Source organism: Halichoerus grypus, chromosome 4, assembly GCF_964656455.1.
Source record: "Halichoerus grypus chromosome 4, mHalGry1.hap1.1, whole genome shotgun sequence".
In the NCBI taxonomy this organism is placed as follows: domain Eukaryota; kingdom Metazoa; phylum Chordata; class Mammalia; order Carnivora; family Phocidae; genus Halichoerus; species Halichoerus grypus.
This window is the reverse complement of record NC_135715.1, coordinates 177,503,698-177,575,786: the sequence shown is the minus strand read 5'-3', so window position 1 is coordinate 177,575,786 and position 72,089 is coordinate 177,503,698.

Below are 72,089 nucleotides of genomic sequence, written 5' to 3'. Positions count from 1 at the left end.
TCTTCTGATGAAAGGTTGATGGGCCCACACGCAGCAGGAACGAGGCCAGAGCTCCCCAGGTAGTCACAGAGCAGGCTTTCTTCCGATGCTGCCCGTCACGTGTCAGAACCCACATCCGGGCCTGCCTGCCGCACCAGGTATGGGGCAGGTACAGCCGAATTGCATAAAAGGCTTCCAGATAGCTGGATAATAGGTTTTTGAAAATACGGAAGACATAGGAACCTCATCCTTTTATCCTTCTTCTCCTCCCCCTCCTCCCCCTCCTCCCCCTCCTCCTCCCCCTCCTCCCCCTCCTCCTCCCCCTCCTCCCCCTCCTCCTCCCCCTCCTCCCCCTCCTCCTCCCCCTCCTCCCCCTCCCCCTCCTCCCCCTCCCCCTCCTCCTCCTCCCCCTCCTCCTCCCCCTCCTCCTCCCCCTCCTCCCCCTCCTCCCCCTCCTCCTCCCCCTCCTCCTCCCCCTCCTCCCCCTCCTCCTCCCCCTCCCCCTCCCCCTCCTCCCCCTCCCCCTCCTCCCCCTCCCCCTCCCCCTTCTTCTTTTCTTCACAAAAATTAAAGTAAAAGAAACCACTCTTGTACCTGCCTTCCCCACTCACCTGGCTCCTTCCCTCCTGTAGTCCACTCGGGATATAGGAGGATAGGACTTTGGATCCTCTCAGGAAACGTGTTTATATGTAGAAGTAAGCCGTCTGACCAGCCTTATCTCCATTTGGCCCTGTCTAATTCAGATGTTATTGGTGCTCATAAAGCTACATGGACCTTTTATTACCCAGCTTCCCTGTTGTAGTGAAAAAGTACACTTTGATTACTTGTTGACTGCTACAGAGCTATTGAAAGGTTTTCTATGTGTCTGCCAAAAGAAAAAAAAGAAAGAAAAAAGAAAGGAAAGAGAAAAAAAAGGAAGAAAGAAAGGAAAAAGCACAGGAAGAAACTTCAACACCGAATCGCCCCACCAAAGGGTAGGAGTATATTGACTGATGTACAGAACATGGCAGTGTTTTATCATTTGTCACTTTGTCATAGTCACTGTCACAAGACGCATAGTTAGAATGGAGAATCGAAAGCGATGATGCAAACAAAGCAGTCCAGGGAATAGAGACACACCTCTGTGGGAAAAAGAAATTCATTTATGAAACAAATGGTGGGAGTGGATCAGAGAATCTAAAGAGGAGAGAACCTTTTCCTAAATATTTTTTTCAAAAGGTCTTATTTCACAGAGGCTGAATATGTGCTGACACAGAATACTTGTGGAAAGATGAAGATACATTTTGTCCTGCATCCATTTCAAAATAATATGTGGAGTTGAACAACCGCAACCGCAGCATAATCCCTTTTAACGTGGATTTGAAAATGAATTGAGAGCAGTTTTCAAACGCAAGTTCACATTGTCATTGACAATTTGGGTCACAAAGATGAACACAAGTTGTTTGTTCCATGCCAGATATTTGCTCCAGGGTCACAAAGGTATCTTTTATGGACCCTGCTGTGCTCTAACACAAAATGTGGTACAAATAATGATTATAATGATTGTGATTACTTTGAAACCAGCAGAATCCTTCCATGATGAAAGGGGTAAAATGGTAAGACGTAAAAGCTGGAAGTGTGGGATGCCTGGGTGGCTCAGTCGGTTAAGCGTCTGCCTTCGGCTCAGGTCATGATGCCAGGGTCCTGGGATCGAGTTCCGCATCGGGTTCCCTGCTCAGCGGGGAGTCTGCTTCTCCCTCTGCTGCTCCCCCTGCTTGTGCTCTCTCTCTCTGACATATAAATAAATGAAATCTTAAAAAAAAAAAAAACTGGACCCCCCCCCCAGGGTCCACTAGTCCAGCATTTCTTAAAGTGTGGTCCATGGACACAGAACGTTAATTGAGGAATACACAGGAAAAAAATTGCAGACGGAAGTCATTTCTGGGCACATTATTTTTTAAAAGCTTTGCTTAAATTCTTAAACTTTTTTTTTTCTGCAAGAGTTTTCGGGCCCTTTAATATAAGTGTATTTTGATTCTCCAAATGAGAGAATTCCCCCAAATCTAGTGTGCACAAGTGCGTATACAGTACGTGTGGACATTGTGTGTGTGTGTGTGTGTGTATCTGTGAACTAATGTTCTATGGGAGGCATTTTAAGAATTCTATTATTTAATGTTCCTGTCTTATAAAGATAGAAACTGAGGTCAAAGCAGGTTGAACCGTGCAGTGACTGCATTGGTCCTGGAGCTCAGGCTTCAGGACTCCATCATGGTGGCCTTCACATAGTGCCCTAAGGTGAGGATGGAGTGACATCCACAGCTTAAGGAGAGGAGGTGGTGGCGACAAAGTTTTATATTACAGATAGAAAAGAGATTCCAAATATTCCTCCCCGACCTCCTAAAATGTCAAGAGTTTCATTTTATTCTTAGGGGCTAAGGGCACTTATTTAATTGTGCTTCAGTGTGAACTTACTGGGGAGAATACTATATTTAGCCATTGCACTGCTAGCTAGCATCCAGGATGGAAAGAAGCCGGATGTAGAACTCGTCTCCTTTAAGTAGTGTTTTAAAAAGAGAAGTGAGGAAAAGCCGAGATTGGTTCTTCTCTGATTAATAAGTATACATGGTGATTTTATTGAATTCAGGAGGTCTGAGGTGGGACCTGAGATTCTGCATTTTTACCAAGCCCCCAGGCCATGCTAATGTTGCTGGGTGTGTGGAGAACACTTCTGAGTAGCAGGGCACTGGACGATGGAGTAAATAATGTGTAGATAGGGAAGAGAGACCACTGTGGAATGCAGAGGCCAGCGCAAAAATCTAGCTTTGTTTCTTCACAGTTTTGCTGAGGAGAGGAGAAACAAAGGCAAAACTTATGTGATACTGGAATTGAACTTATACACTGACTCTAAATTGTGGAATTTTGCTCTTGATTTAGCCACCGTCTTCTCTTGGGTTTTCTGTCTCATCCACCCATTTTCTTCTCTGAGACTAAGACCTGGAGACAGGGTCTCTCTCTTCCACTTCCTATCTCTTTCTTAACCTTGAAAACCCTTTTTGGAGAGAATCACCAGGACTTTAATTACACCAGATGTATAGGACATTTTTTAAATTGAGGTATAGGGGCGCCTGGGTGACTCAGTCAGTGAAGCGTCCGACTCTTGATTTCAGCTCAGGTCATGATCTCAGGATCATGAGATTGAGCCCCGCGTCGGGCTCTGCGCTCAGTGCAGAGTCTACTAGAGATTCTCTCTCTCTCTCCCTCTGCCCCCTGCTTGCTCTCCCTCTAAAAATAGAAAGTAAAATAAATAAAAAATAAATTATGATCTAGTCATAAATTCCTATTTTGGGTGTGCTCTTCTTTGAACCTCAGTTTTCAGATCTCTTCAATGGGGACTAAAAAAAATACGATGATAAATGAGATAATATGTGAATGTGAATGTGCTTTTTAAAACACACTACACCATTCCCTCATCCTCTTTCTTTGTTCCTGAAAAGGAATCAATGAACAGAATTTGGGGCTGGAACTGAATACAGATTTTGGTTGCCAGAAAGATCTGCAGTTACACTGCCGTTGTTTGTCGCTATTGTTATGAAGACAAGCACCTGTTCCCACACTCCTGGGTCTCTCCAGCAGTAAACACATGCTTCTTGTGCTGGGGAATAAGTGGGTACATATGGCAGTGGGCAGAAGTGTTTTGTTGTGGAAACAACAGTTTCGCCCTTTCTTGGAGTCCCTTGTTATTTTTAATTAAAGACACTTATTTCTGTCACACAGTAAGGTATTTTCTAGGCCAAAGCTTTATGTAGACTGTCAAGGAATAAATTTTCCATCATTGCGCCTTATCTTAACAACTCCCTTTGGACAAGAAAGACTCCAGAGAGAGCAGAAAACAATGTAGTGGGAGCCAACAGTCACTTGGGAAATTCTCGATTCCTGAGATCCACAAAACAAATTTGCTAAAATTTCTTCACGGGCGAGACTAGTTCTACAGAGAGGGAAGAGAGGGCTATGCCAATGAGAGTCAGTTTTCATTGAAAAAGGAATGTTTGCCTTCATTGCAAAGGGGCCCAGAGATGGTAGTAATTGAACAATCCAAAAGAGCAGCATGTCTCCCCACGTTCAGGTAGAGACGACACCATGAACAGGGAAACTTGGGTTCAGTATCAGGTCATCTAATAGTTGTCTAAACTGAACTGACTTAACTGTTCTACACCTCAGTTTTTCACATCCAAGAAATGGACATGATAATACTCGCCTTTTGAATTTGAGTGAACTTTAAAAATAACTCACGTTAAACACCCTTGTATAATAAGTACTAAGGAAATCATTGTAATTTTATTTTTAGTATCGATTTATTTTATTGCTCACTGTACAATTATTGTGTATTTTAGTATTTTTTTTCCAGGTCTATGTTGACACTCCCCCTGCCCTGCCCTATGGTATTAGATGCCTGTTCTTCCCACTGCCTTCTCTCCCTGCTGTGATCTTGATGGGCTCTCAGAGATTCACACCTCCCTCCCCATCTCTCACCCCACTTCCTCAACCTCTCACTGCCACATTGTTAAATTCTATTGTACACTGATCTTCACAAAACTGGCAGTCACGTATGGTCCCCTTGGTCATCCCAGGTATAGAGCCGAGGTGTGGAGCCAAATCATAATTATTTTCTAGAAAGTTACTTTTTCAGCGCTAATGTAGCACATTCTAAATCCTGTGCACGTAGGACCTGGGATTAGTTGGAAAGTGTTAAAGTATTTTCTGTGACTGCTCTGCCTTCTATAACCTTGAACAAGTCATTTTCACTTTTCTCTTCTCACTTCCCTAATGGAAAGATTAGAAATATAATATCAGGAAGGTGCTATCTAAATATGAAATGATGTATAAAAGAAATGTCAGACTATGGCTGTCAGAAGCTGCTGATTCTCCCAACCATATGTTTTTCTGTGACCTTCAATCTCCTATGATTGGTCCAGGAGTCAATATACAAGTCAAGAACTACTTCAGTTCTCCAGAGATTTCTTAGGGTGGCTGTTCTGCTTGTCTTGCCGCCGGCGGATTTTCAATCACTTGTTCAGTGAACTGGGCCTCAGGTTCCCAAGAGCAGAGCCTGTTGATATTGAGACTTAAATGAATTAATACACACCGAGAGTGTAGAAGGATACCCAGCATAAGGTGAACCCTCGGTCAGTGTTAGCTATTAGCATTCACTTTGTCAAGTCTGACCCTTGCTCACCCATTTGGTTCTGTTGTATCACTTAGTTCTTCTCTTCAGGACCTACCCTTCAACATTGTTCTTCGGGACCCAGACTCTAGCTTAGCCATCATTGCCTTGTATATCCTACACTAGGCTGCAGATCTATCTCTTTCAGTTTCCACCCAGCGGTTTCTATCCCAGGTTTAACTCATGAACTTTGCAATCTGTTGCCTTTGGGGGCCTGAGCTGACGGAGAGAGGGTGAATCCCATTGCACAAATTACCTGTTCTGTTAAAGTAAAATTTGAGAGAGTGTCTTAGTGTGGTTGGGGGGAGAGGGGAGGGGAACTGTAATCAAGCAGGCTCACCCAATCCCACTGAACTCTCCCAGGCCACAGGGAGTATCTAAAAGGACCTTGGAGTTGGGTCATTTTTCAAACCCAAGAGTATATTGTTTCCTACCATTTGAAATGTACTCATGAGCAAAATCATTCTAAATTTTCATACTTACAGCTCCCTAAAAGATATGTTAATACTTTAATATAACATTTCAGAACTATAAGATGATGGTTTTGTGCTGGATGTTTTAGAAGGTGCTTGGTGCTTTAACTAATGTGGTAAATGTATAAAATTGATTCATAAATGGCTTAAATGGAGATTGTATATATTTCTAAGTCTAGATTTCTCTTTTCTTACATGCATAATCATCTATCCTCATAAAATTATATTTTTCTTTCTTTGCAATGAACTTTTCTTAAATAGTCCTTTTTTCTTCCTTGCCAGAGCTATTTTCATTTCAAAGTCACAACTTTTAAACTGGGGATCGTGACTTCCCTGCTTTTTAGCCAATAATTTCTATTTGAGCAGTATACAATTTTCATTCTCCTTAAGTCTCTTCATACTTTGAGGTTTGTATTTTTAATTAAAGTTAAAACTCACTTTCACATGTTTTCAAAGGAAGAAGGTTTTATGGAAGCGATTATTTTGCACACGACCTTCTGTTTCGTAGTAGCCATGCAGGCTATTCCAGGCAACATCCAGCGGAGTGTAAAGCTTGTCTTTAGCATCATTCTGTCCCCTTTCATGAGATACTTCATGTTCAAGGACACCTGAGTGGGCCCCTCCATAGACTTGCTGCAAAGGTATCACTGCACACTCTAGACCAGGAGTCCCAAACTCAAATGCCCACAGGAATGAAGTAGTTCAAGGGAATGAATGAAGCCAAAGGGTGGAAATAGTTGGGATGATGATGAGCTAGAGACTAGCTGCCCTATCCAAACCAGGTAGCCGTTGTTCCACTCCAATAGATTATTGCCAACCATTATTCCAGATCTGCAGATTTTTCAAAAGAGCCTGACATCTAGATTCAATTAAAAATTAATGTGAGGGAACCTGGGTGGCTCAGTCGATTAAGTGTCTGACTTTGGCTCAGGTCATGATCTCAGAGTCCTGGGATCGAGCCCTGCTTTGAGCTCCACGCTCAGGGGAGAGTCTGCTTGTCCCTCTCCCTCTCCCTTCGCCCTTCCCCCTGCTCATGTTTTCTCTCTCAAATAAGTAAATAAAATCTTAAAAAAATTAATATGAACAAATAATGCATGAGCCAAACAAAACATGTAAACCTGTTGGCCTTTTGAGCCCTTTCCCTTCTGCCCCTCAATGTATGTGACACCAACACTTATCTGTCCTGAGTTGTACTTTTCTCTGCTGGGATTAAAATGAGTAAAGGTAATAACTACTCCTAAAAATACAAATAATATATTATAAAGTAGAAATTGACAGTCTCAAAGTGGAATTAGCTGTAGAATAAGAGGCATATTATCAAACAGGCACATTATTTAAAAAAAAACATAAAACTAAAAGCAGAAAACTAATTTTGCATTTTGACAGGCACCTTTTGGCCTTATCAGAATATACTGCCCTAACTGAGCCTAGGTATGCTGCCAGCGGCTATTAAAATTAAACATGCTACCTGTTTCTTTTTCCTTATAGGTGTATCTTTATACCATCCTCAGCCACCAGAATTCAATGGAATGAGTGATGAGGAGTATAGGGAAGAAGGCAAATAGATGCCTCCCACCACTCTGTAACTATAGGCTCAATGATTCCTGCTCATGATGGCAAAAGCCAGGAACAAATTTATCAAGTAAGGTGGTAATGACTGAAACAGAAACAGTATTCAAGTCTCTCTAGTCCTTTCCTAAAGCACTCTCTTCTAGATTTTGGACTTACCCAAAAACAAACTTCTCGGAAAGCTCTGAACCTCTTTTCCATGAATGCATCCGAAAGACCACACAAGCACGCTACAGAATAGGAATTTATGACCATAACCTCAATTTAACAGATTTCCTCTATGTGTGGTATAATTAAGGATCTGGTTATTCTCTCTACAAAGTGTTCTCAAAGCTAAGACAAATGTACTCCTTTGAATCTATTTATTTTTGAAACCTAATTATCAAATACAGAAGTTGGTGCACTTAGCCGTAGTTTATCTACACTGTTGCAAACAGGATACGCCACCAGCTCGGACTCTCTGTACTGGCCACTGAACGCCTGCAAAGCTGTTTATTTTTCTGTCTCTCTCTTTTTTTCTTAGCAAGGGGAAAGCCTGATTGTAAACTAACCATAAGAAATGTCGTTGCCCAACTCAGCCTTTGAAGACGTGAGATATTTTTAAGTGGGAATGTATTGGGTTTGTCACAGATTTTCGGAAAAAAGTAGTATGCCTCCTTTTAAATGACAAGGGAGGAAAAAAACAACCAGACATTGTGATGAATTATACTTACTTTTTCCATATTTGTAAACTAAATGTTGCATGAATCTGACAGGCACTAATTTGAGATTTTAACTCTGGTTTTAATAAATGAGAACACACTGCTGCATTGGTTAAAACGAAACAAAACGGCAATACTTCATTCACAGAAGTAAGGGAATTTCAAACTGGGGACTCAATTCAGTTCTGAATTTTACATCTTGGAACACTGTTAAGTCAAATATTTGAGTGTCTGTAAAACTAAGCCTTCCCATTTCAATTACAGTCTATTATAAGTCTGTCCTTCTTTATAAGACTGATGTCAGGACAGCAGTATGTCTCTTGCTCGGCTAAGGCAGATCTCCAGAAGGAATCTAGCTGGATGGGTTCATCCTGCAAGTGGTAGGAGGAGCTTCAGTTTGAGGACAGAGCTCTGAAAATAAGTGTTAAAACATATATCCTCCAGGGAATTGTTTCAAACCAAGTCTGTGTTCTTTAGAAGTCATTTTTGTGTATGTGGATGCTCAATGCTTCCTGTTAGGTCAGATTTCACGGCTTTGGTTTCAGAAACTTAGGGAGTTACCGCAGGCAGTCCCTTGAATGATTTCCTTATACTTCAGAGGAGCAGGGCTGGCGGGCTGATCAAAATGTGAAAGTGTGTATCCTTCTGGTTCTTTGGTCAGCTCGTGAGAGCTCGGTCCACCCCCACTGCATCACATTCTGACACCGCTATGGATTTACACATCATATTTTATATTGGTCCAGAGGGAACATGGATATAAGGTTCGACTTTGGGATCCTAGAACGCCCCTCACCCAACTAAACTCTGGCAGAGAAAGTGGCCGATCTCTGATCCAATCATGAGTAGCAGCCTTTGTAGTTTGGGAGAAAAGATTCCCTGGGGAGTGACACTAGGAAGAGAGTGTCCAGGCTGGTCTGGAGGTTCCCAGGGCAGTAAACGTGCCCAAGCAGCGCTTGGATGGCAAGGGGATGAGACAAAGACTAGAGATGGGGCAGAACATGTCCCTAAGTCCCAAGGATAAAGAGGTTACAGTGTCTCAGACTTCATGGACTTCCCATGGTTACCCTTTGTGTCATTAGCTATCACTGCATCTCAATCCATATAAAAAGCAGTGGCTTGAAATGAATCATTCACTACCATCCATGAGCCCACAGGCTAGTTGAATGGTTCTTCTTGTTCCACCTGGACTCACACATGCATCTGTGGTCAACTGCAGTTGGGTGTATGGTTCTGCTGATCTTGACTGGGCTTCTACCAGGTCACATCATTACTCAAATATTTCAAAGGCTCCCTTTCACCTCCTTAGGAGTTCTCAAACCTGTTTGGTCTTGAGACCACTTTACTTTCTTAAAAAAATTATTGAGAACCTCAAAGATCTTTTTTTTTTTTTAATGTGGGTTACATGCATCAATATGTATGCAATTTGAAATTAAAACACAAATCTAGAAATGTTTATTAATTGGTTTAAAAATTCAACTTTTACATATTAACGTAAATAGTGAAAAATAACTATATTTTCCAAAACAAACAAACAAACAAACAATTAGTGAGAAGAGTGGTGGTGTTTTACATTTTCACAAACTTCTTTAATGTTTGGCTTCATAGAAAACAGCTGGATTCTCAGATCTGCGTCTGCATTTGAACTGTCGTGATGTCACATGTCAGGTAGCCTCTGGAAAACTCCACTGTGAACCTGTGAGAATATGCAAGTGGAAAAGGTAAATAAAATTTTAGTATTGATGTGAAAATAATTTTGGTCATGTGAACAAAGGTTGGTGACAAGAGGGGTTCCTGGACCCAACTTGGAGAACTCTGGTCTATGGTATCAAGTGCAAACTTTCAGCTTTCTGTTGTGAAGACTTTCATGATTTTGGTTTCCTTATCCCTAATGTGACTGCATTCAAATATCTCTCTTGCTATTTACTGTCTCTATAACTTGGGCAAGTGATCAAATCCCCATCTATAAAATGGGTGTACTTATCTCACTCAAGGGATTGTTTTGTAAGTGAATTAGATGTTTTCAATAAAACACTCAGCATCATGCCAGGCACATTGGAAACCCTCAGTAAAATGTTGCTATTATTATTGTTTTTAGTAGTTATATTTCATTTAACACATATTACTTTAAATGCATTCACTGGAGAAAAAAAAACACTGCTTAGACGCTGTAATAAAAGTTGTATATACTACTGTCAATACCAGTCCGAATATTATAGTTTTTAGGGGAAATGAAATACTAATTTATTCATTTCATGAATAAATGTTTATTGAGGAAATATTACGTGCTACTGAATGCTACTGAAAGCCTATGGGAGGGAGTCCTAGTCTAGGCTTGAGTAACAGGGAAGACCCCATGCAGGTGCATTATAGCTGGGTCTTGATCATTATAAACATCATCATGGGCAAAGGAAACATGAAGAAAGGTATTCTAAGAAGGAAACTTTGAGTGCAGAGTCAGCAACCATTTACTAGAAAGAGCCAGATAGGAAATATTTTGGACTTCGTGGGTCATCTGGTCTCTGCAGCAACTTTCTCAACATTGCCACTGTGACGCAAAAGCCATCACAGACAATACCTAAGGGGAAAAGCAGGGCTGTGTTCCAGCAATGCTTCATTTATAGACACTGAAATTTGATTTTATATAATTTTACATGTCCCGTGATATTTTTTACCTTTTGAAATTTTTTTCCCCTCAACTATTTAAAACTGCAAAAAGCCTTGTTAGCTTGTGGGGCCATGTGAAATGGGCATTGAGAGTTTCCAGACTTCTGCTCTGGACCAAGGGTTTTATGGTAAAAAACTGTCCTGTCTGTTTAAGGAAAATGAGTTATTTCTACTGATACTTGTACAGAGCAGTTTGCATGTGAGTTATCTAGGCAGGTATTTTGTTATCTTGTGGAAGATAAGGATGAAGGGAAGCCTTGAATGCCTGGATAATAGCAACAATAGTGGTAATTATGACTGCCAAATATGGGCATCACATTACAATGTTTTTGGCATGTTCTTATTTTGTAGATGAGCAAAATGAAAATGCAGAGGGATGAGCTGACTTGACTGAGATTGCATATCCAGTAAATGGCTGAATGGCAGCTATTCTTTCTGACCTCTCCTCATTTAATTCCCCCTTGTCTATATTATATTGAGTTTATCCTGTAAGTCATGGATGTAATACTACTTTTGTGGGGGGGCACCTGGGGGGCACAGACTCTTGGGTTTGGCTCAGGTCAGGATCTCAGGGTCATGAGATCGAGACCTGCATCGGGCTTCATGCTCAGTGTGGAGTCTGCTTAAGACACTCTTTCCCTCTCTCTCTGCCCCTCCCCCCACTCTCTCTCTCTTTCTCTTTCTAAAATAAATAGATCTTAAAATACTATTTTTAAATACTGTTTTTTAAAGATTTTTATTGTTTTTAAGTAATCTCTACACCCAGCATGGGCCAACTCACAACCCCAAGATCAAGAGTGGCAGGCTCTATTGGCTGAGCCGGCCAGGTGCTCCTGGATACGATACTGTTACACAAGATATTCTCTTTTTTTTTTTTAAAGATTTTTATTTATTTGGCAGAGAGAGACACAGCAAGAGAGGGAACACAAGCAGGGGGAGTGGGAGAGGGAGAAGCAGGCTTCCTGCCGAGCAGGGAGCCCGTTACGGGGCTCGATCCCAGGACCCTGAGCCGAAGGCAGTTGCTTAACCAACTGACCCACCCAGGTGCCCCACGGAGGGATATTTATCACAGCATTGCTTGAACAGATAAAATATTAGAAACAACATAAGTGCTCATCAGTAGGGGACTAATGAGGTAAATGATGGTTAACCATCATTCAATGACTGAAATCATTTGCATTTGCATATCATTGAAAACAATGATACAGCTCTATCGATATACTGATATACAACAATTTCTAAGATCTATTTTTTTAAAAAGATTTTATTTATTTGACAGAGAGAGACACAGCGAGAGAGGGAACACAAGCAGGGGGAGTGGGAGAGGGAGAAGCAGGCTTCCCGCTGAGCAGGGAGCCCGATGCGGGGCTCCATCCCAGGACCCTGGGATCATGACCCGAGCCGAAGGCAGATGCTTAACAACTGAGCCACCCAGGCGCCCCGACACAAAATATTCTTGCAAGCTTTGTTGTGTTCAAGGAATGGAAACACGATTTGTCTTTTGGGGAAACAAGTATTTTCAAATTTGGGGATTTTTATCTATATTAAAACAAGTGCTAGAATCTAGTCCCAAGAGGTCAGACACAGAGGAATTAAACAGTTGTGTAGAATGAAGGAATAAAGTGCTTTCTTGGGATGGGCATACAGAGTTTTTGCTTCTGGGGCTTGAGGTGGGCCCTTGGGCTTCTAGGGCTTGGGCAGAGAAGAGCAAGGGAGCAGGAATTTGGATCCAAGTAGTATCAAGCCCCTATAGAGTGACGTCACAACAGAGAGAGCCAGCAGGGGATTCGTGGACCAGCTATGGTTATGGATTTTAAGAGAGTAATCATTGAAGTAAAGCTCTAAATTTGCCTTTTCTGCATTGCTACTTTCTTGCATGATCTTTAGACAATTAGAAAAAAGAGTAAAGCATTAAACCTGGTTGTAGTTTGGATTAGCAGTGTTTTCAGAATTAAGTAAAGGAGCTTGTTCTTGCTTGAGGCAAGATGGTGCTGGAGACGGCACCAGCCTAGAGAAACACCTAGCAGGTATTAAAAGGGGACCAACAGAGAACACTTGAGTGACTGATTAGAACAAGAGAGAGCAAGTGACTATTGGGATGTATATTCACACCCAGGAATTCTCAGCAATATTTGGAATATTGCAAACTTAGCCAGTGATATAAAATAGGAACATATGTTTTGTTTATTTTCATAAAAGTATGGACATCAACAGGAAAAAGACCAGAAATCTGGAACTTGAGGACACTAGGGATAACAGTTGCTCGCTATGCAGACAGTTGTCACCAGATGGATGTTTTCAGAAGAAATTCTATGAGCAGGATGAGAGGTCCTTTAGAGAGAAAGTTGAGGTAAGAAAACCAATTAGGAGACTCTGAGAGAAGAGATAAGAGAACATGAGTGAGGGCGGGGCTACGAGATTGGAGAAAAGTAGAGAGGCATCAGACATTTCAGAGGGCCCTGGAACCTCCAGGATACAGAGCATCAGAGAGTGTGCTGTTTCTGTAACCACCGGCTGGAGCAGCTAGGGTATGTTGTCATGTGGCAGGAGTTCCAATCCCTGCCAACAGAGGCAGAGTAAATTGTTGCTGAGGATGCTCACATTTCTGTCCAGGCTGTCTTTGACCTGGTCAGTTTCCTTAAACACTCTCTAAAACTAGGTGACAATGTGTGTATGAGATGTGTGTGTGTCTCACCTACCCCTGGAGAACTGGGGAGGTCACTCAGCCAGCATTTTTTTCTCACAGTTTTACTGAGATATAGTTGACACACGTGACATTATATTAGCTTAATGTGTAGAATATGATTTGATACATGTGCGTATTGCAAAGTGATCACCACAATACGTTTAGTTAATATCCTTCATCTCACATAGTTACCTTTTTTTTCCCCTTCTGGTGAGAACTTTTAAGAGTTGCTCTCTTAGCAGCTTTCAAATATACACAGTATTATTAACTATAGTCATCATGCTGTACATTATATCTCTAGACTTATTTAACTTTTTTTAAAAAAAGATTTGATTTATTTATTTGAGAAAGAGAGACAGAAGCAGGGGGAGAGGCAGAGGAAGAGGAGAAGCAGACTCCCCGCTGAGCTGGGAGCCCAACATGGGGCTCGATCCCAGCACCTGGAGATCATGACCTGAGCCGAAGGCAGACGCTTAACCACCTGAGCCACCCAGGCGCCCCTAGACTTATTTAACTTGTAACTGGAAGTTTGTACCTTTGTGATCATCTTCACCCAATTCCCCCACCCTCTACCCATTGCCTATGGCAACACCTAATCTGTTTTCTGTTTCCATGACTTTTTTTTTCTTTTAAGATTCCTCATATAAGTGATATCATCCAGTATTTGTTCTTTCTCTGATTTATTTAACTAAGCATAATACCCTCCAGGTTCATCCATATTGTTGCCTATGGCAAGATTTCCTTCATTCTCATGACTAAAAAATATTCAGTCCTACCCTTGACCTCTCTGTCCTATTCAAGCTGCCTTCTGCCTCCTGAGATAGCAATCTTAGAGTCTAATCTTAGGGAAATACCGTATGTCTTTCTCTCTAGATCCAGTGCTGTCCAGTAGAACTTCCTATGATGAAGAAATGGTCTGTATCTGTGCTTTCTAATACAGTAACCACTAGCTACATTTGGCTAGCGGGCCATTGAAAGGTAGCTAGTGAGGCTGAGGAACTGATATTTAATTTAATTTAATTTAATTTAATTTAAATTTACATTAAATAGCTCCATGTGGCAAGTGGCCACCATAATGGATAGTACAACTCTAGATCTCAGTGTCCCACATCTGACCCAAACTGTGGGCACCTGGAAGTTTTAATTTGGGGGGATTTTTACTTATTTGTCTAGTCCACTTGAATCAGTAGACATGGCAGGTGTAAGCATCTGTCCTCGCTGTTACTCTTTCATGAGTTCCTTCTAAGAATCATGCTGGCAGACTGGCTTAAATCATACAGTATGAGTGAAAGAGGCTGAATGTAACTAATTATACAAATTGGAGTAGTTCAGGTTTAATTATTTTAAAATTACATAATAAAACTTGGATATTTAGCAAAATTACTGGCAAAAAAAAAAAAAATCTAGATTTAACACTCTCCTCTTTAGCCCTTGATTCATCTATTTAGTACAGACTCTCTTGACTCCTCATTGGTGTCACCGCAATTTTATTATCTGGCAACCATTTTGGCTCCAGGCCTTATGGACAAGTACTGAAAAAGCTTGGACCCCCTTGCTCAAGACCTTTCTAGGTATCATGCAAAAATATATCTATCTGACATTGCGGTTTCTTGAATTCTTGCCATATGTTTGGCTAGTTACATTTTAACTTAATTTGTACTAAGATGTTAATAGGTAATAATTGTTCAATCACTGGCAGATAATATATTAGCATTCTAGGGCAGCAACCCTCAACGTGTTAAGCCAAAGAAAGGACCAGTAGGGAGTTTCCCAGTTTTCCCTGGCTCGTACCTGAGCAGTATAAGAGTAGAGGACAAGACATGCATGTCTAATTCAGTAACTATTTAGGATGTGACAATGACATGTGAAACTTTGGGGTAGAGAAGATGAACTTTCCCTTTTTTTGTGTGTGCCAATAAAGTTACAGGGCAAGCTGCTCTTCTATCTGTAGAGTTGGGTCTCATACTATTTGCAATCTATTGATCTTTTTTTTCTAAAGACTTCAAAGTGTGGTGTAATTAAACCCTGATGTTTTTAGTAAATGTATTTTTTTTTAATTCTAAACTATTCAAGCAAAGAGATAGAGACATTTGCTAGCCTTATGGTCAGCTGATTAGATACATAGATACGTACATAAATATAGCTATAGGTATACATACATGTAGGTACACACATACACACGATAGACACACGTATATTCCTCTCACCCCACAGTGCATAACTGTAGCATATTGTTCCCTTTACTGGAAGCTCAGAAGCTTTGCCATTTACAGGGGCAAATCTCAGTCTCCGTTAGCCTCAATTTCCTTGCAAAATGAGGGTAACCATACGTATGTAGGTTGTTGAGAAAATTAAATAGAATAATATATAAGAAAACAATAAAGTAGAAAACTGCTTAAGGTTAATGCGGAGACAGAGGTGGGAACTGCTTTCTCCGACATGAGTATGAAGACTTGTGCCAAAGTCTGATTGGACAAATGTACTAGGAAGCACATGGATACATTTCCTGGACAGATGGCTGATACATTCTGTGCTGTACACGCGTGGCTTTCTATGGAGCTGCTTTAGCATGAAGAGCCTCTTTCAGTGACCTTTGTGGGTCTAAACCATGTCAGGTGAACCTCACCAAACAGGGAGCCGGAGACTTGAACCTAATGCAAACAGTTGCAGGGACGTTCACTACACTGAGTGTAAATAACATCTTGAATGCCACGAAATGTGAATACCGATGCTTAATGGTATTACATAAATTCAGCTTTAATTGAGCAAAGCAAAATCCAACCAAATGGACCGATTTATATTCTTAAATACTGAAATGAGGCCTAAATCATGGAGATTTTATGCCTTAGGTCTGAGATGTCCTCATACATAAGGCATGTGCAGAGATACACGCATGTATATGTACATATCCATGTATATTTCCCCAGCTTGACAATTCGTACCTACTTGGGAACAAAGTCTAAAGTAAACAGCCATCCTCAGTTACCAGCTGTTGCAAGGGCTACTCTGTGGAACAGAGGAAGAGTGATTTATGTAGGAGGAGAAACTGTTTATATTCTGTCACACAGTGTGTCCCCGCTCCATTAAAAAATTGGTAACCAAATCTATCTATAACAACCTTAAAAAATAACATGGGTTCATAGGAGGTTTAGTTTCCGGGTGCTAGCACATTTATGACTTGGAAATAGATAATTCAGAAGATTTAAGCAGACTGCTGAAAAGACTAGATAGGAGGTGCTCCTTCTGGACACTCTCACTCCTGTTAAGTGCAGGAGTCGGACCAAACAACTGGTTCCAGGCACGGAATCAAATACACAGAGTGCCTGTAGTTTCCCAGGCAGGTGTCTAATATTAAATTAAATGCATGTATATGTGAAATAGAAAAAAAAATGAAAGAATATCACAGCTGGTGAGTAAAAAGCATTTTTGTTTTTGTTTTTGTTTTAATATTTGGGAGATATTTGGGAGATTGATGGCTGTTGTTTTTTTTTAAAAAAATCTAGAAGAGAAACGACAATTTTTCTTCTACAAAAACCAAATCCAGTTATTAAAACTGAGTTTTAAAGGAAATGTCTGCCTGCCTAGAGCCGAAATTTCTGATTTGCCACGTAGATGCTTTCCTTCTTGTTCTGTAAGCGGCTGAGGTTGAAAAAGAGCAATTTATGCTCTTCTGTATAACAGATAGCAGGCAAGTGTGGATTTATTATTATGCTGCACTTAACTGCCTCTTCTGCAGGCTGAATAGCCTAGTTCTATGAACCTTTCCTTAAGGGTAGATCACTTTTCAACTGTTTAATAGCCATCTTTGTTGATTTCTTCTGAAGGGCTTCCAAATTATTCTCACCCTTCTTACGTTTTCATCGTCTGTAATACGCATTGTGCCTGCGCTCGAAATGTTCTGCTGGGCACTGTGCCAGGTTTGATCGCGGGAGCCTTCTACCTGCCCGTGTGATAGACAACACAAATAAGATCAATATATGTAATAACACAGCAACAATGTTTGGCCTCTGATTTAGGAGGAAAGAAAGGCACAGGCGTGGCCGAGCTCTTTTATCATGTTTTACTTATTTCTGTTGAGGACTTTGGTCATTCGCCAAGCCTCTTTTGATATTGTTGTCACTGAGTTTTAGATTCAGTGTGAGGGTATATTTGAAATCCACTCAGTTTAAATTGTACGCGTTAGGCGAGAAGACTTGGAACCATCATCAGGGCTATCCTGGGGCAGGTACAAGAAGGATATATGAGAAGACCAAAGGAGGTTGTAGTGGATAAATGTGGGGCTCAAACCCAGGAATCAGTATATAATCCAGGGCCATGTATGAATCAGGAGGGTGACGCCAAAACTAGGAGATCCATTGGGAAAGGTGTCACACAAACTAAGTAACCACCAATAACACTGATAACAACACAAACAAAATAGAGATAATTATGGGATCAACCAGACAGAGAAACTCCCAAGGCAGCTGTTGAGTAAGGGCACTTTGCTGTCCCTTTGCTTTTGGGGGTAGCCCTGGTTCTCAGGTGAGGTAGATAGGGACCAGCTGTGGGCGGTTTGCACTTGTATTATGAGGAATTAGAGAAAGAACCCCAAGGGGAAGAACTCTGAGTTCAGAGATGTGAAAACTCTGTTTTAAAGAATAAATATTAGTTATTAAAGGGATTGCTTAGTTGACCCCCCTCCCCCAGCACTGACTACCAGGAAGTTTAAATTAAAACACATTTGCAGATCAATGATCACACTGAAGGTGATTCCCTTAGCCTGTATATTTATACTTTCTTTTTTCTGACTTATCTTTATTTTCTACTCGTATGGATGCTTTCCCTGGTTCTGGTTTTGCAGCCTTATTTATATTTTTCCATATTTATAGTAAGAGTTGTTGTACCTCAGAACTCCTACTGAAAAATAAGGCAGGGTATAAACAAATAAAACTTTGCATCCATAAAATAAAAGCATTGAACGGATTGTAAAGCTTTGCTGGCTTATTTGTGTGCTCTATCTGTTGTTATATTTATTTGCCAAGATCTGTCTAGTTGGGCAAGATTCACAATCTACGTAGAAATTGTTTACCTGAAATTTTCTTCCTTCTCAGGAGACATTAAATAGAAATAGACCTTGTTTTCCTTCCATGAAATCCTTTCTGTAGCCTACCTATTCTCTCTTTCAATGGGCAGGAATGACGCGTGCTTCGGCTCAGATGCTGGTGACCGCGCATTCTCAAGGATGCCTGGTAACCTTAAGGAACAGAAGCAATTTGAAACTCAGTCCCCGAAACTGAGAGGTCTCTGCCTTTTTTAACCACATCAGATTCTACTGTCTACAGGGACACATGGCAGGAACGGTGCCGCCTCATCATCACGGGCTTTAATAGGCACCTGTAACCCAGTTTTGTTCCTCTTTCCTGCTAATTTGTAGGAGAGCATACAGTTGAACACTGGACTCCCTCTGAGGGTGCACTCAAAATATTTTTTTTAAGTCTTGGGGGGTCCCTCAATTTTCTTTTCCCTTATTTGCAAAGAGATACAATTTTCATCTTTTGCTGCCTTGCCACCCAGCATTTTGTTGCTCTTTTTCTTTTGCTTTTGATGACTCCTCCCAGAGAAGGCGTTCTTCTTGAGAGCAGGGAATGAAATGTAGAGTAAGGATGCCAGGAAATATCTTCTTAGAAAACATTCTTGGCTTTGGGTTGCGAGTTCAGGCTTCGAAACCAGAAGACCTGGATTCAGTCCTGGCTTCTATTTTTATTTGCTCTGTGATCTCACACCAGACGTTAAAATTCTCTGAGCTTCATTTTCCCCATTTGTGGAATGGGGATTATAATTCCCCTTTGGCCTCAAAAGGGGAAGTAGAGATCACTTATGTGAAAAGTCAAAGGTTCAGTCCTCCATCATCCCGAGCTGTGGACTCTCATGGTTGCACCCTCGGCCTCATAAGACATCCTGTCCATTACCCTCACCTCTGTCTCTCTCTAGCCATCCAATCCCAGTTCTCTGCCTTTTTTAACCAAATGAGATTCTCCTGTCTACATAACACCACAGCCCTGCATTTATGTCCTTCCTGCAGATGCTCATGAAAAGTCCCCATTCGGGTCAAAAAAAAACCCTCTTGCCTACTTCATGCTTATTCTCTGAGTCAAATGTTCCCAGAGAAAAATACACACCCTTGCTGATTAGTTTTACTTTACACTTCTGGTCACAGATCTCAGAGGGGCATCTCATCTGTCCCTACGCTACCAGCTAATGACCTTGCCTCATATTCCTTTGAGAGAATGGAATCATCAGGCAGAAGGCCTCTCATCTGCCCGCCATCAACATTATTAACCTCCTCACATCTCTATTTTGTAAACAGTACCAGAAACTATGAATATTAATTACTATTGTGGTTCTATGATTCTTGGTTGGAGATAGCTCATGCATTTTGAGTATTTTCTAAAGAAAAAAAAACCTTCTCAAATTTGACCTCTATTAAACTGTTGTACAGAAAAGGGACTATATTAATCATAGTGCACTGTTGTGAAATTTAGCATCATTAAGAGGTGTAGTAAGAACATATGAAGCACAAAGGGAACTGCTTACGTCTGTTCAAGGTAATAAACAGTCTGACCATTTTGTCATTGAATTTTTTTAGGGTGTTATATTTGGGAGGATAAAGAAGGTTCAAATCGAAACATTATTCACTGGGTTGAATGCTGAGGGTAGGTGATGCCTAATTCCCAATGTCCTATCCTACTCTACACTTAACAAACCCACAGTGGCCTGTGATTGTGATGCTAAAAACTCTGGTTCCAAATAAATTTTTAAGAAAGTTCCTTTTCCGCTTTGCACCGTGTCACTCGCAAATCCAGAAAAGCCTTATTTGCTCCTCGAGGTGAAACCATTCAGCCCAGAGGACACAGTCAACTAACTACTTGTTTCCCTTTCTCTGTGCAAAGGCCCTTTCTGAGCTGCTTCTCTGGGAAGCAGCACAAAGACAAATTAACAACTTGAAAAATAAGGCTGTATTTTCACAATCAGTCATAATCTCTTTGATCTTATTAGGAAAAAGGCCTGTCAGATTTCTTTTCCTCCTTTTAGTTATGACTCAATAATGATCCGGATCTCTGTGAAGCTACGGGTGTGCTGAAAACCCAGCCTTGAGCTCTTCTTTCGTGGCTCCCTATCTGTTCACTATCTGGAGTCCCAAGCCTGTGGGCAGTGATGGTATCTCAACTGGGCACAAAGGTGAGGTGGTGTAGGGAGTGTCTTAGGATTGAAACTTTCCCCAAATGGATGAAACAAGCCACGTCTTCAGTGTGGCTATTAAATACAGCAAAGTAGAATTAGAAATAAAATTGTATTCTTTATTTTTAGTTTGTTCCATCACTTTCCCCAGATACTGCCTTTAAAACATTGGCCCTCTGAAATGCTCCTTGAGAGGAAAAGAAGTTTCCAGGGTCAAAAACATTGGGAAGCCTTTGTACTCTCCTCTTTCTCAGAAATTCACAAGGCAAGGTACTGAAACACTCTGCTCTGTGAACTTGAGCAAGCTACTTAACCTCTCTGTCCACTTGTTTACAAAATGAAGGTAATAATAGCAACTACTTCGTGAAGTGATCCGAAGATTAAAACAGTTAATATACATAAAACATAGAAGAGTGCCTGGCACATAAAACAGCTTTTATTTTTTTAAGATTTTTTTTTTTAAGATTTTATTTATTTATGTGTGTGTGTGTGTGTGTGTGTGTGCGCGTGCGAGAGAAAGAGAGAGAGAGAGAGAGCACAAGCAGGGGGAGCGGCAGGCAGAGGGAGAAGCAGGCTCCCCGCTGAGCAAGGAACCCGATGTAGGCTTGATCCCAGGACCCTGAGATCATGACCTGAGCTAAAGGCAGATGCTTAACCAACTGAGCCACCCAGGCGCCCAGCTATTATTTTTAATATAGTATTTTCCAAACCTTTGAGTAGAGTGCCCAATAACATCCCATAAAAGAAATTCTGAAAAACCTGTCTTATGACATTAAATGCCCCCACTGGATGGTGAGCACCTTGCAGACAAGAGTCCTGCTCTGTTTATTTTTGTATATCCTGATGGTAACATGGTACCTGACATGTAGTAGGCACTTGGTAGGTATTTGGTTACATGCATGTTCAAGATTATTCTGCATGTCACCTTGTGCCTCCCAGCCATTTTTAGTTTAGATGGCTGATGATCTCGGCTGAATGTTTGGATCTCCCCACATTCATATGTTGAAATTCTCACTATTAATGTGGTGGTACAAGGAGGTGGGGCTTTGGGAGGTGATGAGGTCATATGGGTGGAGCTCTCATGGATGGGATTAGTGCCCTTACAGCAGAGACCTAGGGAGTTGTTTATCCTCTCTTCTCAGTGAGGACATAGCCAGGAGACAGTCACCTACAGACCAGGAAGTGGGCTCTCACCAGACATGGCATCTGTGGCACCTTGATCTTAGACTTCCGAGACTTCAGAACTATGAGAAATAAATTTCTGTTGTTTATAAGCTGCCCTGTCTATGATACTCTGTTTTAGCAGCCCCAGCTATCTAAGAGAGGTGGCTGGTTCCTGAGCATGGCTGGATGAACTCTTATTCTTTTCCCCCCCTTGGTATTAATACTGTTCAGTTGATTAGTACTTTATAAACTAGTATTATCTTACTTCATCTCCTAAGTGGAATTCAATTATCAATTAGGTACTCAAGACTATGGGCGGCAAAGCTGGGATTTGAACCTGGAAGGACTCCACAAACACAACTTTTCCACCATTATTCAGAAGAGAAGCCTACTCAGATCTCTGAGGCCAGAAGTGGCTACTTTTCATGAAGCTTCTGCAGCCTCTTCACAGCTTTTGAGATGGAGAATTTGTCTCAGTGCAGAGGAATATTAATGGATTTGATTAGTTTGTTGGGTACTTGAAACTACTCTTAAAACTTAGTTTTGGGCTTTTTTTTTAGTACATATATTTTGAATGATTTGAATTAATTTCCATTGATAATATATGTAATTTGCTTGCTACTTTGCCTGATTTCTTGGTAAGATATATAAGTTCGTGGGAACTCCAAGACACAGAGGATTTGGTAACGAGACCTTTGAGGCTGGCTGGAAACTTGGATTCTTTGGCTTTTGTTTGCTCACTGGAAGACAAATAAGAATTTTTTTTTTTTTTAAAGATTTTATTTATTTATTTGAGAGAGAATGAGAGACAGAGAGCATGAGAGGGAGGAGGGTCAGAGGGAGAAGCAGACTCCCTGCTGAGCAGGGAGCCCGATGCGGGACTCGATCCTGGGACTCCAGGATCATGACCTGAGCCGAAGGCAGTCGCTTAACCAACTGAGCCACCCAGGCGCCCCGACAAATAAGAATTTTTTGAGGACCCAGATCTGTGATTCAGTTTATAGCACTTTGTCTTGTTTATCAGATGGCATAGATTCCACAGCTCAATGATGCCTCTCACCAATGTTTTGTTCATCTCAGACATGGGGCTATTATCAGTGGTTCTCAGTGTGAGGGAGAGAAATTTAGCAATGATTTCCTTTGTACGTGAAGATTTTGTAGTCTCGTTTTATTTAAATTTCATTTTTACTGAATTAGTCCTAGAAGCATGTTATTTGATTCCCTGGTAATCTAAGAATGACTCTCCTTTTCTTTCCTCCCTTTTGAAGTTTTTAGAATCATCAAGAATATTTCCTTTCTTCTTTACTTCAACCATCTATGGTAATAATGGCTTTCATCATTGGTCATCTACAGAGACCTTTCTGAATCTATTTTTTGAGTCATAAATAGAAGGAATACTAAGGAATATTTGCATTCCACTTTGGCTAAAAATCTGAGAGCAAATAGAGCTTGAAATATGTTCTGTGGTGCTTTTCTGAAGCTATGCAATATGCCTCTTAAATTACAATTTCAGTTTTGCAAGGGCAAAGCAGAAGAATCAGAGGAATGAATGGGACCACCCATCTGGTTCATGTGTGTATATGTGCTACCCAGACAATGTAACACTGGAAAGAGAAAGGAATTCCTTTTTGAGTTCCACCTAGAGTTCTGAATTTGACTGATGACAATCAAAATGCAGGAGCAGGCCTGCTAGTAAATAAGTAAGATCAAATGAAATAATGGATATGAAAGTGCTTGCATGTGAAGAGTACTTTGCATATAAGGTATTCCTATGAGCCAACTACTGCAAGAGAAAGCATTGGAAGATGCTGAGACTATGGCCCTGTATCCTTTCAGTTACCATCAAGACAACTGACCAGTCTATCTGTAGTCTTTGAAAGCCAATACTTGAGAAAGGCTAGGTTGGATTCAAAAAAGACAGAATACTTGTCTAACTGCTTTCTACATACCTAAATATGGCTATCTTGGTTTGTAGTTTGTTCTCCATCTTGATTTATGGGTGTTCATAGAACATGAGGAGCCTTTCTCCTCTGTGTCTTTGATGCTGTAAAACTAAATACGGTGAGATCAGTGTTGTATTTAATGCGTATGTAAAATTTTACTTTATCGAGCACTTCTCGATTGCATTACCTGCTGTGAGATTCTCAACTCCTCCAACACCAAGTGGGTGTCCTACATTTCAATGCTATTCTAACATGATAGACTTGGAGTTTGCATCAGACCCACATATTCAAGGGCTCGGTCCCACAAGACTGCCTCCACTTCAGATGCCAGTCATAAGATCAGGGCCACTGGTACCCCTGACTGACAGGCGATGAATCAGGTGTTCCCACCACCTCCTCCTCCTCAGGTTTGATCGTTTGCTAGAATAGCATACCGAACTCATGAAAAACACTTAACTGACATTTACTGGTTTATTATAAGGATGCAGCTCTGGAGCAGCCAAATGGAAAAGCTACATAGGGCAAGGTGTGGGGGCGTGGTGTGGCACAGTCTCTATGCCCTTTGTGAGCACCCCCCCACCCCAGTGCTTTGATGTGCTCACCAACTTGAAAGCTCTCTCAATCTCATTGTTCAAGAGTTTGTAGAACTCCATCTCTAGGCCCCCTCCCTTCTCCAGAGATTGGGAGTGGAGTTGCTGAGAGTTCCAACTTTATTATAATTTGCTCTTTCCGATCTCCAGTCCCATTTTGAAGCTATCAATGGGTCCTACCCTACATTATCACATTAGAATAAACTCAGGTGTATTCAAAAGGGGCCTCATTATCAGTATCAAAAGACACTTCTATTACTTAGGAAATGCCAAGGGTTTTAGGAGCTCTGGGTCAGGAACACAAAAAGGTCAGATGGAACCACAGAAACCAGGGAGGGCAGCATGATCTTAATTACAGGAGACAATTCTAGATTCCCATTGCCCCAGAGAGGACACCAGGCTAATCTACATAACAAATCTTACCCATTAGACCTTATCTCCATTAGTTTACCCATATATTTACCTTCCCACAGTTTGCTGTCCTTTGAAGCCTAAAAGTTTTTTCTTTGTTCTGTCGGTTCTCCCCAAGTTCTAACCATCCCTTTGAGTCCCTCAAGACTGAGTTCTCCTATGTGTATGCATGATGCATGCATGGATAAACTTCTATTTGTTTTTCCCTGTTAATTTGTCTTCTGTCAGTCTAATGTGCAGGACCCCAGGTAGAAACCCGGAGTACAGAGGAACAAGAATCCCCTCTCCTACACATGGATCCACGATTGTGGGTATAATACAGAATAGTTTCATTGCTCTAGAAATCCTCTGTGATCTGCGTATTCATTATTCACCTGTTTTTTAATACCATATTTTAGGCTACATGATGGTCAAGTACAGCAGAACCCGTTTGGACCTCTCATGTTTCATAAATGGAGGAAGAAGAGTTTTCAGGAGTGCCCAATAAACATTCTGTCAGTTCCCCAGGGATGACGTACCCTACCTCAAAAAACCCTAGTGGGGATCTAAGGATCTAAAGATACTTTGGGTATGAATTGTCTTCCCAAGTATGCAGAAAACCCAAGATGACCTGAAATGACTTTAAGCCAAAAGCTTATTATACGAGGTGCACTCATTGCTGAAAAGCTAAAAAGGAGGTTCAGCCAAAGCAGAACTCATTCTGAGGAAAGATGCTCCACTTACAGGGTACAGGCTGGTGCTCTCAAAAGCAGAGATGGAGTCATTGGCAGACAGCAGGGGCCCAGGGTCTGGCTCTTCTCCATTCTGTGTATCATGGTCCCAGGATATCTTTAAGATGGGTCAATTCTCTGCAATATGGTGGTAGGACCACACATTATTAACAATAGAACACAGCATCTGGAGTTAGAAATTTAATCAAATCCATGGCATTCCCAATTAGGATTATAAGGTGTTTTATTTATTTATTTAATGGTATTTCAAAAGGGCACAAACAGTTTTGCTTTACCCTCAGAGAACAAATTATATAGGAATCTATGCCACTAATGTTATATCAGATTAGAAATCCTCCTCGAAAAGGCCTGTCTGTAAGATTCAGCCCTCTCAGGCCAATATGTAATGATTTAGTTTTTCTTTTGTCAGCAGCCAAAGTCATGCTGAAGAACATAACTCAAAGACTCTGGAATTGTCTAGAGATCTTAAAAGTTCATAAAACAAAAAGATAACATACGAGACCTTTGCAGAAAGTGCTCAGATGGCTTTGAAATACCAAATCAATTCTTACTTTAAATAGTAAAATAAAAGGTGCACTCAATATTTAAAGAAGCTCAGAGATAACCAGGACAATTTGTTGATGTTTGTTTTTCTAGAAGAGTCCTCTGAGGTGGTAAATGGTATTCAAAGGGGAAAAATAAAGATATATAAATAACATATACTGGTGTATGTTGTTGTGATGCTTTCTAAAAGAATAGGGCTGGTAAGAATGATTCCTTCTCAGAGGAGGGGCACTCTCTCTCCCCACTTTCCTGCAACACGTGGCGTTGTCTGGTTGCACTGGGAAGGGCTTTAAGCACCCAGCTAGGTTGCTTGGTCCTGAGTTCACTCATCCCATCAGGGAATGGCTATATAGAACAAAAGCTCTGAGCACCATATTGTCTAAGAGGATTTAGGCAGAAATCTCTGGATAAAGTCTGTGCTTCTAAGAAGCAATGTAACTTCAAAGCTGCCTTGCTGCTGGAAAGCCCCTAACTCATTAACAAAAAGAAGCAGGAGGAGGAGACTTGTATAAATGTCAGGAGAACTAAAAGGAAATCTCCCGGGTGCAGTGTTTGCTGATGGTTGATTTTCTCAGTACCCCAATATATTAACCAATCTTTTAAACCATCTCCAATTTTAGTTTTAAAATTGAAAATGCTTGGCTTTGGGATAGTGGGGTGATGTTTTTAATGGTGATTCTGATTTTGCTTAATAACTTGCGTACAGCCTTTTACTTAACACATGCACACCTGTTTATTCCGATACTTTATGGCTCAATCTGGAATTATATGTTAATTTATCCCATTGATTTATACTTCAATACGAAATTATCCATTTCCCACTGAAAAACAGAAATGCCACTTCTACACTATAACTGGCATAATAGAACCCCACTTTGTATCTCTTTGAACAATATTCTGCTCTATGGCTTAGCCCAAATGTTACAGGATATGACATAAAAGTAAAATGAGCTCCTGTGTTAGGGTCTGAATGTGTCCCTCCAAAATTGGTATGTTGGAGCTCTAACCCTAATGTGACTGCTTGGAGACAGGCCCTTTAAGAAGGTAATTAAAATTAAATGAGGTCATAAGGGTGGGCCCCTAATCCAATAGGACTAGTGTCCTTATAGGAAGAAGAGAGTGCAGGAATGTACATGCACAGAGCAAAGTGAGGACACAGTGAGGTGACTTTTAGGAAGCCAGGAAGAAAGATTTCACCAGAAACCAACCCTGCTAGCACTTTGAGCTTGGATTTCCAGCATCCAGAACTGTGAGAAATAAATTTATGTTGTTTAAGCCACCCAGTTTGTGCTATTTTGTTATAGCAGCTCTAGCAAGCTAATACCTCCTGTATCTAAGGAGAATAATTGTTGGAAACTTCACGTACTTTATCTTTTGGAGCAGTGGAAGAGCCATCTTTTGGCCCAAACCCTAACTAGGAAGACATTCTTTCTAGCAAATGGGGCAGAATTCAGTTTCTCTTATTCCTTCTTCAAATGCAGAACAGAAGCGGGGCACAACATGATGTATGAGAAAAAAAATTCCAACTTGACCAGGACAGAGATAATTCAAGGCTTCCAACTTTCCAACATATACTCATGAGGAACTAATAGAAAGCCTACTGCTTTTTGAAAAGTCGTTTATCAATTGTTATAGATAAGTATGTTTAAGCTAGTTGTGTATTAAAACAAATGTAGTTCTCATTCTATAATATGGGTTTGGGTCTTATTAAAAATGCCTTTTTATTTCATTTACTAATAATTTAGTAAATTAGTTCAAAAGTTAGTTTAAAAAATTGTACGATATTATTTCAGGTAGATAAGTGGATTAGGTGGATATTACTGAATGATTGAATTTAGTATTAGGACACCTAAATTCACAATAGAAAAAATATTAAAAGATTTTCAAAGAACTGCAAGCTTAATTTACTAGCATATGTAATATTTTACCTACCAAATGAACGAGAAGAAGACCCAATTTTGTACTGGATATGGAAAAACAAAAATTTACATACACATTTTATGGGAGTATAATTTGAAGATTAACTTATCAATAGGTACTCAAAGTATTAAAAATATTTGGCTTTGGGGCACCTGGGTGGCTCAGTCGTTAAGAGTCTGCCTTCGGCTCAGGTCATGATCCCAGAGTCCTGGGATCGAGCCCCGCATCGGGCTCTCTGCTCAGTGGGAAGCCTGCTTTTCCCTCTCCCGCTCCCCCTGCTTGTGTTCCCTCTCTCGCTGTGTCTCTCTGTCAAATGAATAAATAAAATCTTTAAAAAAAAATATTTGGCTTATAGTTTTACCTGGGAAAACTGACACTAAAGCAATTATAATCTAAATTATCTGCCTGCAGTTCTCGTGGTTACATTTTCCTTTAGGATTCAAATTCCATCCCCATCCCATGTTCAGCAGTGGTGCTCCTTTTCCAACATTGCTAAGGATTCTCTGAGGCCGTTTCTTCTAGTCACTCAGATTCCTGCCTCTGTGGCATTTTCAGGTGCAGCCCCACCGTGGTCCTCCCCTGCTTATTTTCCCATGTTTCCTTATTGTGTGGGATCCTTAGTCCTTCTTTCCCCCTTATGTTACATGGCCATTCACAGTGTAGTGGATTTTTACTGAAGACTGCAGGTGATAAAGGGGAGTCACAGCACAACACAGTATAGGCGACCATGTAAAATACAAGTTACGAGTCGTCTTAGTCCATTGGCTGTCCCTGTCATGAGGAAATGCTCATTGGCCATGAATCCTTCCCACTCAATCCTGCTGGAGCCTGGGACATCATGACTTTTTAATTTAATTTTATTTTTTTAAAGCTTTTATTTATTTATTTGAGAGAGAGAGAGCGAGCACGAGCAGGGGGAGGGGCAGAGGGAGAAGCAGACTCTCCACTGAGCAGGGAGCCCGATGTGGGGCTCAATCCCAGGACCTCAGGATCAGGAACTGAGCTGAAGGCAGATGCCCAGCTGACTGAGCCACCCAGGCGCCCCTGTCATGACTTCTTTAGACCAGAGGTCACCTGTTCTGCTCTAGCTGAAAGCCACTAACGGTCCCCCAAATCACCTTTCTCTAGACAGAGCAACTATCCTCCTTCAGTCAATACTAGACATCTGGCTAAATTCTGCATTTTAAAAATTTATTGAAGTGTTTTCTAAAGTAAATGTCCTACCTCCTCTGAATCCCCACTTTTAACTTAAAAAAAAATGAAGAGGGGTGCCTGGGTGACTTAGTCGTTAAGCCTCTGCCTTTGGCTCAGGTCATGATCCCAGGGTCCTGGGATCGAGCCCCGCATCGGGCTCCCTGCTCAGCGGGAAGCCTGCTTCTCCCTCTCCCACTCCCCCTGCTTGTGTTCCCTCTCTCACTGTCTCTTTCTGTCAAATAAATAAATAAAATATTTTTAAAAAATAAAAAAATAAAAAAAATGAAGAAACACACACGTACACACACACATCCACACGTAGATAGGCAAACATATATACATACACACATAGGACTACATCTTAGTGGAGAAAGGTAAAAATCAGAAAGGGAAGAGGAAGTAGGAAGTCAAAACAATAACAACCAACTGAATTTAAAAATTAAAAGACTTCCATAACAAAAATGGTGGTGATCTTGATGTCTCATTTACTCGTTCGTGTGAAACTGCATGCGCTGTGCATAAAATGGTGTGTGATCAGCAAACTGCGCACAGTGGTTACCTCAGGGATGAGATTCTGTGATTTTTTTTTTTTAAATGTTTATCTTCTAACTTTATGTATTGTGCTAGTTATTTACAAGGGTACTGTATTATTTATATAATCAGAAAAATCTAGCAATGTTATTTTACTGGGGAAAATTTGCAGTTTTTTATGAATCAAATCATACTTAGGCAGGTCTATCGCTTCTGCCCTGATACAGGTGATTACCAGGTTGACAGAGTAGCATCAATATGTATTTTCTCTCTCTCCAGAGCAAGGTTTATATGGACTAGTATGTCCATATAATATAGTCCATGGACTATATATGGACTAGTATGTCCATATAACATAGTCTCTGTGTGTTTTTCTTCCAGGTGCTGTGTGGTAGGATAGGAACATAAATATGCATATGTTTGGATGTGTTATTATGTATAAGAAGGAAGCCCCAGCTCTTACAGAATCTAACTATACAAAAGCTGCCTTCAGTCTGGTAGGCATTAGAATTGCACGTTACCCCACAGTAGATGGGCTCCTGAAAACAGCTATATACATACCCAAGCGACATTATGCAGATGTGTAGAACACCTGCGCCCTTTTGTATATGTTTTCTAGAAGGAAATCTAAACAGGTTGGAAATAGCAAACAGGGTGTGCCGAGGGCAAGGCTGGGCATAGACGTCACGGTAAGCCAAGCTTGTGGGTGAAGTGGGTAATGCAGACATGAAGTGGGAGCCAAGGTGATGGGGTGCAGCCTTCAGCAGGTGACAGCAACAACAGGGCATCCATGGCAGGTGTCGTGGTCAACATCAGCCTCAGCCCAGGTGACACCTCTCTCACTTTACATCATCTGGTTGGAGCAGATTCTATAGACCAATTAGTTGCAATTTTAGGACTGTTCTTTCCATCATATGGAAAATCAGTAAAGGGTACAGGTCAGGACCGTGGTTCATCTTTACCTGCTGACTCATGCTTTTTAGAAGTCTCTTTTATCTCAGAGGGGTATACTTCAAAATTTATGGTAGAAAAACTGAATCAAATGCTATAGTCAACCTCGGGAAGAACAACAGAAAGAGCATTTCAAAGTTAATTACGCTTAGTTTTGTTACATTCAAAAAGGGTAAATCTTACAAAAGAGAATCCTATCTCTTTTCTAACTAAAGAACCAGGAATTTAGGGAAGAAATAAAAAACAAATGTCACAATAAGTATGTAAACCCTCACTTAAGTGGAAGTAATTTTGATGTATTTTAGAAGTTTGAATATACTTCAAATACTGTGGCATGGGTTGGCTGGATTAGTTTTATATTGCTGCAGAAACAGATCATCACAAAACGAGTGGCTTAAAACAACACGTATTAACCATGAGATATGATGGACTCTGAAAAATAAACTGAGGGTTCTAGAGGGGAGGGGGGTGGGAGGATGGGTTAGCCCGGTGATGGGTATTATAGAGGGCACGTTCTGCATGGAGCACTGGGTGTTATACACAAACAATGAATCATGGAACACTACATCAAAAACTAATGATGTAATGTATGGTGATTAACATAACAATAAAAATTAAAAAAACACGTATTTATTATCTTATAGTTTGGGGGGCCAGAAGTCTAGCATGGAGCTCGCTGGGCTAAAATCAAGGTGTGGCAGGGCTGCATTCCTTCTGGAAGCTCTAGAGGAAAATCAGTTGCCTTTCCTTTGCCAGCTTCTAGAAGCTGCCCACATTCCTTGGCTCAAGAACCCCTTCCTCCATCTTCAAAGCCAGCAAGGTCTTACCTCTTTAATCCCTCTTCTGTAGAGACCACTCTCCGATCACAACCAGGCAAGATTCTCCGTTTTTAAGGACCCCTGTGATTACATTGGGCCCATCCAGATAATCCAGATCATCTTCTCACTTCAAGGTCCTTAATTTATAGCTAAAATCCATTTTGCCATGTAAGGTAATATGTACCTAGGCTCCAGATATTAGGTCATAGGCATCTTTTTGGGGGACTATTATTCTGTCCACCACACAGACTATGAAGGGTGTGGTGTGATAGAACAGAATAATAACACTGAAATGTTTGCACAGACATTTTTGAGTATGCTGACATTTCATTTCTTTTACCATTGCCTGTGTATCCTAAAAATAGGATCTTTGAAAAGTGGTATACTATCATTTTATGATGTCAAAGCAACAAGAGTTAACCTTGAACAGCGACCACTTACGATATAATGGTACCCACAGTCATATCGCAGACCATCGTGCTTCATGCAGATGGTGTTCGTAAATGTGGTTATTTAAGTATAAAGCAATAATTTGTCCAAAATTTAAAGTAGTTAGAAAACATTAATTTCGGAGGATCAAGTAACGGGAAATAATCAAGTAATGGGAAAAATTCCACTGAAATCTGGAATGTGAGTATATAAGATTCGTTTCCTTTCCCATTTGCAGAGTGGCTTTTTATTACAAACTCATCTGTAAGTCTAATGAATTATCTCCTTAAACACTGTGTACTTAGTTTTATGGTTTAAAAAAATAGTATTATTAAAACATCTTAAGTAAGAGAGGCTTTTTGAATTCCATTGCATTTGGCTAGTGAAAGTAAATTGCATAATTATTACTTTGCTGGCTTGAAATGCTGGTTCTGATACTCAAGTTCATTGCCTCAGAATATTAAATAAAAAAGAGAGAGCCAATAATCAGGATTACGTGATATTGCTAAAGAAGGGATTCCTAAAGAATGAAGACTATGATACCCATGTATGAAAAATTTATGTTATAAATGTTTTATTTAGTATTTTTTTAAGACTTTTTAAATTTTTATTTTTAAGTAATCTCTACACTCAGTGTGGGGCTCAAATTTACAATCTCGAGATCAAGAGTCACATACTCTGCCAACTGAGCCAGCCAGGCATCCCTTTGTTTGGTATTTTTAAAAATAGTTAATTTCCCATTTATTTCTAACCAAGTGCAATGGATACTTTGGTTTCTTTCTTGGCATATATATCCCCTTCCTTCTTTCCTAATATATCACCAGCTGTTCATGTTGCACGGGCATGCTACCTTTCATCCAACCCTTGACTCAAGGGATTGATTTAAGCAGATCTAGTATGATTCCCTTCCATTGGCCAAAGGAATTGGCATAAGTATGGCCATATATACTGCAGAGTTTGTGTATGGTATTTTCTGCCAGGGACTTTAGTTTATGGCTTGGGGACTCTTTCTTTTGGATGGCATTAGGTGTGGATGCCAGTCTTGAACTAAAAAAAAGAATATCTGAGCATAAAACTAGCTGTTTTGTAAGGAGTAATTAGGTCACTTAATTAATTAAGTAATGATGACTGGTCTGGTGCAGACACAGAATATCAGTGTGGGGAGGTCTATAGAAGTGAAAGAGACTGATTTATATTCACAGGTCCTAGAAGAAGGAGTCAAGCACACTCAGGGGGCCAAACAGAAGGTACCTAAAACCTTGAAGTGGGGTTTCTCCAGCTGAATGAGGAGAGAGAGAGCCAGAACAGCTGTGGGTAGCAGCCTTTACTGAGAGTTAAGGGTGGTATGGCTTTGGGCATGCAGGAAGCACACTTGCTGGTTAATTTGAGTGTAGCTGGGTCAACAAGAAGGGGTGAGTGATCATGGAGGGGGAATGAGGATGCCATCATGAGGCTTATTGCTTGGTTGTGAATGTTGATGCAGGTGGGTGTGGGGCAGATTCAGGAAACCCGAGTAAAGGGTCAAAGAGAAGTGGGCAGGGAAGGGACATTGAGGCAACAGACATGTCATCCTTAAATGCCACTAGCTAAACAAAAGGAGAAAGTTATTGCTGAAAGAATTGCAGAGACTTGGAGGAGAAATCCAATATACAGAGCCTGAGCCTTAATTATCACTGGAATTTTCAAGTTATAAAAGTTCCACATTGTTTTTCAAGACCTTGTACGTGGATATTCTGTTACTTTCAACCAAAACCATCTTAAAGGTTGCATCTAGCAAAATGTAAATACATTCTCCTTTCAACAAATACAGATGCATCTAAACTGACTGCCATTCTCAATCCCAATTGAGTATACAAATAAAACTGCCAATGGTTTTAATATCCTCTCAGTTGTCATTAAGATCTTAAAAGCAGCACTGGAAAATGTACTGAATTTATATATTTTGTCTTAATTTAGGTAGACCCACAGAATTGTGTTAATCATGGTCCCTGGTTCATAATCAATCATCATGGCATAGCTTTCTTGTTGGTTTATGTAATTCATTTCTATATGGACACCCTAACCCACCCCCAAACTAAAACATAACCGATATCCTTACATCAACCCAAGTGTCATCTCTCTACCTCCTCATGAAGTAACTACTATCCTCACAGTTATGTTGGTCATTCCCTTTTTTTCATATTTCGTTCGATTACTGAGATTTGTGTTCCTAACAGCATATTGTTTACCTCTGTTTATTTTCAAGCTTAATTAAAAGGATCATGCTTTATGTAGTCTCCTGGGACTTGTGTTTTTCAGTCAACGTGATTACTCCCATTCATGCATGTTGTGGCAAGTAACTACTTTTTAATGTACACTGGTGCATAATATTCTTTTGTGTTATACACAGTGTCTTTGTATATTTTACTAGTAATAGGCAATTTTGAAGTGTTTCCAGCATACTGATACTATGAACCCCTTTTCTATAAATAATATTGTGTGTGTATCCTGAAGCACAGATAGAAACATTTCTCTTTGGTCTGTATCAAGGAATAAAATTGCAGTCATAAGGTAAGAGAGAAAACATAATTCTATGCTACCACCCAGGGGGTTAACAAATATACACTTCCATCAGAAGGTATAAGACACTCAAAACTTGAAATCTTTAGATTTCTTGATATTTGTTAATCAAACATGATTTCCAGTTTTAATCTTGGTATACAATTTCCAGATTACTAATAAAATTAAACATCTTTTCATATTATCTGCCGTATGAATTCTCCCTTCTGGGAATACTTGCTCATGTTTTCTGTCATTTTTTTAAGTATGTTGTTTACTTTAGAAAATATCATCTTATTATGATTAGCAGTTTTTAAGGTCTTATTTAAGAAATTTTTCTTAATGTAAGATCATAAAATATTCACCTGTATTTTCTTCTAAAATTGTTAAAATTTATTTGATTTATATCCTTTATAATCTGGAAGCAATTTCTGTTTATTGTATAATATGGGGATGTTTTTTTATCTTTTTTCAATTTTTTTTCATACAGATAGTAACATTTCTGTATTTTAACCCTAGCAATCTGCCATGAGACTTCTATTTATATATCAGTTTTAATTATGCATTGTTTTCTTTATCTGCCAATTGTCTTCTCCTTGCCAATTGTCATCCAACACTATACCATTTTATTTTCTCCCGCTTTATTGAGATATTATTGACATATAACATTTGTAAGTTTAAGATATGCAATGTGATGATTTGCTATATCATATTCATTATTACAGTTGATCATTAGTCTGGGTATCTGAAGGAGGAGAGGAATTTCCCAGGTTAATGAGCACTGTGGTTATTTTGAGTCCTTTTCTCTCCCATAAAACTCTCAGCATGTGCTTGTCAAGTTGTATTACTAATTCTGCTAAGCTCTTGACTAAAATTACATTGAATCTATTTATAAGTTTGGGGAGAATTAATATCATCTAGAGAATGATATTTTTATCCATGAACATGGTCTATTTCTCCACTTATTTAGAAGAGATACGATTACAACTTTTCCTAGTTTCTAAAGTTAATTATTTTTTTTCTCTTAAATTGCTTTAAAACATTGGTTCTCAATGTTAACCATATATAAAAATTACCTGAGAAGTTCAAAAAAATAATGATGCCTGAGCCCTGCCCCACAACAATTAAATTCCTATCTTTGGAGGTAGGGCCCTGACATTGGTATTTTTTAAAGCTGCCCATGGTGATTCTCTTTTGCAGACTGGAAAGAAAACTGCTTTTAAAAAAGTAATTCTAGTTAGCAAATTATCTGTTTGTATTCACTAACACCAGATGTTTTGTGTGATCTTAATTAAGTCTTATGTGGAACAGCTGAAAGATAAACTCTTACAGGGACAGAAGCTGCCACTGGTTAATGTGGTTGAGACAAGTAGCTTCTCTCTTTTCAAGCCTAAATCCATTCTCTTCATGCCGGTGACTCCAGGAAAAGTGAGTTAATTCCTCCATTACTTTCCAAAGTTGTGAGGGAATATATTGTTGGTGGCATTTCAAAAGTAAAGGAAAGTGTGCATTATTTTATTATAGTCTTCATCGAATATAAAAACAAGGAACTAATCATAAAGGAAACTACTGATACATTTGGCTACAATTAAAACTAAGAACAAACTTTTTTTTTGCATGAAAAGACACTTTATTTTAATTGATATGAAAACAAAATAACAGTTTAATATACAAATGTCTCTTTCATATCAGTAAAAAGCTGATTAACAATCCAAAATGGGCAAAGTATCTGAGTAGACAAACCAGTGATAGGTGGATATCCAGATTAGTCAATATCACCATATCAAAGAAATGCATATAAGGTATGTTTCATCTGTGATACTATTCTGCACTAATAAGGGTGTATGTGACAGACAACTTTTGAACACAAATCATGAGAATATAAGTTGATAACCTTCTTCAAACAATTTGTGCATAAACATCTTCTCCTTCTTGGAATTTCTTAAAAATGGAAAAAGTCTAAATATATGCTAACAGGACATTAGTTAAATATATTATGGCATATCCATGCAGTGTTGTTCTTTTCCTTTCAGTTTTCCAGCATTTGAATTGCCATCCTATGTTTGGAAAATCTCCCCGTGTGGTTTAAACAACAGAAATTTAATTTTTCACCATTCTGGAGGCTAGAAGTCTGACATCAATCTACGAATAGGGTTGATTTCTTCTGAGGTATCTTTCCTTGGCTTGGAGATGGTCTTTTCCCTGTGTCTTCACATTGCCTTTCATTTGTACCTGTTTGCGTCCAAATTTCCTTTGTTTATAAGGATACCAGTCATACTGGATTAGGGCTCACTCTGACAATCTCATTTTAATTTGTTTGCTTCCTTAAAGACCCTCTCTCCAAATACAGTCACATTATGGTATAACTGGGAGTTAGGACTTCAACATATGAACTTTGGAGACACATTTCTGAGCACATAACACTCATTTACCCAGCTTCTCTTTCTGATAGGATGTCAGCATTTGACTTGGGTTCGGCCAATCAGATTCATTGCTTCTGGAATTTGAATTAGGGAATACTTACGCAAAGAAACTTGGTCAGTAGAAAATTCCTTCTGGCAGAGGTAAAAGTGCTGCAAGCAACATCCAGTTTATAGGTCAGTGGTGGCTGTAGTGCTGGGTTGGAAGCTGCAGCGTCTGGAATAAAGAAGCAGAAGCAGTAATGTCTTCACCAGACTTGCCCCGCCTCTTCCATTGTTCATACCGTCTTATGAGCCTGCATCTTCAGCCTTCTTGGTGATTTTATTAGATGCTCACTGTCCTTCTAATAAATTTCTCTCTCCTTAAATCAGACAGAGTTGGTTTCTATGATGTAAAACCAACGACATTCACTGATACATCTCACATGGTGGAATATTATATAGCCTTTAAAATAAGATTTTTCTAAGAATTTTAATGGCAGTGGAAAAATATTTAAGATATACTACACAGTGAAAAAGAAGGTTATTATACTATGATCTCAATTTTAGTTAAACACTGTATGTGTATAACCATAGACAATAACTGGATGGAAATATATCAGATGTTTGTAGTGATTGTCTCTGCTTGTTGAAATTACAGTTGATTTGTGTTTTCTCCCTTAGACTTGCTGAATTTTGCAAATATTCTATATACATTATCTTTATTATCATACAACAATTAGAAGTGGGAAATTCAACACAGCATGGCCTTTTTGGAACTTTCCTCACTCCCGTTTGGTTGGCCTAGATATATCTTTTTGTGCTTCCATGGAGATCTTCATGACAACTCTTACTACCCCTCATGTTTCTAACATGGTCCTCAGCACTCTCTGAATTTGCTTGTGAGTACTTCCTCCCAATTGTAAGTTTCTTTAAGAAATTTGCTAAACCTTACATCCCTATATGACCAGTGCCAAGCACAGTAGCTGGCTTAGAGCAAATGCACAGCAAATATTTGTTGAATGAAAGAAAAAGCTACTTTAATATGATTTGATAGTTTTCTTCAGTTCATGAATTTGGTTCTGTGATAACTACAATTTTAATACAGTATTCTTGAGCTTTCATGTTGTTTGATGATTTATCTAGTGAAGGAAGAATTAATATTATTATTTTAGAGTTTCCCCCATTTATAAAGTAGATGTATTAACAATAGCTTTCTCCCTTAATGGTGAGAAGTGAATAAAGGGATGGAGGAAATAAACCTATTTAATGGGTTGTCTAGTACCTAAAAGAAGTAATTAGTTATGTTGACTATTAATAACATCATCAAATCATTAAGTCAAACATAGACCTAGCTATATTTTATTTTGTGTTCAGTTCTAATATAATATTCTACCTCAGTCTCAGGCCACTGATAGATAATCAAATCCAAGTTACAGGGTAATATTCTGTGATAAAATACGATTAGGAGCATTATTTCATGGATTGTAATTCTATTCAAACTTAGCACATGATTCTATTCTAGCTCAAAACTATTTGTTCAAGCAGGCCAACCAGATTCTTGGTCTAGGGGAGTGGCTGGTGGTTTCTTGCTGGTGATGACACTCTGGACCCACACTCATCATAGAGCCCATCTGCAACGAGATTAGGAGCTCATGCCTCACTGTAAATCAATACACCATCTTCTTTATCAAGAAAGTTTTGCTATGAGAAGATTGTCAGCTGAACTTAACTGTACCTTTAATAACCCCCCCCCCCCAGCCCCCGACAGCAGATGCAGAGGGCCACAAATTCCTCAAACTGAGAGTTCCACTGATTGTGAAATTCCCCAAGTTCATCCTTTAACACCTTCTGTCTTTCTAAAAATCAATTTATTTCTTTTGCTTGCTCAAGCAACCAAAATAACTAATAGGGTAGGACTATAAAAATGTGATACTGGGGCCTAGGAGTATGGACTTCAAACTCCTGGTTGTAGAGGTGGTCGTCAGAGCTGTGGCAGAAGACATGAAAAAGAACACTGAGGAAGAGAGTGTAGTGATAAGAAGAAAAACCTTGAAGCATGAACCAGTTTATTTGAGGGGCTGGGATTGGAAGAGGCATAAGCAGAGGGGATCAGGAAGGGATATCAGAGAGTGGAAAAGAGCTGGAAGTACATGTCATAAAATCCTCAGGAGAAGAGTGTTTGCCAGAGAGGATACTAGCCTGCTGCTTCTGTTGGATAGGCTGCGCAAGGTCACAAATAAACTCAAGTCTTTTAGTGGCTTAACATAATAGAAGTTTATTTTTTGCTCATGTAACAGTCCAAGATGGATGGCCCTGGTTCCTGGGTAATTCAGGCTAAAAGGCTCCTTGCATCTCACAGCACCAGACTTCATAGGTCCTTGCTGTTATTGGCTGAGAGAGAAGGAGAGAGAGATTACTTGGAAAAGTTCTTGATCTGAAAGTGACTTATGTCCTTCTGCTTATATTCCGTTGGCAAGAACTAGCCAGAGCCAAATGTAAAGGCAAGAGTCAGGCGGCCTCTTCCTAGAAATAAATCTGTACTATGGGAGGAGTAGATGCATTCTGGAAGACAGGTGGTTTCTCTCCCTCAGGGTTTGATGTCTGAGCAAGGCTAAGAAAATGAGGCCTGAGGAACATCGTGGCTGCATTCAGTGATTTCAAGTCATTTGGTGATATACAGTAGAATGAGAGGGACTGAAGCCATCTTTCATTTGTTAAAAGAAAAATAGATATTTGAAGAGGTGCAGCTAGAAGAGATAGATTTCTTTTTCAAATAGCCAGCCAGTGCACAGACAATAAGAGAGAAAAATAACAGATCGAAAAGGTAATAGGACAGAAAGAAAGGTTTTATTTTTACAATTACTTTGATCTGAGTATATACTTAATAAGTAGAAAGAAATGGAAATGAGACAAGGACAGCAAGAGAAGAGAACAAAGGTGCAGGGATTAGCAACGGGCGGGAAGAGGATGAGTCTTCCGGAGAGACTAGAGATTAAAAGCAAGGATGGACATACATGGTGCATCAGTTGAGAAAACAGTTCACTGCCGAGCACCATCCAGAAGAGCAGGAAGAAAGGCCATCTGCTTAGGTTGAGGGATAGGGATATAGGGTCGGGTTTCAGGGAACTATAACAACTCTGGAATCTCCAATATAAACCTAGGGAGAAATGTCGGAGATAAATAAAAGAATAGCTAAGTAGAGGAGAGCACAAAGTCGGGGTTAGAGAGTTAGAGACATCCCAATCAAATAATAAAGCTCTTGGTCATTTCAGGGGCGCCTGGGTGGCTCAGTTGGTTAAGCGACTGCCTTCGGCTCAGGTCATGATCCTGGGATTGAGTCCTGCATCTGCTTCTCCCTCTGACCCTCCCCCCTCTCATGTGCTCTCTCTCTCTCTCATTCTCGCTCTCTCAAATAAATAAATAAATAAAATCTTTAAAAAAAAAAAGTTTAAAAAAAGGTCTTGGTAATTTCTTACAAATAATTTTCCATTCTTTTTTCTTTTTTTTTAGAAAGTGATTTATTTTAAGCATCAGTTAAGCTAGGCACAACTTTTAAGGTCAAACCAGTAAACTCTATGAATAGACTGGAGATCATAATTTCTCTTCTCAGTGCTTGGTACTGTAGGTTGGCAAAGAAACAGAAAAGTGAATACGAAGAAAAAGTCATGTAAAATTATTCAAATATACAAATCGAGGGTGTTATTTTTACTTATCATTTTATATTTCAAATGGCTTCTGAGTAATGATCCTTATAAATGTTCACAAATAGAGGTATGAATTCTGTGTGGGTGTTAATACCATTTAAAAACTGGAATTACTTAAGATGCATTATTGGTGCAGAGGGTGGGAGTTATTTTTTCCCCCTAATATGAGAGTAAATACAAATAACATTCTTAGAGAAGAGTGAAGTAATTTTTACTCAGCTGAGTCGCAATGTTTTCAACTTTATGACTTTTCTTAGCCTGCAGGTTGTTATTTTGCAAAGTATCTTTAAGAACAGTCTTTTTTTTTCCTTTTATTCTTCCTAGGAAACACTAAACCTATCCATTATCAAAGACTCCTACCAGTTTAAATACAATTTTAAAACTATAACTTTTTCTAGGCATATAAGGAGCCAGCAATCTCCACCCATAAGGCATTTTATAACCCACCAAACTGACCTCAGCATGAGCCAGCTTATAAAGGCAAAAAAAAAAAAAAAAAAAAAAAAATTCATCCCACGTTCAGCCTTTACTTGTAATATTTTTAATTAGATATAGAAATATTTATATACATATACACATGCACATGTATACACACAAACACACTCAAAAGTATATCTTTGGCTATTTTTTAGTCTCTTTAGCATCATTTTCTCAGTCCTATCAACATTGAATAAAACTATGAGCTTATAAGAAAATTAAAAAGGTGTATTTTAATATGGAGACACATTTTAAAATAAAAACTTGAAAGCACTCACTATCTTAGAGTTACTTCTTTTGAAAAATGGGAGTACATCAAAAAGCTTTTAATATCTATATGTATATCTATACTCATCAATCTATATGATATTTTATACAAAATAAATAAAATTGCACTTGCACTTGAGAAAAGGAAATATAAATGTAACTTAAAATTGAATTTGGTTCTCATTGGTTCTAGAATTCTAATATATAAGCATTGTCCCTGAAGAAAAAATGTTATGGAAATTTTTAAAAGTATTCATGAGCTAAGCTTCAATAAAAGTTCATATTGTTTCCATAAAATAGAATAGCAAACTGGGTTCATTTTATTACATCGAGTCAGAAATGACTATACATGGTATGTTTGTATGTGTGTGTGTGTATATCATATACATGTCATGATATATATATTATAAATGGGTTAAATCACATATATTTCCCTCTATATAGATATAGATATATAAAATTGTTAAAATGGGTTAAACTCCCATAAGCAATACGTGATTCTAAAATACCACAATATAATGAAATCACTACAAGTTGGTTTATTACATTTTTTTCACATAGATCTGATTTTTCTAAAGCTAGAGAAAAAAATTACCAAATGTTTATAGACAGATGGTTTAAACTTAATCAGATTAAGTATCAACATGGAAATCAATTCAAGGTCTGAAAATTCCAAGAATGCTTTAAAAAAATCTATAACAAGGCAACTTCACAAGAGAGAATTAGGTAGAGGACTCATATTTCATCTGCCGGATTTATTCTGCAATTGACTTGTTAAGTGTCCCTCAAATAAGCTGTCTTTGTAAATGGTTGCCAAAGTACATTTCTGAATTTAGTATAAATGTATTGTATGACAGTTGGGATTTGAAAAGTTTAACTAGTTTCTTTCTCTTTAAAAACTAGCTTCAGTACAAGATTGTCTAACTTTAAAAAGTACAATAAGTTCCAGATTTGTAGTATCCATCTTTAACTTCAACTTTTGTGGAGTATTTAATAATCACAATTTTGATGGATATTCATTGCTGTTATGTAAAGTTACTTTATTATTATCTTTCCTAAATCTATCTTATCTATCTATCTACCTCTCTATACCTTCTTTCAACTTCCTTGAGTAGGATTTAACATAAAAATATATTCACCTTGAAGAGCTATGTGTACTCTCAAATTGGTTTCAGCATTATTCATAATAGCCAAGATTTGGAAACAACCCAGATGTTGATCAACAAATGAATGGATAAGAAAATACGGTACAGCCATACACTGGAATATTACTCAGCCTTAAAAAAGAAGGAAATCCTACTATCTGTGACAACATGGATGGACCTAGAAGATCTCACGCCAAGTGAAATAAGTCGATCACAGAAGAACAAATACTGCATGGTTCCACTTATATGAGGTATTTAAAATAGTCAAACTCATAGAAGCAGAGAAGAGAATGGTGTTGCCAGGGCATGGGGAGTTGTTCAATGTGTGTCAAGTTGCAGTTATATAAGATGAGTAAGTTTTAGAGATCTGTTATAAAGCACAGAGCCTGTAATTAATAGCATGATGTGCACTTAAAAACTTGTTAAGAAGATAGATCTCATGCTAACTGTTCTTACCCCAGAAATAAAACAAAGCATAGCAAACAAACAACAAAAGCAAGGAAACACAGAAAATCTTTTGGAGGTGATGGATGTATGTATAACTTTGCTTGTGAGGATGGTATCACGGTATATGCCCTTGTCCACACTCATCAAGATATATATATTAAATATGTTCAACTTTTTGTGTATGAAGTATACCTCAATGAAGTTAAAAAAAATAAATATATTTGTGGTGGGAAGAAGAAGCTTAACTCTTCCTTAGTCTAATCATATCTTCACTTTTCAGTTGAGGAAAGAAAGGACAGGTAAACATTCTCTAGGCCAAAGCAAGTTTTCGGTCAGTCCATCATAGTGCCTGGGTCGCCTGATTTATAATATAAATCTCCAAAATTAGGCAACATGTGACCTTTCCAGATGTTCATTTAAAACTCTTCTGTAGCACCAATTACTTTGTAAGTTAGATTATGGTCATTTGTGTACTTTCTGCCTTCTGCTTCTCCCCCTACCCCACACTCATAGATATTTCAGCACCTACTCACAAACAGTGGGGTCAAGGCCTCAAAGTACAAACCTATGAGCAGATTTTGATAGATGACGACCAATGAATAAATGAAAAAGAAATGGCCTTGGTATAGTTAATGCCAACTTGCCCCTATCTTTCTATAAAAATGATGGTCTAGAATCAGTTTTACCTAGCTGAAATATATAGCTGAGTATAGTCACCAGGGTAATTCAAGTCCAAGTTCTACTTTTGCCTGAATTTGCTAGATTGCTGCCTCCACCTTATGGGCCTTAATTAACTGTACTATCAGAATATGACTCAAGAAGCTCAGGGTTTTAGGAAAATGTGAAAGCTTCTTAGAACTACTAGTACATCTTTCTCTCCCTACAGCTGTTGGCAGGTTTATAAGGCTGTTATGGTTGAACAGTAACTTTTCCCAATGGTATAAACAGCATTTCTATCCTGGGCCCCTTCCTCCTACCAATGACCCTTTGGAAGCCACTGGGCCACCATATATTTCCGTGAGTCTACTCACACATCTTACTCCATTATTTTCATTATTATTTTAAACAAGAAATAGAATTTCTATTTTTATTTTATATTCCTTTTTCCCTGAAGACAAAAGAGATGACTAAGAAATTTATAAAAGCTGAATAGCTCCCACTTCCTCCCACCTCCTACTTTATTGAAGAGTGTAGGGTGTCTGAGACTCTAAAATACCAAACTCAAGAGACTGTGCTCATGTTCCAGATCTTAGGACTAATCCATTCAGAGGGTTATATTTTGTTCTTCATTTAAAAACTCTGGATACCAATCTGTCATATAATCAGTGGTGAACAACGAAGGCAGGAACATGAAAAAGACAGTTCTTATCATAGGGATAATGTCACATCTACCTATTTAAACTTCCATACTACGTATTTTTTTTTTCCAAATATTTCAGGGTGACAGCAATTTCTGTCTTGTAAAATGTAACTTTCAGTTTAAGTAACAGCTTCTTAAAAGTTGTTTTGATCACCTCAACTTCAAAATAAGAATCTCAAAGGAGAAAATTCCGAAATAATACTTTCGCTGTAATCCCTTATTTTTCTAGCCATAAATACCTATTCAATTCAAACAAACAAAGTGAAAAGCAATTCCCTTGGTATATGAGTATGTACAAATCAATTAATTAATAAGAAGAGAACATCTATTAAGCTCTGAGTGTTGTTTTATGCAGATGTTTAATTCTCCAAGAAGATTTTCACATCTGCATATAAAATGGTAACTTATGGAACATGCCATTGAATATAAGGATTGTTCATCTTATCTATTGTGGTGTTACAGACCACCTCAAAATTTAGTGGTTTTAGACAACAAACATCATTTATTTTGCCCATGAATTTACAATTTGAGCAGGGTTTGGCAGAAAACGCTGATCTTTGCTTCATTCAGTGTCAGGTGGAGCAGCTCGACTGCGGGCTGGAGGATGACTTGGCTACTGACATGGCTGGCAAGTTGGTACTAACTGTTACCTGGGAGTGCAGCAGGGGCAGAAGGCTGGGAGTCTCAGTTCCTTTCCATGTGAGCCTTTCCATGTTGTGTGGGTTTCCTCCCCACATTGTGGCTACATGCCAAGGGCAAGCATCATGACAGAGAGAGCCAAGAAGAAGCTCTACAATGTTTTATGACTTGGCTTAATCAAAGAGTATCATATCCACTCCATTCTTTTCACTAGAAGCAAGTCACTAAGGTCAGTTTATACTCAACCCACATTCAAGGGGAAAGGAATTAAGCTCAATGTCTTGAAGAAAGGAACGTCAGGGAATTTGTGGGCATATTTTTTAAACCACTACAGTATGAAATGAGGAATGCTAGAAATAAATTCTAAATAAATTCTGAAGAGCTAGAAAGGTCAATTCTTTGAGTTATAATTTTTAAATGCCATTTATTGAACTTCTAGCATATGCTTTGCATCCGTTTTTAGTAATCCTTACACAAATTCTAAGTAAGTATTTTCCATTTTACAGATGAAGAAATTCACAGAGTAAGAAAGGATTTGCCCAAGGTCACACAGACAGTAAATGGTAGAACCAAGGATTTAAAAATGGATTCTTTCTGTTACCCCGTGCTAAAGTTCTAAGGAGGGGTGAGATTTGACCCAGAATTGGGCAGCTGGAATGAGATTTAAGTGGCCAGGAAAGAATAATGATGTTCTCTGGCTGCAAAGTGATGTGATAAAAGATACAAGAATGCACCAGATAATTTTCATGAGAATCATTTGGCTGTATCAGCATATTTATGTGTACTATCTTGGTGACCATACCTGAGACAGGTGTGGAATGAAGACATAGTCTACTGGTCCATGCTTTCTGGGAGGTCTGGACAAGTTTTCCAGTGGTTCTAGTGTATTCCCAGGGGGGTCAGGGCCAGTGAAGAGGGGGCTGGGTTGTGGAGGAATTGGCAGGCTGGAGCTAAGTCAGGCATCTTAGAATAGCCACTAAAGCTTACAAGTAACATGTAAGCTAAGTCAATACATACATTACAATTTCTAGAATTATTACCCACTTGGAATTCGGTGCTACCTTTTTTCCATAAAGAACATCTGGTACTCAGTGTGGGTGTGGGCAGTCAGGCATATAAAACATTTTTCCATGTCCTTCTTTAAGAAGTTGTGGGATACTACTGTCTTAAATTTTACATCAATCCATTTTTGCGTTGTGAAATGAAGACTTTCATTCTTTTACTCAAGAAAAAATTCTATTCACTTTTGTTTAAAAAACACGTTTATAGCACCTATTATGAGCCAGACACAGTGGCATATGCTTTACAAATATTAAAACACACCCATCCACTATAGTTACTATTCCTATAATACTTATGATTCTTTTAATACAACCATAAAGCCTCAATATTATCGTGCCTTTTTTTTGTGGGTGAGGAATAGGGAAAAGAAAAGTTGATCTGGGTCCATCTTATAGGCAGTTGTCGTGTAAAAGAAAAGATCCTTGAATGTGAAAATTGCCATTGTCTTGGGAAACTCACTAACTTCTCTGAGTCTTGTTTTCTTCTGTCTAAAGTTGCCATGAGAATTAGATGAGTTGCATTTGGGGCACCTGGGTGGCTCAGTCGGTTGAGCATCTGACTCTTGATTTCGGCTCAGGTAATGATCCCAGGGTCCTGGGATGGAGCCCTGCATGGGGCCACTCTCAGCGGGGAGTCTGCTTGAGGATTCTCTCTCTCCCTCTCCTTCTGTCCCTCCCCCCACTCACACATGCTCTCTCTCTCTAAAATAATTAAATAAATATTTTAAAAAAAGAATTAGATGAAATAATCTACAGGGAAATGTATGAAAAAGTATTCCATGAAGTTAAGAATTATCAAAATATGGAGTCATACTTTGTTAATGAGGATGAATGATGGGATGTGTCCCCAGGCCACACAGGGCAGTTTTGGACAAGGGCCATTGGTCTGTAATCATGTAAAGCATCTTTCAATTCACAGACCTTTCTTAACCAACAGCTCCTCCTGGGGTGGCTCTAGAGTTATTTCTACTATTGGCTGAACTGATAATTAGAAAACAAATGTGTATTACAAATAACAAAATGTGCTTTTTTGTATGATAAAGGTAAGTATACATAGCCATCTTAGGCTCCACCATGATTGGCTTAACCATGACTCTATCATTGACCCTTCCAGTTTTCCAATTCTTTTTGCTAATAAACACTTTTTTCCCCTTTTGTACACGATACTGATTTTTTAAAAAAATTGTTACCTTTACAAAATACTTACTTTTTAAAAATTGTGACCTTTACGTTATTTATCACAGATCAATCTATACTGTTGCACTCTAGTAAAGAGTAGATGGCAAACTCATTTGCTCTTAATTATATATGTACCTTTCCATGAAACTTCAACCAGACAAAAGTATATATATGTATATATATTTATAGACACACAGTACGTGTTACATATTACATGTTAAATATATGTAAAATATTTAAAAATACATATTAAATTAAATACATAAGTTTCCTCGTCATATATATGACATACATGTACTTAATTTAATGTGTATTTTATATATTTAACATGCAAATTTGTGTTTGATTTAACATGTATTTAATTTGCCCCAAGAATTTACTGCCACCTCTATATACTTTCAACTTCAGACTACAAATATTATAGTGACAAAATAATGAAATACCATCTGAAGGGGAGGAAAAACCTGAACAGTATGCTAAATTTTAGTCTTTCAAATATTTTAAAATATTTCTAGTACTCCACACTTAAATATTTTGTAAAAGCAGAATTATCTGTCAGACATTCCATGATGTACATATTTTTTTCTTTATTGAAGCTTTTAAGTTTCCATAAAAAGTCACACTTGCTTAAAATAGAAAATGAGTAGTTTAATCATCATAAATCTAGCCATAATGTAGACTTTGCTCTTTAAAGAAGAGAAGTTATGGCTAAAGAGAAGTTATGGCTAGAAATAACGATGTTTTGGTGGTAACAGTAACATGTAACAATAGCAATGTAACAGTGATAGTAATCACAATCACTGTAATAAGGATAGAAACCTTCTACTGAGTATCAACCATCTATTTTTGGTGGGCCTTTTACAAATATGCTATCATGTAATGCTTATAATAATACACAGGGCAAGTGAAATTTGTTCCCATATACAGAAAAAGAGACTGGTTCAGAGAGGTTAAATGACTTGCCCCAGAAATGGTAGAGACAGAACTCAAATTTATGCTTTTTTTCCCATTAAGTGGTGCTTATAAAGGAAGATCCTAAAATGCAGATTAGAAATTTACTGGCTATCCTATGATTACAGATTATTGTTGTCAACCTGAGCATTTTGTCAGATTTCTAATTCTTTTATTTTCTTTTTAAAAATTTTTTAAAAAAATATTTATTTATTTGAGTAATCTCTACACCCAACGTGGGGTTTGAACTCACAACCCGGAGATTGAGAGTCCTGTGCTCTTCCGACTGAGCCAGCCAGGCACCCCTTCAATTCTTTTAGTAATTCTTTCTACTTTGGAATGATAGTTTACATTATTTAAGTGTTTTAACATTACAAAATGCATTCACATGTGTTTTCTCTCATTTCTCTCAACATTTTTAGTCTCATTTTACAAACTGGACACTAGTTTATAACTAGATCATGGTTTCTTATATGGTGATCATGTCTACAGAGCTAAACTACCTTCTGCCATGTATACACACAGAAAGAGCTCAATAAATAGTTGAGTAAATGAGTGCATGCCCTTTCAAAAGGCATGTATCCATGTTGACAGTAGTAGTAACAAACTACTCACACCAAACAAATAAGACCTTTGCCCCAAAACTGAGGAGAAATACCCCCAAAAAGGTCAGAGAAAGAAGATAACCCACAGACCCTAGCTAGAGGCCTTGGCTTACTTCATGCATCAAAGACTTAAAAACCATCCACTGAATTCTTCTCCATGACTATCTATTCTAGAACAGTCTTGAACATATGCAGCCCTTCTGAGCACAATCCCAGATTGCAGAGTTTGGCCAGTCAAACCTGGCATTTTAAAGAAATAATAAAGGATAGCAACACAGTTTTCCACATACTCTAAGCTCTCTTACGACCATGAATCTGGTGGCATTTCCGCAACTCAATCTGTCAACCTATCAATTAAAAATGGAATGTAAAAATTAAAAAAAAAAAAAAGAGGAAAAGCACAATACATTAGTTGAGGTTTCCTGACACAGCCAGTCACTTTTCTTCCCCCCTGTACCTAATGGAAGCATTCTTAGCAAGCCATGCTTTCTGCAGCCTTCCCCATTCTCCATAAAGTAGGAGATGTGCAGACTTTTTAGGGGACCGGCATCTAAAGAGGCATGTGGCAAACAGTCACTGGTTGTTTTTACATTCATTTTTCATCACAGAACTTTGAGAACAAATGACGCTTAAAATTGACATTTCCATAGAAATTTAGCATTTGCCCTATTCTTTTTCAGCTACGGGATATGCATTCATGAAGTGCATCCACTGTACACTTGAGATTCAATGACATAAGCAAGAGTGACCAATACTATTCGAGAGCCTGTAACATCCAGAGGAAACAAAACTGATCTGCTATTCAGAAGTCTAGGAATATAATTACAGCTCTACAACAACGTTCTGGAATTATACCCATTGACTTCCCTTGCAATTGTTAATTTTCTTGGTCGTCTCCATCTGTAGCAATGTAAATGGCAGTTACTACTCAAGAAGGTTGGAAGATAGAAGAAACTATTCCAGGTGAATTGACTAGTCTGTGTTCTTTGAAAGAAAGGTGTTGATTTCATTTGAGATGTAACTGCATTTAAATGGAGCATGAATAAGCTCTGAGTGGCATGTGGAACCTATAATGGGTTCAAAATTAGGCCAATGAAAAATGCGGTTTTATTTTCATTGAAAGCCAAGGAATCATCTTCAATGTAAGTTTTAATGTCATTATGCTGACACATAACTTACACACAGACAATTCCTCTTGGGGTGGAAGGTCAGGCAATTAATCCATTGCGTCACCCATTCACCTATACGTGCCAGCTATTTGGGAGAACTTGAAAAAATGATGGAAAATTCTTAATAATCTTTGACAGTACAATATTTGTACTTAGACTCTGGCTATTCCAGAATGATGCTTCCCTGTTAGCATGGCTAGTCAATCTCACCATGTGATGGAAAACAGATGTAAGATTAGGATGCAAAGTAGTTTTCCAGATTCTTAGTCCCAGCATGCTGCACCATCCAGCCCCAAAGTTAACCAGCCAAGTGCTGACACATGTCTTACAGCAAAATATCCCTCACAGCCACAGTTCAAAGGCCTTGCTACCCTCCAGGGCAATTAATACAGCATCACGTCCAATGGTGCTTGAACCAAATCCATCGAATCCTCAGGGGAGAAATAACGAAGCAATCACAGAGCTCAGACAAGAGCAGCATGTAGTGGTGGCTAAGGTTTCAGTCCCTGAAAATGTAGCTTTTCCTGAAAGCACGTGTAGGATTACAGATTTACTCGAAGGGAGCTATGCTCAGATTGTGTAATCTACTTGTAGCACAGTTCTTGTAAGACAGCATGAAAACTGAAGCATAATTATTTAATAAGAAAGAAAGGAAAGAAGACAGGAGAGGGAGAGAAAGAGATAGAGAGGAGGAGAAGAAGAACAAGAGGAGGAAGAAGAAGAAGAAGAAGAAGAAGAAAGGGGAGGAGGAGGAGGAGAGTGGGGGGAGGAGAAAGAGAAGAAGAGGAAGATGAGAAGGGAAGGAAGGAAATCTATTTATAGATCTTCACTCTGCCATAGTAGAGATTTTCAAGTTTGACCTATTGGAGATAACCAGAAAAACCAAAATATTGTATTCCTTTAATAAAACTGGGAGTTATTGTTGGTGTGTACTACCAGGAGACCTGAAAGAGCTCCTTTCTGAGACGTGAAGTAAGCATGGTTTAATTCCATCCAGAGCAGATGAACTCAAGGATTATGTTCTTCTCAGTTGTCTTGAGCATTCCCTTAAAGATATTGGATCAAGAAATGGTGGCAAACAAACTGTATTGGTTAAATTTTTAAATTAAATCTAAAATGTGACAAGGTATTTTGCAATCTCTTATATGTAAATTACAAATAAATATTTTTACTTTTGGTTGGACCTGGAAACAACCACCATGACCAACAGCTTCTAAAGCTGCCTGGAACCCTGGTTAAGGAGTCAAGCACTTTCAGATGCCATGTTAGCTCTTGCAGGCCACTGTGGCACCACTCAGCATTTTGTAAGAAGCAATAATCCAGTGGCCAGAAAGAACAATTCAATATTCCTGGGTGCTTCTCTTTTACAGAAGCTGAAAAAATAAGATTTATTCAACTTTCAATTATCCACACATGGGTTGCGCTCTTTGTGGCCCTTGGGAGCTTTTCACTTGCTGTGCCCATCAGCTGGGTCAGGAAGATAGCACTACTATCCCATGGAGTACACCCAGGCTGCAGATGAGCAGAATATATTTGCAGTCCTTGCCATTCTTCCCCTCTCTAAAATGTATACAAGAAATCTATTGTTCACTAAAGAAAACATAGCTAAACAAAAAATTCCAGCCACTTAAGGATAACCATGTTAAATCTTAACAGAGGTTATTCTATATTTTATTTTCTGCATATGTATATGTAAATATAAAATATATAAAAAATAAAATAGAGGAGTCATTCTATATTTTATTTTCTGCAGATATATATGAATATGTATTCATATATATGTACTTTCATATATATATATGTATATGTATATGAAGGTATGAGCAAAATCCCACATGTATTTATCCAAAAATAGGTATTATGTTGGAAATATTGAGAATGTGGTCTCTGTAGCTGGACTATCTAAGTGTACAGGTCACATCTGTCACTTATTAGCTGTTTTATCTTTGGCAAATCACTTCAGGTCTCTAGGCTGGGTTCCTCACTGATAAACCAGGGACAATATCAATGAAGTTGCAATGAGTTACTATATAGAAGGTGCAAGGACACGTGCCTCCCTTGTAGTAAACACTATGTAAATATTAGCTGTTACTATGACCTTGCTTAGAATCCCCTTTTCACCGCACAATGTATGGTGAACATCTTATCATGCCAATAAATACACATTTGTGTCTTCATTTTGAATGGCTATACAAAATAAACGCATTTTATGACTATCATACTGTATTGTAACTAGATGGGATCTAATTTTTTTCTACTGTAGACCACATGATATCCTTGTAAATACATCTTTGTATGTTGATAAACTCGTTTTGATAAACATCTAGTCGTGGAATTAATGGCTCAGATGACATTTTTCAGATTTTGGATTTCTACTGCCAAACTGTTCTCCACAAAGTTTTCACTAATTTTATTTCCACCAGCAGTACATGAGAGTACATATTGCCCCACTTTCTTGCTGACATTAAATATTATCTCTGTTTGAAATCTTTATTAAATATAGTAGCCAATAAAGGTAATGAAACAAAAAGAGTGGATTTGGAAAAAAAAATGACCTAAGATTAGCATCTTTAGAATAGTTTTTTTTTCCTCCTTGAAGACTGTGCCAGCTGGATGTGTAATAGCTACACCTTTGTACGTGTGCATGTGTTCATGTGTTTTTGTGTGTGTGTATATATACACACGCAAGTATGTATGTACAAGTTTGTGCATGTACGTATATGCAATAGATATGTTCAAATACTTATAGAGCTTCCTTTCTTTAAATATATCCATTAAGATGATCTAGCAAAGTTTGCAAAGCTTTTTAGAATTATTTTTGTTTCATGGAAAGTGCAAAAAACGGTGTCATATAAAGATGCACGTTCAGCGAATATGCAAAACCCAAGGAAAACTGGTTGGTTTCACACAATCGGTTTTTCCTTCTCATTCCTTTTTCAAAACACCTTACCCATTTAATCTGGGTGCACATTATATGAACAATAAAGGAATAGGTATCGAGGGTAGGGTGGGAGGATCCAACTAATAGAAAATACTACATTGCAGTAATAAGACTCAGCACAACCAAATATCACTTCTCTAAGTGGCCAGGTTTTTGTCACTGGGGACCAGGTCTGCAATTAACCACCAGATTCTTTTAAAAAGAACTCACCCCTTCTGCCTCAGTAATAATACATATTATTCTAGATCCTAAAGATTCATGATAGCAGGAACTGTGCATATTTTAGTCCTTATTGTATTATAGTTTCTTCAGAAACTAATCAGTGATGAAAGGATTCAATGATACCTTTTCTCTCCACCTCTACTTATTTAGAAATGCCTTTTTCATGCACTGGCTGGTCATCAAATCAGAATCCAATCTGCCTCACTGATAAACCTGAATCATTACTCACAGTGGGCTCTCATTAGGTCATGAAATGGGGCATGAGTTCTACTATTTAAGAGCACCACACAACCAACTTGCTGCATGGCCTTCACACTGATAGGATCTATCTGGCTTCTTCTTGATTCTCCTTGGCCATGATAATTCCAAGTCTCCTGCCATTCTTTAAAGAAGAGGTATTGGGTCTCTATGCAAAGACCTGGGGAGCATTTCTTAATTGCTCTCCACTTTCCTAGGGGGTGATTGAAAGGTAACTATGTAATTATTTGTGAGTAGTAGAGTTCCTAGATATTTTCTCTACCACATTCTGCGTGTTTTTTAAACTGTGTTTTTTTTTTCAGCCTAATGTTTAACAACATTAGTTAAAACAAGATAAAACAAAACAAAACAAAACAAAAAGACACTTTAACAGTCTAAGAAGTCAGGGAGCAAGGGAACTCCCCAAAATATCATTGAACCAGATTCTGAATAATAATATTGGCATTTTTCTAATTTTTGTGAAGAACACTTGGCATATCCAAAGTGACTTTCAGAAAAAGATCAGGTGCCGTAAACTGGACCTCAATGGTGTTAACTGTCAGAAATGCAGAGCTGACCAGACTGGAAGGAAATTGGGATTTGTAGGGGTACCTGGGTGGTGCAGTCGGTTAAGCATCTGTCTCTTGGTTTCGGATCATGTCGTGATCTCAGGGTCGTGAGATGCAGGCTCATGTCTGGCTCAGCGCTGAGTCTGCTTAAGACTCTCTCTCCCTTTCTTTCTGCCTCTCCCCACTGTGAGGGCTTTCTTTCTCTCTCTCCCTCTCTCTCTAAAATAAATAAATAATTCTTAAAAAAGAGAGAAAGTGAGAGAATGGGATTTGTATAAGGAATAGTAGCAGGTAAGGATGGATCTTAGTTGTTAAGCTAAGATTTGGATTTTATTAAATCCGTAGGTGAGAATCATGGAAGTTTTTTGAGAAGGGAGGAAGAAGATCAAAAGCACTGTTTAGGAACCTGCTGCCTATTTCCTAAGCGTGGTGCATGATGCTAAGTAGATTGATGGTTGTGCAGGGGTGTGTATGTGTGCAGGGGAGAAAGAAACTCTTCACCAGTTGTGAAGTTGTAAAGGGTTACACATTGGGAATGAAAAGAAGGACTTGTACGAGAGATGCTGGAAAGGAAGTGTGGTCAGGACTGTGTGGTCATGAGAGGTGCAGCCTTTATCTTGAAGAGGCAGCCATCCAAGTGCAGTCTGCACTGAAACAAATGCATCTGAACTTATATGCAGCGTCAAGGTCACAGCCATATGGCTATATGACAACAGAACCAAATTCATGTTGGTGGAGCAAAGGAAAATGGTGAGTTGTAGACATGGTCTACTCTGTTTTCCTTCTTTATTGAAGTATTTCCTTATCTATAGTCAATGAAATCTTTCTTTTAAAAGGTTTTATTTATTGATTCCAGAGAAAGTGCATGAGTACAAGCAAGGGGGGAAGGACAGAGGGAGAAGCAGCCCCCCCCCCCCCCACTGAGCAGGCACGATCCCATGACCCTGAGATCATGACCTGAGCCGAAGGCAGACACTTAACCAAGTAATCCACCCAGGTGCCCCAATAGTCAATGAAATCTATAGAAGGAAGAAGATTGAACATTTCACAGGAAATGTGCCTCCCATACCTACGTGTTCAGAATTAGCCTTCTCCTTCCTTTTCCCCTGCAATGTCAAAGGTGAGATGGTTTCTCTGACCTTCCTGATGGGCCATCAGGTCAGAGGGAGGCTGGGGAGCAGCGTACCATGTGGGATTGATCTCACAGGAAGACTTGGGGTTGGCCCTAGAAGCAAAACCTTGCCTACGGAGCAACTTTTAGAAACTTCTTATCCCTAACCTGTCCATGAGATTCTTACCTTTTGCCCTGGTACTTTTGCTCTGAATAAAACGAATAAACCCATAAAGACCATTATGCTTTAGTGAAAAGGAAGATTCTGAGAATAAGATTCATACAGACATGAGCAGATTTGTGGACCTGAAACCATGGGCAGTATTGTGATAGAGGGGGGAAAGGAGGGCCCGGGAGGGAGATTGCAAAATGAATCCCTAACTAATCTCATTGGGAAACATTTAGAATCTCATTTCTGTGGGAATTAAATTAAGGTTTCTGCGAGAGTGTACTTTGTGTGTACGTGAAAATACGGCAAGCGTCAGGGGCCCTGACACAATTTGGGGAAAGACTACATTAGTTTCTTGATTGTGGATCCCATGTTAAGTGAGTAAAAAAATTTAAAAAAATAACAAAAACATGTTGTTCCATATGTATCTATTTAACATTTAAACTTGTTTGTTCACTTCACAACCAATTCTTAGAGGCTCGAGTGAAGGAGAGGGCTGAGGACTTCGTGACGTCATATAACTTCCCACTCTCTGAGAACACATGTCTCCAGGCCACACTGCCAGCCCAGATCTATTGCTTTTGTCAGATGTTTTATTAGATTCTTCTAAGCTGTACAATCCTTAACAAGAATGGAATTCCAGAGCCTGATTATGATAGCATTCAGATTGTATCTCAATTCTTTGGGCTCTTTCCTAGAGTTCTAAGAGGGAGTTTTATGCACTTCTGCCCAATAACTGGCAAAATGATCCATGAGACATGTTTAATAGATTCGTGGACACCTTATGTGAGGTGGATGGCACTGGGAATTTCCTGTCTGTGCTGGGGCCATAGCCACGTCTTCCTGAGGGTCTGGGAGACCAACAGTGTCTTAAGGACAATTTGTCACTTTTCCATCTCCTGGAAAACACCTTGTTCAGACAACACTTAATGATCTTTGGTGATAGTCACTCTCATCAGTTGAATGCCATTTGGGTATCGATTAGCCTCTCAGTTCTGTAGTGGTGACATTCTTGTTCTCATATCTAAGAGGACAACCACTCAGGCTCACAGTTATTAAACAGTGATTAGCACAAGGTCACACAGCTAAAAGGAGGTATGGCTGTGTCCTTCTAGCCTATGAAATAGGGTAGAAATGGTGTCTGTTCTCGCTTCTCAAGCTCTGTCAATCTAGTCCAAGACCCGGCACCTAGAAGTACTCTAACTAAATAGCTTTAGAGTGGAAGGATTCATGAGTGAATGATCCAGGTATATGACTACAAATCTTGAGAGCATACACCTAAATGATTCACTAATGCTGGCAAAGGGGTAAATGTAATTCCACGATCAAGTTTTCATTGGTTTTTAGCACATAATGAAAAAAAATATATATGGACTTAAAGGCATGTCCTTGATTATGAAACATTTTAGAAATGATAATGTTAATGGATAGTAGTTCTTAACATCAATGTCTTTAATGCTTATAATAAAAACTTGGCAACATTATACTGGGCCACACAATTAAAAAAAAAAAATTTCCAGCTCTCCAAATCCCAGAGTCTGAGTTACCCTATGCAGCCTCTTGAGAAGGTTTTATCTCATTAATCTATAATAGGGAGCAATCCAGGCATTGTTCCTACTTTACTCTTGACTCTGAGAATCCTAAGGAAATCCTGAGGAAGCACATTCTTCAATACAATTGTCCTTGAGAATTCACACCTTCTAGTAGTCTCCAAGAGCTGCACTTCATATGCGGAATCATTGCTTAAAGCAAAGTCATGCCCATCTAGGTAATGTCAGTCTCTTAAGCCCACAGAGTTTAGAATTCATTCTTGCAATGATATGGTTTAAAATGAAGTAAAATAATTTTTTTAAAGTCTATATTCTCTCTCTCCCTCTGCCCCTTCCCCCACTGCTCATGCTGTCTATCTCTAAAAACAAAACAAAACAAAACAAAACAGAAAAGCTAAGAATATCAGTTGTCAGAACGGAAGTTGCATTAGGCTCTAACATGAAAAAAAGGTAATCAAACAATACTATTACTTCCACTGTATAGTATGATATCAGTCTTCGTCAATGGGAGAAAGCAGCTGACTTTAACTCCTAAAGTAGCTAAATCATTTTGAAAGAGAAGACAGGAGATAAGCCAAAAAGGGTTTTCCCCTAGAGATTTGAATATTTTTAAATAAACAATTGATAAAGGAGAGCATTTTGATGTTTTCTCAATGAAAAAAGTATGGGATAGTATAATGGATACTCCACTTGTAATTGTGGGAGAATATTTTATTTTTGCGAGTGTAAATGCCGATGATTAGGCTGCCAAGTGAGGGAGGTTGGAGAATCCACAGTGGTAGAAAAAATAAGCTATTTTAATTCCTTCCTAAACCTCTGCCAAATTATGCTTTAAGTAATCTTTTGCCATTTTACATGGCGTTGTCTTTTTAAATCTGAAATAATTCTGCACTCAAAACAGCTTAAAGTGTGACCACAGACTCTCATTTGCAGACAGAACACATCATAAACACTTTCGGGTTCTGAAAGTCTCCAAACATGCAAGCCTCAGAATACTCTTGGGTAAATTATGTCTGTCATCTTTAGGACCCCATCAGTTGAACTTCCATCGAGGGCAATTCAACTTAAATCTCAGGCCACATTTCCAAGATTCCTTTTTCTGGCTTTCCTAAATTTTTCTGTTGTTCTAATCATTGCATTTGTAGCTTCATATTTGCCTTTTCTGTACTTTTAATAAGGCAATAGGATGGCTTCCTTAAACAATACGTGTTTTCAAGGCTGCTCTAAATATACTTTTCTAAAGGGCACCCAAAGGACACATCAAATTGATTTTCTACTCTATTACTTCCTTTCCTCGTTCTTGTCTAAGTCTCTAATAATTTGAAATAAAGTGATAAAAGCACATCTAAAATAATACGGTAATGTTTTAAATGTACTATATTGTATGTCTTTATTTTATTTTGGCAGAACATATAGGGGATGGACCTTTAGGAAAAGAAGCCACAGTTAGTATATAGTTACCATAGGATTTTAGAACAATCTTGAGCTCTCATTTGATTTTTGTTGGTTGATTCAACTTGGGTTAAAAAAAAAATCTGGAGTCTGGGCTGTTTAATTTGTTGTATCTATTTTTGTATACAACCAGACAATAGATACAATTTTTGTACACAATTGTATCTATCCCCATAGATAGGATATAGGATATTGTGACCAAGAAACTATTGAGTGGCACCACAGGCATTTTTGAAAAATTCTAATATGAGAAAATGTCAGATTTGATTGCCTATGCATTATACAAGTCTAGGTTGTCTGATAACTATTGTGGGCGGTGTTCTTCGCTGCTTAGAGCTATTTCTTTCTGATTCCATGTAATTATTCCCCCCATTCTCCTGCCATTAAAAAAAAAAAATCTGCACCACTGTTCTCCATGTCTCTAGCACACAGGTTGAGAGTTGATTGTAAGTTGTTTGGGAATTAATCATCCCCAATCTCATGCAAGCCACAACATCACTTGTCCTCTGCCCATATAGCTTCATTTCCAGCTTAAAATAAACGGGCAATTCTGTTATTTAGATGTTGCACCTTTCTGACCCGGTAGTCCTTTTTGTTTCCGTTTTTGTTTTGCTTTTGTTTTTACATCTTTCATTGGCCTCCAGGGAAGAATCAGCGTATTTAAATATCCGGAAGATTTGTTTGAGGTTGTTGATGTCACAATGATTTGTAGTCCTATTAAAATGACATTTGCTGATGACATGATACAGTGCAGTGCATCATTTCATCTCAGCATGAAAACTCATTGATCTTTTCATCACTGCCACACAGGTGATGCACTAACCCGTGGCCCTAATGTGATCAGCCACACCACTGCCAGCATTTGCATAAGTGCTGCTCCGAGATGGACTGCGTTTCTAATCCAAAGTCACGTCAAGGAAAAATAGCTGTTGCAGAATGATTTATCCTTTTATTGGCTAAATGAAATTATTCAAATCCTGAAATCTGCTTTCTTCTTCAGCATTAGAATTTCGAGTAGACACACCCCGGTTCTATATCCCTATTTTAAACACACACACACACACACACAGAGTAGAACTTTAATGGGATGAGATGCTCACTTGTTTTCTTATGCATTCAACTATTCTGCAGTATAAGTCCAAAAAATGGGCAATTTGTTGGCATGGAATAATTAAGAAAATTACATCACTCTTCTAGGCGAGATCTTTGTGTGAGCGCTTACCGACACACTGTTTATACCCAGAATTAGCACAATGGTAATTTTCCTTTCCTCCCTCAACTCATAGGAGAGAAAAAAATACAGTAGGCAACAAAGTGAAAAGCAACATGGATTTCTTTGAGACATACATGACTCTAGGTAGTGTACCTATCACAAGAGGAGACAAGGCCGTACAGACAGGTTTACTTGAGAGGTCATGATAATCCCTGAAGTACAGAGCGAATTTCATATTCTCTCTTGAACATCACTGATGTAGAAAAATATAGAAAAAAAGGCATTAAGGAAAACAAAATGAATAAAAAATGCTCTCAAGTAAATTTTTAAGTGCCAAATACATTTGAAGAAGTCCATTCTGTCTCTTTCAGAAGTGCATTGCCTATTCCAAACTAGGTTCTAAAGCCCTGTGTTAACACTTCAAAGAATGCATGAGTTAAAATATCAAAAGGGCAGTTTTCTCCTGTGCTATTTTTTTTTTTTTTTTTTTAAAGCCCATGTGAAAAAATAGGAGGCTGTGGGCATTTCACCAAACAGTCCGTTTTCCTAACTGGTTTTACAGACTTGCAAGATTTGAATATTTTGGGAAAGTTCCAAGTTTCTGAATCCACCAACGTTTGCCCATCAATACTTGAAACCTGTCAGTTCCTGACATTAAGTCCGTGTGATGACAGACAGCGAACTGGATATGAGACTGTAAAAATAAGGTCCACCTGGTTCACCGAACGCCCCGCATTCAGCTTCTGGCCACGTGACTTGGCCCTGAAGACGAGCTGTGAGAAATCAGATAGACCCCACTTTCATGGGGAAGCAACCTCCATTTTTTTTAAAGTGCATGCCTCAAACTACTCTTTTGAAGTGCACCCTCGTTTCCTTGAAAAACACATCAACTTTAGATTGCAAGGTTCCCTTTTCAAGATAAGCAAGTTTTGTCACTTAAAAATAATTGTATACCCTAGCCTCAGACATTCATAGTGCATAAGTACAATCCAAACTTGTAATTTCTAGGACAAAATTTATATGGTATTGTCATTACATATTTTTATTCTAAGTTTTAGTAATACTACATGATGGAAGAGAGGACTTTTGAAATCACATAGCAATAGGAGTGCCCCTTGGGTTTCTCATTCCTGCTCATAAATCTCTCACATCTGTAAGTTTTATGAAGCTTGTCACTGTTTATTCATAAATGCCCCCACTCTCTTGAATAAAGAAAGGAAAAACTCCACAAGACAAATAACACTGTGAAACTAGTAACTGAACCCTTCCTATTGGACAGAGTTAATAGCCCCAAAAATTATGGGGAATGGAAAGTTAAGGAACAGAATGTTAAGAGTACAATGACAGTTCAAGAGAGATGTCTCTACTATGATTTAAAATATAATTAAGGACAAATTTCTACACTTCATCATTTGGGGAACTTGGAACTTCTTTTCATTTTAGTCCAGGATTTCATGAGTCACGTATTTTGTACATATGCAATTTTGGTGTACAGCATTTTTCTCTGCATTGTTCCATGGATCATGCAGCCTCTGAGTCTTGAGAAAACGGACCTTAATAAAACTTTAAACAATGGCCCAATTCAGTTTGATATTTTAGATGTTTGGGAAAAAAAAAATCCCAGCAGGTGAGTTAAAGTAGCTTTCCTTCTTTTTACCAAGCATATGATACCAATCCTCAAACACAAAACATGTCTTGTAAAACTTTACACTTGACAATCTGTTCTGGTTTAGTAAATAGTTGAGAGTATCTATGGCAGCCTTCATGGAGTAGTATAATCTTTGGATCATCACTACTTTTAAACTAGCATTTAAACAAATAACTTTAGGGCGCCTGGGTGGCTCAGTTGGTTAAACGACTGCCTTCAGCTCAGGTCATGATCCTGGAGTCCCAGGATCGAGTCCCGCATCGGGCTCCCTGCTCGGCAGGGAGTCTGCTTCTCCCTCTGACCCTCCCCCCTCTCATGCTCTCTCTCTCTCATTCTCTCTCTCAAATAAATAAATAAAATCTTTAAAAAAAAAAAACAAATAACTTTAGATATCAGCAATTCAAATATTCCTTATATTAAATACTTTTTTTTGCTTGTGGTTCCCAATCTGTCAAAAAGATATTAATTTTCTGAAATGTGCTTATTTCATTTCCTCTAAACTACACTGTTTTTACCCTACATGTATTATATAACTTTTTACCATTACATACAAATAGTTCTGTACCAACAAAGTGGAACTGAGGAAATAATATGGGTATTCCAGTAATAAGAACTACTATTTTCATGGTGCTTTGTAGTTTATCAAATATCCAATTTAACCCTCCCAACATCTCGCTGAAGAATGTTGCACTGTCCTCATTTTTACAGATGAGTGCAGCAAACTTGTTCAAGGTCGCCTATCAAGGAAGGGGATCATCAAAGTCTTCTGCTTTTTTCATGCCCGTTACCATTTTTGTTCAAATAAACACATTAGTCTCATTTCAATGATCTAAAGAAAAATATAAATTTAGAATTATCCAGATGATTTTCCATTCTCTATTAAAGGTGTGGTTATGGGCATTTGAAACATTATAATTGGTATAATTACTGAGTGTCACTCTCACCTTGCCTGGGTCTTTTCCCTACACAAAAATAATGCTCATTAATGACATCTAAAAGATAGAAATTGGGTATATAGGATCCTATTTGATTTTATTAAGAATTAATAAAAATTAGAATTAGAATTAAAAGAGGTTGAACATACTAGCAGGGCGATGGTCCAGGATTCACTCAGATAAAAGGGAGCATTATCAAGATTCCTGGCTCTCGCCCAAAGGAGGAAGAGCTTTCTCTAACACAAATTCCCTCATACTTCGACACGGTGCCAGCATTGTAAATGGGACATATTTCATCTTTAACAAATGCCAAAATATCATATTTATGTTTTCTGAAGACCATAATCAAGCCATTAAATAGGAAGTTTCCAAATTGGACCATGTTTGAAGGAAAGCATTAGGAAAGGCCAGGAGAGGCCATATTGTTTCTGAAACATCACAACCTGTCCAGCCAAATCAGCCATACTCGTCCGCCCTTACCCATCACTTGTGTGGGGGGTGATTTTGCCTACAAAGTTCATGAATAAGGAAGGCATGACCAAGAGTGTCATCTATTTTCTCTTGCAGTCTCCGCTAGTAGACTTCATGGGTTTTTATAAATTGTGGACTTTAATCTAGGCTTAAGAGAATCTGGGAACTTAGGCAGCAAAACATCTATATTTCACTAACCAGTAGTGGGAATTTAGCATTTCCTTCGATGATCCCTCAAAGCAAAACACCACCAGGGTCTCTGCAGCAACCGTGGATTTGTTGCCAGTGCGCTCCCAGTTATGTTCACATTGTGTTACAGTGGTCGTGATATCTCACCATACGGTGTAAATTTTATCACTTCTTTGAAATTACAGTAGTTAGAGCTGTTGCTAGATTTTGTTATTTAATAGGAAGGATGCCCGATATTACTAGGTACAGATGTATTTTTTACGTATCTTGATGACTGCATTTCAATATCATTGGAATTTTTATAATTAATCCTAAACACATTTCCTTTTGTGCATTTAAAAACACTCTTCTGAGAAGGAATTCACAGAATTTATCAGACTGACAAAGAGGTCCATGGCACAAAAGAGAACATTTGATACCTTTGCGAAGGAGTCCACTGTACATATGGGCATTTCTATCTGGTTTAGTTTCAACAAGTGTATGTGTATGTGTGTGTGTGTGTGTGTATGCACCTTCACCCTATTTGCTAGACTCCGTGCTAGGCACAAAAATATGAATTACTATATTGTTGTTGGCTTTACAGGAAGCATATGCATCATATGGATATTTTGAATACATCTTAATTTTCATCTTTGCTTTATAGATGAGGACATTCTGGCCCAAAGAAGTAAACACAAACAAATATATAACAAATAAATACTTTATTTATTTTTTAAAGATTTATTTATTTATTTATTTATTTGAGAGAGAGTGTGCATGCTCACTAGCAAGGGAAGGAGCAGAGGGAGAGTGAGAGAAGCAGACTCCCGGCTGAGCGAGGAGCCCGATGCGGAGCTAGATCGCATGACCCTGAGATCATGACCTGAGCTGAAATCAAGAGTCGGTCAGTTAACTCACTGAGTCCCCCAGGTGTCCCTAAATAATTTTTTAAAAAGAAGAAGTTAAATAACTGCTTAAACAAGTAATTGATGGAGTTAAATTTGTCCCTAGGAAGTTGAACTGCAGGGTCCCCATGCTGAACCATTGGGTTCTCCTATTGCTCAGTGTAGAGTGCAGGTATATCAGTTTTGACAGCTTCTTTTGGAGCAGAGAGGGCTCATAACCAACCTGAGAGTTGTGTGTCTGTGGGGGAATGGTGTGGGGGGTATTGTGGGTGTAATGTCTTTGGGTTATGATGCCTAGATAAAGCTGGCATGATAGCAGCACCTGGCCAGGTAAAGAAGGGAGGTTGGCATGGCAGGGAAGGTTAGTGACGCTTGCAGTAAGGAAGAAGGTTGCAATTGATCTACGGCTAAATATTGCCAAGTGTACAATCAAGCCAGAGAGTGGCAGAAGCTGAGACTAGATGGTAGATGGGAATAGACAGCAGGCATGACAGTCAATGCAAAGCTATTTTTTTCGTGATGAGTGTTTGTGGTTTTATTCAGTGCATTCTTTAGGTGATCTCTGAGTGGTACTGCACCTTTGTCTGGCAAGTTCTAGCTCATACGATATTTTTGTTTAGTGACTGTATTCATCAGTTTGGTTGATTGGTGGGGGAATTTGAAGCCTATAGGTTAAGGTTCATACTCATGCCACAGTAATTCTTTTTTAACTAACTTAGTCTATTTAATTATTCACAAAAAGATGTAAAAACATCCTCTGCCTTTCTATCTTCTTGAGCTTTTCTAAGCCATAGGACTTAGTCTGGAGCAGCAGTTCTCAAATTCAATGGGTATCAGGATCACCTGGATAGTTTCTTAAATCACAGGTTGGTGGATTGCTGGTCTTATCCCCAGAGTTTCAGGTTCAGTACTAGGTCCAGGGTGTGGCCAGAAAATTTGCATTTCTAACAAATTCCCAGGCATTGCTGATGCTGCTAATCTGCTGGTCCAGCTTAGGACCATGTTGATAACTGTAAGACCGTCCCTACGCTACCTCTGGTTCACTTTCCCTGATGGGCTTCCACAGAGTGGCGTAATGGGGAGAAATGGGGTGCGAAATCAGGTAGACGTTGGGTCATATTCAAAACCCAATATTTAGTAGCTGTGTTATCTTGGCAAACTGCTTTATGTCTTTTGCCTCAATTTTCTGAGCTTTATTTATTTATTTATTAAAGATTTTATTTATTTATTTGAAAGAGAGAGAATGAGGGGGGGAGGGCCAGAGGGAAAAGCAGACTCCCTGCTGAGCAGGGACCCTGATGTGGGCCTCAATCCTGGGACTCCAGGATCATGACCCGAGCCGAAGGCAGTTGCTTAACCAACTGAGCCACCCAGGTGCCCTTCTGAGCTTTCAAAATGGGGACAAAATACCTACCTAATAACTTTGTTCTGAGTATTAAATAATTGTTTTATGTATAAACATGGAACAATTGCTAGTCAGTAGTAGCCAGTGTTATTGGGTACTATGTGCCATAGCTATTCTTTCTATCTTATGTATGATGAAACTGAGGCCTGGGGAGGTGTGGGTCATTTGGATATAAGCTGAAGGGCAAATAATTGAAGGAAACTGGGCAATGTGTCTCCAAATGGTTTGCCCTTAACCCCTACAATACACTGCCCTAGTGTTTTGGCTCTTGTTTCTGCCTAACTTCCCTCCAAACAAATGTTCTGGTCTTGGGCTAATTATGTGCCTTCTTCCTTTCCCTCCTTCCGTCCTCACTTCTGACAATGGCAATGTCTTCTCCCTTAGCTTCTAATGTGTCTCCACTCATGGCCAACAATCAAGGGGGACCCGGCCCTCTTCAGCCAAGCCGGCTCAGACAATGCAGTTCATAAAGACTCAGTTCAGTTATAGTTATAGAACCCTAGAATGGTTTTCCCCCTCTTTCTTATAGAACGTTCTCGTTATGATTATGTACACCCATATTATCTTGCAATTGTTTTTCTTTCAACCTTATTCGAAATCTCTTGGAGAAAGACAGTCATCTTCTTTTGGATTTTCCACTGTACCTCTAATAGGGCTGGATGGACAAGGGTGCTTGCAGAGCAGGGATCTCATAGACACTACTCACCACCCAGTGCTATCCTACATCTCTGTAATCCCAGTCAACATACAAAAGTGCCTGAAATCAGTTTAGGAATTATGTAACACCATATCTAGGTGACAACATTTTCAGTTGACACTTTATAGTTCAAGACGTTAAACTGATTGATAAAATGAACTTACAGGATTTCTGCATAGAGCCTCATATTTTGCTTAATCAAGTAAACTTCTAAAGAAAAAAAATAAAATCTGATTAAAGATTTCTGGAACAAGCTAGATTCTTGAGGAGCTACTTACCAGATACTAAGGTGTTGGAGACTGAGGGCTCTCTTGAGTCCTAGCAGACTATTTTTACTAAGCACTTGCCTTGGGCCACTGGTGGTGGTAAGAATTCTATGTAGATCACTCATTTTATCATTACAGTAACACTGTGAGGGAGCTATTTGTAATTCCCATTTTGCAGATAAGGAAACTGAGCCTTAAGAGAGGTTGAGTAACTAGCCTAAGGCTATTAGTAGGTGGAGGTGGCATCCAAACCCAATCTGCCTCACAACAAATACATCTGGACTTGACCACAATTCTACTTTTTCCTCATCACACATTTCAAAATAACACCCAAACAATCGCTTCACTCAATGACAAAATTGTTCAAACAAGGTACTTATAATGTATAACAAAGAAATACGTCTCCTTAAAACCGAATTTTTATTTTCAGTTTTAGAGTGGAGTCATAAAGAGAGCTTAAAGAACATAAAATATAAAAAGTTCAACAATCCAGTGGAAATATTTTGGGATTATATTCCAATTGTGAAATTTAACCTAGTCTTAAAGATCCTTATAAATAGATGATGAGTTCACGATGAGTTCAGAAACCCTCTACATTCATTTTCAGTGTTCCTCTCATTGTCTCTGAAAGCCTCATTCAGGGTTTTTGTTTTGTTTTTTTTTCTTTTTGAGTTATCCAGAAAATATTTGTGAATACCGAGGAACCAGTCTTGTTACTTTGTAAAAAATAATTACCGCTATAGGAAGAATAAATCAAAAAGAGGAGGAATGCATTGCTCACAGCCACCTAATTAACGCAGCTGGGGAACCATGTTATTTTAAGTTTACTACCCCTTCTTGTCACCTTTTCAAAACGTTGTTTGATGAATATAATCCCCCCTCAGAGATCTATAAACCTATTGATTAAGCATCTTAAATTGCATAAACACACAACATAAGATTTTCCAACTAATTCACACCAACAGGCAACGGAGCCTAGCCATCAGTCTTTGCAAGATTGCCCACTAGGAAGATAATTTCTTAGATTTCTATAACTTCAATGTAATTTCAGTGTTCTAGAACAGCATCACCCACATACACTGGAGCCTTTTTATATAATTCTTTATGGTTAAATTCAGAGTAAATAGTTTTATCTTGGATTCTACCAGATCCAGGAATATGTAGAACCATGTGAGCAACTTTAGCTAATACCATTTCCCCAGGAACAGAGATGCATGACAAGAATGCCGGTTTTGAACTATGGAGATGCAATAATGACTCTTCTGTATGAGCAAAGATATGCATAAGATTTCGTCATAGCAAAGCCTTCCACAGCACTTACTCTGTGCCAGGCTATCATCTAGTCCCTACGTTAATTAACATACTGCTCATAATAACTGTACAAGGTAGACACAAATATTTTCTGCATTGTACAGATGAGGAAACTGAGGCAGAATATTTAAGGAACTTACCCAAGGCCACGTAGTAAGTCCCAGGAACTGAGATATGAGCCCATACACTTTGCTTCCAGATTACCCGTTTCTAACTAGCAAGCTTCACTCCTCCTTAACTTGAATATCTTAAGCACAGAAATGATGCTGAGTTATTTTTAGCCAAATTTGAGAGATCCAGAAGTTTGCTGAAGCTCAAATTGAAATACGTACAGTAAAGGTATTTGCCAACTCATCTCTAATTAGACCCTTCAGAATGGAGACAACATCTCCTCCAGCACTTCATACGTGAGTTAAAACTTAACAGTGAAATAAAGATGGTGGCTACCGCGAAGCCCTGCGTAAAAAGACTTCTTCCAAATGATGATAAAAACATACACAATCCAAGGATAGGTTACATTATAAAAATTTACATCAAAAGACCTTCGATCAAAGCTAGTGATAAAATATTCAGGAGTAGAAATTTGTAAAGGAGCCCAGGTTACTGTTGATCAAAAAGCAAGAGTGAGAGGGGGAATGAAGATAGGGATAAGGCACCAGTTGCTTGACTGCCATGAATAAATAAGAGACACTTAGATTCTGATAGACAAATAAGAGTCCTCAAGTAACAGTAGGTATTTGAGCACCAGGCTCTTTTTTAAGAGAGTTTACAAAACAAACAAGGTAAGTAAATGTTACCAGAGAGAGCGTCTGTGCTGTGTGAATGGAGGTCTCCGTTCTTGGATTCCCCACGCAAGATTTATGTGTGAAGATCAGCACTCAAATAAAGCCAGCCAGAAGGGAAGTAGCAAGCACAAAGCAGTTTATTAAGGACAGTACACACTCAAGGTGGAAGAGTGGGCAGGACAAGAGGGGGCAACTGCCCTGAGGCTACAGGGGTCCTTATGTGAGCCAGGGTCTTGGGTCATGGATAGGGTGGTCTCTAATGGAGGCTGCTTCTAATCATCTGGGGGACTCTTTCCACAGGTTAGGAAGGGGAGTTTTGGACCCTACAAAGTTTGTACCATAGCAGTCATGGCAGCCTTCCCGCATGGGAGGAGGGGCTAAAACCGCAATGCAAATGTATTATAATGAGTCTAGGGGTTACCCTGGGGCAGAGGTGGAAGAGGAGAGCATCTTCCTCACCTGTGGCTCCTGGTCTGTTAGCACTGGGGTCTTGGAAGCCACAAGACCAGTCTGTTGAAGGGTCTTGAAAGTCACAAAGTCAGGATGTTGTGCCCCCAGGCTTCTAATGTGTAACCTATTTATCACCGTCCTGGCCTCCAGCTCCTGTCTAACCAACTGCCTACTCTATCACATAGCTAAAGAGAAAAAATACCAGATTGTCCAAGAGCTAACTAAAGAGCTATGTAGATTTTATTTTAGGCTAGTAGCTGACTTAGTACCCTAAGCTTTTTCAGGGTAAAGGTAAGGAGTTAGTTAAAAGCTGATGGAGTTGGTGGGATAGGAGGAGAGGTGTTTTTGTTTGTTTTTGTTTTTTTTTGTTTGTTTGTTTTTGGGTTTTATTTTGTCAAATAAGCTAACAGACAGATCCTTTGAACGTACAGGCTGGGACAATTATTAACCCCAGAAAGAACACCATACAAGGTTCTTCATATAGGAACACCATACAAGGTTAGGTTGATCTGGCTAAGACATCTGTCTGTCCTCACTGATCTCAGGGTTGATTAGACTGACCTCACTGGTTGAGCTGCTTCTTTAGGCACAGACTTCCTGAGGCTGCTCAAGGAAAGAAGAACAGAAATGTGTTTTTCAAACCAGTTTTACAAGCTACAGTTCTCCTTTTGCCAGAACTTGCAAACATCCTTTCAAGAAATAGTTCTCAAACTCAAGTTAAGTCAAGTTAATGTCAAATAATTGTAACAAATAATCATTCTAGGAAAAATTCTTAATCTAAGAGCCCAAGAATAATGTGGTTTTCAGGACCAACCCCACTTCTAAAAATCATGGGCACAATTTTGTGTAGGGGATAATGGTGTAGTAGTTTGCTCGGGCCATAACAAAATAATCACAGATGGAGTGACTTCAACAACAGAAATATATATTGTCACAGTTCTGGAGGCTGGATGTCCAAGATCAAGGTGTTGGTATGGTATCCTCTGCTTGGCTTACTTTCTTGCTGCCTCTTCACACACTCTTTTTTCTGTGTGCGTGTCTACCTGGTATATCTTTGTATGTCCAAATTTCTTCTTCTCATAGGAATAGCCAGTCAGATTAGATTAGGGCCCACCCGTATGATCTCATTTAACCTTAATTACCTTTTTTAAAGTCCCTATTTGCATATACACTGACATCCTGAGATACTGGGGATTAGAGCTTCTACATATGAATTTTAGAGGACACAGTTCAGCCCCTAACAGAGCTCATCTCACAAAGATTAAGAACCACTGGTTTGGAGTTAAAGCATCAGTTTCTTCTTTTGGTGTCTGTCTTACGTCAAATGGTATTTTACCATGTTACTATGTCAGTATAGATACTTGCTATATAATATCATGCAGGTATTAGAGAAGTTCTGTCATTATAGATAGGAATATTGACCTTCCTGTCACTAATAGCAGCTGTCTGACATGCTCTCCAGATGCTCTCCATAGTCCTTTTGTTGGGCCCCCATTAATATTGCAAATATGTTATCTAGGACAGGAGTCCACAAACTTGTGGGAAGGGTCAAATAGTAAACACTTTAGGCTTTCCAGGCCATATAGTCTCTGTCCCAACCACTCAGCTCTGCCCCTGTAGCATGAAAGCAGACACAGACAATATATAAACAAGTGGGTACGGCTGTATGCCAATAAAATTTTATTTATGAAGTTTGATTGTTGAATTTCATGTAATTTTCATATATCATTCTTATTTTGATTTTTTTTTTTTTTGACCATTTCAAAATGAAAAAAAAAAATCTTATCTCTTGGGCTGTACAAAAACAGGCAGCCAGCCATAGTTTGCTGATCCCAGCCTAGAAAGAAGAACTAGTCCTAAGGAACCATGCCTGTGATTTTAGAATTACTGCTGTGACAAGGAAGTTTCATATATTGTCTCCTCTACATTGTCATGCATGACATTATAGAGTAAGGCAGAATGTATCTTGCTAATCATGTGCAGATAATTTTCCTCCAAAAACTCATATGCTCTCATATTTTTATTCATTAAACAATAATATAACAAGATCTCCTGTTTTGATTTCCTTTATGCCAAATCCTGATCTAGATGCTGTAGACATTGGAGTGAAAGGAGTGAACAAAATGGAAAAGCTTCTTGCCCCCATAAAGCTTCTATTTCTCATTTCTCTTCACAGAAAGAGGGGAAAGTAATTAAAACTTACTGAGCATCCACCTGGTACCAGATGCTCTGCTGTACAAAACATTTAACCCTGTCATCACTGAGATGCACAATCAGAGCTGCCACATCAGACACAGCTGTGTGTTGCCCAGGTGTCTGAGTCTGATAATAATGAAACCCCCTGAAGCTATGCTATGGGGTGATCTGGGAAGCATTCTCTCCTTTTTAAGAAGAACAAGTTTATTCTAAGTCATGTTGCTCTTTTCTTTTGAGTATAGTTGACGCACAGGATTACATTAATTTCAGGGGTACAACATAGTGACTCAGTAGGTTTATACATTATGCTGTGCTCACCACCAGTGTAGTTACCCTCTGTCCCAATGCATCCTATTACAATATCGTCAAAAGTCACTTTGCTCTTAAACAGCAGGACAAGGTACCGGGCTGTTTGCCTGCAAAGTTCATGTGTTTTCTCTTACATAATTTTGTCCTTTCAGGGTAATGTTTGCCAATATTAAAAAGCAAAGCCAAAAACAACCCTTTGGTACACTATTCTTTGAATATATAAAAAAAGTTTGAGGTCAAATGCAAATCTAGTTTACCCAGGGCTCTTTCCATTGGGGATTCTCTTACAGCACTATTTTCCACATTAATTGGAAGATTTAATTAAATTTAATCAAACTTTTTTTCTAATATTATTATAATGTCTCCCTCGAGCCTTTTTTCTTAGGTAAATTTCATGCCACACCTCTCTCAAGTTTTTCCTCTCTTAACTTACTCCCTTCCCATAGTTTCCAATATCAATTTTGATAGTTTGTTTTAGACTCTTGTGACCATAGGTAATTAATGCCATGAGCCAGTATATGAAACCCTAAGTCGCATTTCTATTTAACGAACAGGTAAGCAAGTTGGTGCTCAAGCTGGGGGAAATTTGGTTTTGCCAAGAATGAGAAGATATCTGACCATAAACCTAGAGCAGATTGGAAAGCAACATGATGAAATGAGGAAGAATGAGACTAGGGGTCTCAAGTTTTAAATCTACTTAGAGTCATAAAGCCGTCCAAGTCACCTCTCATGCTAAAATTCTCTTTCTCTAATTAAGAAAGTGATGTTTCCTTTAACCTTTAACATGGCATATGTGTTCTACTTTTGTGAGCCAAACAGATATATCCCAATGAAGAAATATCAGTAAGGACATGCCTGGAGATGGACTCAGTGTTTACTATCTGGAGTAATATTTGGATAGTACGCAAATAGAATTTTGAAAGAAAAGTTGTAGCAAAATTAAAGTATCTCCAGGGTTATGGTGAGAATTAAATAAATGAAGGTATAAACTTGTTTAGCTCAGCACCCGGCCCAGACTATGATCAGTATTATAATTACCAATAACTCTTAAGCTATGAAAGCTCTGGTGGGCACTGAGATACCAATGAAGTAATTCACAATGAGATTTGTAGCTGTCAAATGTGTCCCATATGGCCATCATCCTGATTATTGCATTCTCTCCAAGTAGGAAAAGCTCATATCCACAAGAGATTGCCAGGGAGCTTGGACCAGAGTTAGAAGAGATTAATGATGAGGAAAAAACAGCTTGATGTGTTTGTTCCTACAGTCAGGTTAAGCCCACTGGGTTGATTGGACCTTCATTTGAGCTGATCTGATTTCATGGAGCTCTGCCAGTGTTTCTTCTTCCTTTTCTTTTTTCCTCTGTGACAGGCTGAGTAATTGGCCACCAAAGATGTCCATGTCTTGATCCCCAGACTCT